We start from the raw sequence: 60,948 nt of genomic DNA, 5'->3' as shown, positions 1-60,948 counted from the left end.
ACCACCAATAAGCCAGAGTTGAACAGTGCCCTGGAAAGAAGAAAAAAAAAAAAGTATCTGGACGCCAGACAGAGTTATTTCCACCAATCTTGGGGGCAGAGCTCCTTATCTAAGCGAATTTTGTCAAGTGGTCCAACTCAGGTGGAAGACCTCCCTGGGCAACCAGGCTCGTTCCCGGGGCGCGTGCCCACTCCTGCGTCCAGTGGAGAGAAGCCGGGTGGTGACTCCTCGGCTTCTGAGGTGGAGGGCGGCGCCCGGGACCCTGGTGGGAGAGTGTAGACGCGGGGAGGAGGGGCAGGAGGCGGTGGTGGGCGGCGCTGGCCGGCGGCCCACAGACCGCGGGGCTCCAGCGCGTGGAGCAGGGAAAACGGGGAGAGCTCAGAGGCTGAGCGCCCTTGGGGGCGGGCACCTGGCTTCTGCACCCGACCATGGCGAGCCCGCGACCATCTGCACCGGTGTTCCTGCTGCTGCTGTTGCCGCTGCTGTTCGGAGCAGGTGAGTGCCGTTTGTGTGGATGTGGAGCCCATTCCTGTCAAGGCATTAGATGGAGCCCGGGTCACCTCTGCCCAGTGGACTTAAACCCTACACGATCGCCTAATCCGGGGAGCTCCCCTGTCCAATCCTGAGAAGCTGGAGGAGGAAGTACAGCGTGCCAGGAAGGGTTTGGGTCCCACCGCTATCGTAAAGTCTGAATTGATGGGAGACTGAAACCCAGCAGTGGCCAGGGCACCTGAGCATCTTCTCGCTCCTGGATTCCCCTGTTCACTCTTTTTGAGGAGAGTCCACACAGTTACAGAACAAGCGCAGCCAAACCGCTTCCACCAGAGCCTCTCCTGGAGGCGGGAGAATCCGGGGCTGGACAGTTTGTGTCATCCAGGCTCCGACTCTTCTTCACCCGTTGTAAAGACTGGGGAAGCAGATGTGAGATCACAGTGAAGAGAGAGAAGTGTCTGTTAGAACTGACTTGTTACAAATTAGTGTTGTAAACCACTGCCCAGGGCTTGCTAGCATCCGTTGTTTGATTGTAGTGTTGGAGAACATGGCTCACCACTGCACTGACCTTCCTACATCCTCCTCTAAGGATTTACTTCATTTTAAATTGGAACAGAAAACTCATTATTGGGCAAGATGAACTTTTCCAGGAAGCGGCCCAGCACAATGCCTTATCCTATTATAGACAAATAATAATAACACAGGCGTTTTGTAGCATCTATAGTTTGAGGTCTGGTTTTAGAACCTCTGCTCTCCCCTAGGAAGGATAGCCTGGATCCATGACCCCCATGAATAAATCCATGCCTCTGAGAATATGGAGCACACCCTGGGGTCCCTGTCCAGAGCCTATGTGCTCCAGGGAATCCTGAAACAGAGACCACACCTCAGTCAGTGACCTTGACCATGAGGTGGTCCTGCAAAAAATGCAGTCTTGGCTGCCAGACAGATGTAGAAGGAAGGAGATAATCAGTCCAAACTGATTCCATTAGTACATCAGAGGGCAAGACATCCTATCTGACTCCACTACACAGAAAATTCCACTAACCCTAATGGTGTGACGGCAAGTCAGGATCAGAGGTAAATGTTAAACATCTCACTCATTAAACCACTTAGTGGAACAAGTTCTACTAGGTTTCATGATGAAATTTATCAGGGCTCCCAGCTTTTTGTTATTCAGCTGCAATGCCCTTTAATCTACCACTGCTCAAACTTGGTAAACTATCAGATAAGGAATAGGGAAGCTTTTTTTATTATTTTTTTAGGCACATTAAAAGGAAGCTTATCAAAAAAAAAAAAAAGACAGTACACTCTTGAGAAAGGGAGCGTGGGTTGAAAGAAGGTCTGTTGGGAGGTTTATTTTTGAAAAGTGTTATGACTCAGTATTTAGTTGAGTTAAAGCAATGAGACTTGAGCCTGTTACATTTCTTTCAGAAAGACTTAAACTTTCTCATTGTTTAAATCAATTTCAGTTTTTGCTAAAGATGGAAATCCCCATGCTTTTTTTTGAAAAATTATTTAATTTTTTTTTAATTTTTTTGCCTCCAGAGTTATTGCTGGGGCTCAGTGCCTGCACTACAAATCCACTGCTCCTGGAAGCTACTTTTTTCCCCCACTTTGTTGCCTTTATTTATTGTTGTTGCTATTGCTGTTGTTGTTGGATAGGACAGAAATAAATGGAGAGAGAGAATGCAAAGACAGAGAGAGAGGGAGAAACAGACAAAAAGGGAGAGATATCATAGCACTATGGTGTTTTCCCCTGGTACTGGGGTACTCCCATGTGATAGGGGACTCAAACCTGAGGCCTCTGCATGGTAAAGCAGGCAGTCTACCTGGTGAGCTATCTTGTGGCCCCCATTTATGCTTTTAAAATTATTTATTTATTTATTTGTTATTGGGTAGAGACAGAGAGAAATTGAGAGATAAGGGGGGGATAGAGAGGAAGAGAGAGAGAGAGAGACACCTGCAGACCTGCTTCACTGCCTGTGAAGCAACCCCCCTGCAGGTGGGGAGCCGAGGACTCGAACTGGGATCCGAACTGGTCCTTGAGCTTTGTGCCACGTGCACTTACGGTGCTGCGCTATCATCTGACTCCCCCATTTATGCTTTGTTAAAGTATACATTCCTCTTGGAAAGTCTGATATGTTCCCAAAGTAGGCCTGACATCTTTCTTTTCTATGTTATTCATTGAGAATGTCTAGTTTAATCAAGTTTACTAATCTTAATTTGAGGGAACTAAGATCCAGAAAATGAAGTAAATTCTCCTAGGCAGAGCTGGGAATAAGTTGAGATGAGTGGAGGTGTTACTAAGAATTCAGCACCCGAGGAAATAGCTCAACTGGTAGAGTGCAGGACTACAAGCCTGAGGCTCCTGGTTCAATCCCTGACAACACAGGTGCCAACATATACTGGAGAGGTGTTGCAAATTCTCTTTCTTATGTGAAATAAAAAAAATTGGGGGCCAGGTGATGGCACACCTCGTTGAGTGCATGTATTATGCACAAGCACCTGGGTTCAAGCCCCCAGTCCTCACCTGCTGAAGGGAAACTTCACAAGTAGTGAAACAGTGCTGCTTGTGTCTTTCTCTCTCCCTCTCTATTTCCCCTTCAACTTCTATTTGTCCTACCAAATAAAATAAAAAATATATATATATTTTAATTTTATTTTATGTTTTTTTTTGCCTCCATGGTTATTTATTTATTTATTTTTAATTTTTTATTTAAGAAAGGATTAGTGAACAAAAGCATAAGGTAGGAGGGGTACAACTCCACACAATTCCCAACACCCAATCCCCATAACCCACCCCCTCCCATGGTAGCCTTCCCATTCTCTATCCCTCTGGGAGCATGGACCCAGGGTCGTTGAGGGTTGCAGAAGGTAGAAGGTCTGGCTTCTGTAATTGCTTCCCCACTGAACATGGGCGTTGACTGGTCGGTCCATACTCCCAATCTGCCTCTCTCTTTCCCTAGTAGGGTGTGACTCTGGGGAAGCTGAGCTCCAGGACACATTGGTGGGGTCTTCAATCCAAGGAAGCCTAGCCAGCATCCTGGTGGCATCTGGAACCTGGTGATTGAAAAGAGAGTTAACATATGAAGCCAAACAATTTGTTGAGCAATCATGGATCCCAAGCTTGGAATAGTGGAGAGGAAGTGTTAGGGAGGTACTCACTGCAAACTCTAGTGTAGTCCTGCTTTCAGGTATATATTTTGCAGTAGTTTATGGATACGTGTGTACATAAGCTCTCTCTCACAGAAACTGGTGTATATCTAGGTTATGGGACTTTGTTAGAAAGTGAACTACCTGAGATGAAATTAGAGTGTACTATTAAAGGAAAGGTCTCACCTGAGTAATGAAGCTGAAGGGTTGTCATTCCACACGTGAAGTCTCTGGATACATTCTGAGGTGAAGCATGTTGAGGTAGCAATCGTTGCTTTGGTTAGGTTGTGATCGGCAGATGCAATGTTATTTGGTTTGGATTGGGAGATGCATACATAAATTGGTACAGCCTCTGTGGAGAGCAGTCTGGAAAACTCTCAGAAGGCTAGACATGGACCTTCCATATGACCCAATAATTCCTCTCCTGGGGTTACACCCCAAGGACTCCATAACACCCAACCAAAAAGAGGTGTGTACTCCTATGTTCATAGCAGCACAATTCATAATAGCTAAAACCTGGAAGCAACCCAGGTGCCCAACACCAGATGAGTGGCTGAGAAAGCTGTGGTATATATACACAATGGAATACTATGCAGCTATCAAGAACAATGAACCCACCTTCTCTGACCCATCTTGGACAGAGCTAGAAGGAATTATGTTAAGTGAACTAAGTCAGAAAGATAAAGATGAGTAGGGGATGATCCCACTCATCAACAGAAGCTGACTAAGAAGATCTGAAAGGGAAACTAAAAGCAGGACCTGATCAAATTGTAAGTAGGGCACCAAAGTAAAAACCCAGTGGTGAGGGTTAGGCATGTAGCTTCCTGGGCCAGTGGGGGGTGGGAGTGGGCGGGAGGGATGGGTCACAGTCCTTTGGTGGTGGGAATGGTGTTTATGTACACTCCTAGCAAAATGTAGACATATAAATCAGTAGCTAATTAATATGAGAGGGGGAAATCAATTGTATGTCTCAAAGTTTCTCAAAAGACAAACTGAATCTTTTTAATATATAGGCTATGTATTTGATATGCAGACTCTCTCAAAAGCCTAGACCAAGTAGATTAGAAGCTTCCAATAGCACAGCTATATACAAGATACTGGGTACTGTACAGCAAACCATAACAAAGGGACTTTTCAAAGTTAACCCAATTAACAAATAATGTGATGATAATATTAACTATTGATTGTCTTTTTGAACCCTAAGACAGCAGGAACCTCACATCTTCACTATAGAGCCCCTACTTCCCCCAGTCCTGGAACCCTTGGATAGGGCCCACTTTCCCGTATGCATCTCCCATGGTTATTTTTTTCTGGGACTTGGTGCCTGCACTACAAATCCACTGCTCCTGGAGGCCATTCCCCCCCTTTTTTTGTAAAGATTTTATTTATATATGAGGCAGATAGGAGAGAGAAAGAACTAGACATCACTCTGGCACATGTGCTGCCGGGGATCGAACTCAGGACCTCATGCTTGAGAGTCCAAAGTGTTATCACTGCACCACCTCCCGGACCACTTTTTCCCATTTTTGTTGCGCTAATTGTTGTCATTTTTATTGTTGCCATTGGTGTTGCTGTTGGATAGGACAGAGAGAAATGGAGAGAGGACAGGAAGACAAAGCAGGAGAGAAAGATAAACACCTGCAGACCTGCTTCACCACTTGTGAGGCAACCCCCCTGCAGGTGAGGAGCCAGGGGCTCGAACTGGGATCCTTAAGCTGGCCTTTGCGCTTTGCACCCTGTGCACTTAACCTGCTGTGCTACTTCCCAGCCCCCCCAAATAAAATATTTTAAAATAAATATATATTTTATAAATATGTGCTTATTTGTTTATTTATTTATTTATGTATTACCAGAGCACTGCTCAGCTCTGGTTTATGGTGGTGTGGAAATTGAACCTGGGACTTCGGAGCCTCAGGCATGAGAGTCTTTTTGCATAACCATTATACTATCTTAGCCCCTATTTTATAAATATGTGTGTATTCATTTATTAACAAGAGAAATAAGGAGGAAGAGAAAGTACAGAGTGTTGCTCTGGCATAATGAGATGCCAGGGATTAAACTCAGGCCCTCATGCTTCCAAGTTCAGTATCTTACTCACTGTGCCACCTCCTGGGCCCCAAAATAAATATATCTTTAAAAAGATAATAAAGTTATCAAGAGAAATAATATTTTAATTTTACTTTTACAAAATCAAAGTTGGAATGTCCTGGGAGGTGACACAGTGGTAGAATGTTGGATTTGCAAGCATACCCTAGCTCAGTCTCTAGAATCACATGTGTCAGATGATGCTCTGGTTCTTTCGTCTCTTTTTCTCTTCCTCTAAGGAAGATAAGTCTTAAAAAAATCAAACAAAAGGGCTGGGTAGTGGCACATCTGGTAGAATGTACATACTATAATGCTGAAAGACCTGGTTCAAGCTTCCAGTCCCCACCTGCAGGGGGAAAGCTTCATGAGTGTTGAATCAGTGTTATAAGTGACTCTTTTTCTCTCTTTCTTTCTATCTCCCTTTCCCTATAAATTTCTCTATGTCTGTATCTAATAAATAAACAAAATATTTTTTAAAAAATCAAATAAAGGGGGGCTGGGCGGTAGCACAGCGGGTTAAGTGCAGGTGGTGCAAAGCACAAGGACTGGCATAAGAATCATGGTTCGAGCGCCTGGCTCCCCACCTGCAGGGGAGTCGATTCACAGGCGGTGAAGCAGGTCTGCAGGTGTCTATCTTTCTCTCCCCCTCTCTGTCTTCCCCTCCCCCCTCAATTTATCGCTGTCCTAACAACAATGATAGTAACAGCAATAATAGTAACAACAACACTGATAAACAATAAGGGCAACAAAAGGGAAAAAATGTCCTCCAGGAGTGGTGGATTCGTAGTGCAGGCACCGAGCCCCAGTGATAACCCTGGAGGGAAAAAAAAATCAAAGAAAGAGACACCAAAGTACCTCTCTGCCGGGATAGGCTGAGGGTGCTTCTTCCCGAGCTAGTGCTCTCTGGGTTGGAGAGAACTCAACTGGAGCTGATCTAGGTTGCTGTGTGGGAGAGGGATCAGGAACTCGTGCTGCACTAACTTCGCAGGGGATACACTCTGGAACTCTCGGAGTTGGAAAGCAATTTCCAAGTGTCTTTAATCAGAAGAGCAGCTGTTTTTATACTCTCCAAGTAGGGTGGAAACAGGATGTGACACAGAGAGGGTGGAGCGAAAAGTGACTGGTGGAAGATCAGGGTGTGACAAGGAGAGGATCAGGGTGTGACAAGGAGAGGGGGTGGAACAGGTGAGAATTCTACCACTAAAGCACCAATGCCCTGGAGGGAGTGTGGTGCTCTATGTAAATGTAAAAGTGATTTATGTAAATAGACCAAAGCTTTGAATGGGAACAAATCAATTCCTATATAGGCATATGGTTAAGCAGAAGCCAGGGGGAGCTGGCATACTACCCAACATCTCCCCCTTTCTTTTTAACTATTTGCCATAGTATCAGGAGTGCGGGGCACTTTGTGAGGCAGGGAGACTGATAATAGGCACACTTTTGGGGGTTCTACTGTCCCTCCTTGCTCAACCTCTCCGTAGAGAGAGAGACTAACAGGATTGACACACCCCTCAGGCTCAAGCCCTTCCAAGCTCAACCATATCCTCACAATTCCCTGACATCTCCCTCTTACTTGATGGCCATATATAACTGGGTCAATGTCCCTGGGTCCATGCTCCCAGAGGGATAGAGAATGGGAAAGCTATCGGTGAGGGGTGGGATATGGAGATTGGGTGGTGGGAATTGTGTGGAGTTGTACCCCTCCTACCCTATGGTTTTGTTAATTAATCCTTTCTTAAATAAATAAATAAATAAATAAATAAAAATAAATAAAATAATAAAAAGTGACCACTTTTTTCCCCAAAAAAATAAATAAATAAAAATAAATAACTGGGTCAATGTCTGTAAAAGGCTTCATCTCTGTCAGGGGAATAGCAGTGTAGGGGTGAACAGAAACCTGTTGGGAAGAAAGCAGAATGATAGCGTGTAAGTGTCTTCAAAAAGAACTAGCACAAGACAGGGAGGGATAAGTAAGAGTAGCAAGGGACAGAGTGAGCCTGATGGGTGGAGGAGTGGGGGCCTGATAAGCCGAGGGGCTAGAGGGGTGATCTGGCATTGCAAAATCCCGAGTCAGCTGGCGGAAAGTTCTATGAACTGCTACAGTCATTCTTCAAGAACTCCAGCAGTATAAAGGGAGTGTCCAGCAAGTTCTATAGAAGCATCAGTCCAATGTCAACGGCCAGGAAATAAATGCCACATGTCTATCTTGATGGAGGAGGACAGCCACTGGAACTTTTCTTCTCTGTAGAGAGTGACCTGGAACCGCCAAAACATGATGGGCGAAACAGAAGCAGGAAGAGCAGACACCGATGGTTGAGAGAAAGGCAGTAGGAAAGTCTTGTCCTTTGGAGTCTGTGAATCAGGTTCTCCAGATCGTGTCAGGTCACATCATGGGTTTCGGGGGATGGCTGTAATTGTGGGTGATGTCAGAGGTCAGGGGTCCAAGATGGATTTCTGGGGATTCTATATGAGCAGATGCTTCTTTATGCGAAGGCTTGTCATAGCTGTAGTCAATTACTTATGAAAAAACTTTGTAACAAATTAGAAGTTTACAGGCTCATTAGAAAGCCAATCTAAGTGGGGAGTTCTGTTACGAACAGTGGCAGTTAGTATTGGGGGTGCTGGTTGGGTCTAGCAGTCTCACAGGAGTGAGTGTGGTGTCCTGCAGAGGTGTCTGAGGATATCACTACATCTAAAGATTCCAGCAAGTCTCTTCCCAATAAATTGGTGCTTATATCAGCTATTAACGGCTGAAAGCGTCCAGTAGTCCCTTCTGGATCTTCCCACACAAGGGAATCTCGTGTGTGGAATGCCTGAGTCAATCCTCCAACACCATGTAAGCGTGGTCCTGGGAGGAGTTCCCAACTCTGGGGAACCTCTGCTTGTCTTAAGATTGTCTTATCTGCTCCAGTGTCAATCAAACACTTAAAAGGAATATTACCAATCTTTACTGTCATAGTTGGGTGACCCCTTTCTAAAACAGGGGTGGTCCATAAAAATCTCAGGCTCCGAATTTGAGCTGTTCTCTTGCTCCAGCTAGTTATTTCTATGCTGGAAGTTCCCACATACCTCCTTCTGCTCACCCTCTGTTATTGTTACTTGGCGTGGTGGGTGTAGTGATGGATTGGGTCCCAAACTGGGCTTCTGTTTGTGGAAGAAGGGCACAGCACCAAGCGGGCGACCTACTTCCTTCCCTCTTGGGGGTGGGGCTAAGGGAAGCCCCACACCTAGTTTAAATCCCTGTTTACATTTGGTAGAGGCGTGCCATTCCTATGGAACCTTGACCAACAATCTCTCCTCCAGTGAAATCCTTTCTGGCATCTGGGACAAGGCGTTCGTGGTCTCTGATTCCCTGTCTGGAGGCGGGGTCGCAGTCTATTTTCTGGACATTGGTTACGCCAATGCCCTTGGCGACCACACTGAAAGCAAGCTCCTTTTTGCTTATGTAAGGTAGCTGCATAGGCCAGTAACATAGCTCCTTGAAAAGAGCTTGATCTGAGATCCTGTGTAGCTATAATCCAAGTATCTGGGTGTTCTTTTTTTTTTTTAATTTTTTTTTATTATTTTATTTTATTTATTTATTCCCTTTTGTTGCCCTTGTTGTTTTTTATTGTTGTAGTTATTATTGTTGTTGTCGTTGTTGGATAGGACAGAGAGAAATGGAGAGAGGAGGGGAAGACAGAGAGGAGGAGAGAAAGATAGACACCTGTAGACCTGCTTCACCACATGTGAAGCAACTCCCCTGCAGGTGGGGAGCCGGGGTTCGAACCGGGATCCTTATGCCGGTCCTTGTGCTTTGCGCCACCTGCGCTTAACCCGCTGCGCTACAGCCCGACTCCCTGGGTGTTCGTTTTTAAGAGTGATACAGGCCTGTCGAAAATGCGGAAGCATTCCATCCCAGACTATGGATCACAGGAGGAGAAAAAGAGTGTCAGGTTTATAAATCTTCCTTTCCAAACTCGACTGGACCCTGGCAATGAATTTAGTGAGGGATTCATCAGATTCTTGTTGAAGCGAGAGAATGGGGGCTGAGGCCGCTCCCATGGGTGGTGTTAATCACTCCCATGCTTTTAATGCACACAGGCGTACCTGATCAAAATACCCAGGTGGAAACTTGGCTTCCGCCTGTTAAATCCCTGTTTCTAATTGGCCTGTTCCAAACAATGCATCAAAATTCCCCTCTGGCTGATTTGAATATTTTCCCGCCATTGTTGTAAACATTCGTCGCAAAAGAATGCCTCCCATTGCAGGAAGAGGGGGCTTGGGAGCGTAGCGCGAGTTACATCCCTCCAATCTTGGGGGTATTAAGGTTCTGAAGCAGGCCTTGTAAAATGGACCTGGTCCATGGGGCATGAATACCGTCATCCTTAATAGCCTGGCATAGTTCCTTCAGGTCTATGGCGGAATATGGATACCAGGCCTGAGGTTTTTGTCTGTTGGGGGCAACATTGACTGGAAATGTGTGGACTTGCTCTGATAAGTGTGTAGCGGTAGGAGGAGTCACCAAAGTGGAAGCTTCTGGACAAGTGGCCGAAGAAGTGGTTTTGGAGGCTACAGGAGAATTTGGACATGTGTCTGTCAAAACGGGGGTGGGCGAAGAAGCAGCTGTGGAGGCAGCAGGAGGTTCCGGACACGTGCCTGCCAAAATGGGGGTGGCCGAAGAAGTGGCTGTGGAGTCCAAAGGAGAATTCGGACATGTGTCTGCCAAAATAGGGGCCTCAGGGCAAGATGCAGAGGAATTAGAGTGGGTCAGGATCACGACAGGCCTTTGCTTCTTCTTGTTTTTAAGGTGCTGGTTAAGTTCTATGATCACTTCCTTTATCTCTTGGACCTCAGCCTCTAGGTCCTTAAGCCTTTTGAGAGGTTGCCCTATATATCCCTTAAAAGCTGCTATGATGATCAACAGGATATAGGTGCAGCCCCGAGAAAAATGTCCCAGATATATAAAAATTGTATACTGGAAAAAGAATGCAGAATTTGGAAAAGATTTTCCATGGTGGAGAGATCTCAGGAAAACAATAAGAAAGAAAAAAAGTCACAGTGCCTTAACACAATATTGCAGATACCCAAAAGGTGTGTACTTATCTAGGATGTCTTCTTGTAAATCTGCTGCTTACGTGTCCCTATTCCGGGCACCAGATGCTGGGATAGCCTGAGGGTGCTTCTTCCCGAGCTAGTGCTCTCTGGGTTGGAGAGAACTCAACTGGAGCTGATCTAGGCTGCTGCGTGGGAGAGGGATCAGGAACTCGTGCTGCACTAACTTCGCAGGGGATACACTCTGGAACTCTCAGAGCCGGAAAGCAATTTCCAAGTGTCTTTAATCAGAAGAGCAGCTGTTTTTATACTCTCCAAGTAGGGTGGAAACAAGATGTGACATAGAGAGGGTGGAGCGAAAAGTGACTGGTGGAAGATCAGGGTGTGCATTGGATCCACCTTCTCGTGGTGCATCCCGTGAGTACCCATTCATTGGGGAAACTGACGATCCTTTCTAACCGACTGAATCCACATGGATCCCAGTCACTTTCAAAGCCAGCAACAAGCAGCTCCTGACAGCTTTCAACCTGACTTGTTGACTGGCTACGGAAGAAGGGCAAACGCTAGAAGAAGAAGGGTGTGACAAGGAGAGGGGGTGGAACAGGTGAGAATTCTACCACTAAACCACCAATGCCCTAGAGGGAGTGTGGTGCTTTATGTAAATGTAAAAGTGATTTATGTAAATAGACCAAAGCTTTGAATGGGAACAAATCAATCCCTATATAGGCATATGGTTAAGCAGAAGCCAGGGGGAGCTGGCATACTACCCAACACCTCTCCACCATCTTTGCAGTGTTGTCCATGGTGCTCCCATGTGGTGCCAAGGACTAAACCCATGATCTCATGCATGATAAGGCATGCACTTTACTCACTAAGCTGTATCCTAGTCCATGAAAGTATATTTTGTTTATTTGGTTGTTTTGACCAGAGCAGCTCTGGCTATTCATGGTGTCAGGGACTGAATCTAGAACCTCTTGCATGCAAGTCTTATGTGCTACTGCTATGCTATCTCCCTAGCCCTCTAGATACTTTTTTTGGTCACCAGAGCACTATTCAGCTCTGGCTTATGGTGGTGCTAGAAATTGAACCTGGAACCTTGGAGTCCCAGGCATGAAAGTCTTTTCTTTTTGCATTATCATTACATTATCTTTCCTCTTCACTTTGTAATGATGCTACTAGCCCTGTCCACGACATAACTCCACCCAGGATGCCCTTTCTGTGCCTGACAGCATCATCAGACTCAGTTGCACACAGTTGTCTCTCCTCCCAGGAGGTACAGCAACCTCTCTTTAAACCCCATCTCTTCTCATGCCTGATCTATTCTGTCAAGATAATAGTAGCTACAGACTCTCCAGTCCTGTGAACTTTGTTCTACTTGTACTTATTCCTACACACCTTTCATGCCACACTAAGACTTTGTTGCTCCAGGTTTCATCAGGAATCTCCCCTCCATATATTATGAGTTGGTACTAGGACATAACAGCTATTCTGACTTTATGTGAGGCTCACCTGGTCTCTCTCCCTCCACAGGGGACCCTCTCCCCAAAGAGAGTCGGCTCATGAACAGCTGTATCCAGGCCAGGAGGAAGTGCCAGGCTGATTCCATCTGCAGCGCTGCCTACTACCACTTGAGTTCCTGCACCTCTAATATAAGTACCCCCATGTCCCTAGATGGGCCATCAGTCCCTGAGGACTGCCTGGAGGCGGCACAGAATCTCAGGAATAGCTCTCTGATGAGCTGTACTTGCCACCGGCGCATGAAGAATCAAGCTGCTTGTTTGGACATCTACTGGACAGTTCACCCTGCCCGTAGCCTTGGTGAGGCCCCCATCCCGGTGTGGATCAGACTAGGGGAGATATCTCCTGGGGGTTGATTTTTTGTTTCATTGTTTGCTATCAGTGTTATTTCTGGGACTGGGTGCCAGCACTATGAATCCAATGCTTCTGGTGTATATTTTTTCTTCACTCTTTCTTTACTGGAGGGATTAATGGTTACAGTTGACAGTAAAATACAGTAGTTGGTACATGTGTAAAATTTCTCAGTTTTCTACATAACACTCTAACCCCCACCTAGGTCCTCCTCCACTGTATTGTTTGGGGATCTGAACACTCCCGCCACCACTCAGAGTCCTTTATTTTGATGCAGTACACCAAATCCAGTTTATTTATTTATTTATTTATTTATTACCAGAGCACTCCTCAACTCTGGCTTATGGTGGTGCAGGGGATTGAACCTGGGATTTTGGAGCCCCAGGCATGAGAGTCTCTTTGCATAACTATTATGCTACCTTTTTTAAGAAAAATATTTTAAAATATTTATTTATTCCCTTTTGTTGCCCTTGTTGTTTTATTGTTGTAGTAGTTGTTGTTATTGATGCTGTCATTGTTGGATAGGACAGAGAGAAATGGAGAGAGGAGGGGAAGACAGAGAGGGAGAGAAAAAGATAGAAATCTGCAGATCTGCTCTCCGCCTGTGAAGTGACTCCCCTGCAGGTGGGGAGCTGGGGGCTCAAACCAGTCCTTGCGCCTTGTGCCTTGAGCTTAACCTGCTGCTCTACCGCCCGACTCCCACCATTATGCTATCTACCCCCACCCTCTAGTTCTTTTTTATTTCTATTTTTTGATAGAATATAGAGAAAGTGGGAGGGGGTGGGGAGAAAGAGAGAGAGAAGCACCTGCAGACCTGCTTCACCGCTCATGAAGTATTACCCCTACAGGTGGGAAATGGGGACTTGAACCTGGGTCTTTGCACGAGGTAAGGTATACTCTGAACTGGGTGCACTACCACCACCTGGCCCCCAGGGTTGGTTTTTAATCCTGTGAGATTGGTATATTCCATATAGATAGTAATGAAGCGCTGTATTTTACATCAGTAAGAGCTGGAGGGAGGAACTGGCATGATCCTGTTGAACCTTCACACAACACTGCCCTCTTCCCTCCCTACTGCTCCCCCGAGCCCCCTTCTTACTTGAAGTGAGCTACCTCCTGGTAAAATTCTAAAGCAGGCCAACCTGGGAGGTTGCTGGAACAGAGGGTATGGAATGGAGATGGAGGAAAACAACATAACCCATAAACTGTTTTCTTTCTTTCATTTTTTTTCTTTCTTTCTTTTTTTTTTTTTTTCAACCAGAGCACTGCTCAATTCTGGTTTATGGTAGTGCAAGGAATTGAGTGAGGGACTTCAGAGCCTTGGCATGAAAGTTTTTTTTTTTTTTTTTTTTTACTAGACCACTGCTCAGCTCTAGTGTATGGTGGTATAAGAGATTGAACCTGGGGGAGTCGGGCGGTAGCGCAGTGGGTTAAGCGCAGGTGGCGCAAAGCACAAGGACCGGCATAAGGGTCCCGGTTCGAACCCCGGCTCCCCACCTGCAGGGGAGTCCCTTCTCAGGTGGTGAAGCAGGTCTGCAGGTGTCTATCTTTCTCTCCTCCTCTCTGTCTTCCCCTCCTCTCTCCATTTCTCTCTGTCCTATCCAACAACGACTACAACAATAAAACAACAAGGGCAACAAAAGGGAATAAATAAATAAAATAAAAAATATTTAAAAAAAGAACAGTGATTTAGTGTCTCTCCTTTTCTCCTTTTTTTTTTTTTTTTTTTACCAGAGCACTGATTAACTCTGGTTTATGGTGGTTTGGGGGATTGAACCTGGAACTATAGAGCTTCAGGCATGTTCTTCTCCTCTCCCTCTCTAAAAACAGAATAAAAAATTTGGGCCAGGAAGGTAGCCCAGTGGTATTATGTGTAAAAATAATCAACCTGGGCTTATTCCCTGATATCAGATTTTAAAAGGAGAGGGGGCAGAAGTTAGCCTTCCTAATAAAGCACAAATCTTGCATTATGTAAAACCCTGGGTTCAAAACCCAACACCACATAGGAACACCATGGGCAATGCCAAGGCAGCTCCTTTGATAGTGGAATGGTACTGTGGTTTCTCCTATCTCTGTATATCTTTCCCTCTTTACTTTCTTTCTCTGTCAAAAGGAAAAAAATATAGAAGATTGGTCTTGTAAGGCTTCTCAGTGGTATTGTACATGAGCAAGGCTAGATTCATTGCCTGGTACAGCATAGAAAAATAAAAGAATAAGTAAGGAGGGGGCCAGGTGGTGGGGCATCCTCTTGAGAACACAGGTTACTATGCCCAAAGACCTATGTTCAAGCCCCTACTCGCTACCTACAGGGGGGACATTTCATAAGAAGTGAAGCAGGTCTGCAAGTGTCCTTTTCTCTTCCTCTTAGTCTCCCTCTCTCTTTTCAGTTCCTTTCTGTCATATAAAATAAAACAGAGAGAAAAAGAAAACAAGAGAAGGAAAATATGGCTGCCGAAAGTGGTGTAGTCTTAGTGTTGGCTTCGTGCCCCAGTGACAGCTGTGGTGAAAAAAAAAAAAGACTAAGTAAAGATATAAAATATCAGTTGAGGCATAAATCATAGGGAATAATAATGAAACTACCATAGCCCACTACCTGGTCAAAATATTAATTTCCTTCCAGTCTACAAGTTAAATATAATTACCCTCTTTCCATGGAAGAAGCCTTAAAAGTTATATTCACACATGGTGTCAGGCTCCAACCCAAGGTTGTGATCATTTCTATTATGTATCAACTTTGTGTGTAGCTCCTTTTGATCTAGAAATCTATGAACTAGGGGGTCGGGCGGTGGCGCAGTGGGTTAAGTGCATGTGGCACAAAGCGCAGGGACCGGCGTAAGGATCCTGGTTCAAGCCCCCGGCTCCCCACCTGCAGGGGAGTCGCTTCACAGGCGGTGAAGCAGGTCTGCAGGTGTCTATCTTTCTCTCCCCTTCTCTGTCTTCCCCTCCTCTCTCCATTTCTCTCTGTCCTATCCAACAACGAATTGCGTCAACAAGGGCAATAATAATAACCACAACGAAGCTACAACAAGGGCAATAAAAAAAGGGAGAAAAATGTCCTCCAGGAGCGGTGGATTCATGGTGCAGGCACCGAGCCCAGCAATAACCCTGGAGGAGGGAAAAAAAAGAAATCTATGAACTCAAAAGACAAATATGCTTCCCATACATACTGGAACAGGGATAGGAAAAAGCAAACACTCCCAAGAGGGTGTGGACACAGAACTTTGGTGGTGGGTGTTGTGTGGAATATACACTGTAGTCTTACAATTTTTTTTTAATTTTTACTTATTTATTTTCCCTTTTGTTGCCCTTTTTTGTTGTTGTTGTTGTAGTTATTATTGCTGTTGTTATTGATGTCGTCGTTGTTAGATAGGACAGAGAGAAATGGAGAGAGGAGGGGAAGACAGAGAGGAGGAGAGAAAGATAGACACCTGCAGACCTACTTCACTGCCTGTGAAGCAACTCCCCTGCAGGTGGGGAGCCAGGGGCTCGAACCGGGATCCTTACCTTGGTCCTTGTGCTTCACGCCATGTGCACTTAACCCGTTGTGCTACCTACCGACTCCCACTTACAACCTTGTATTAATTACAAAAACTAAACAGAACACTCCCAGAAAGGGAAAGAATGGGAGGCACACTGCTAGACATTGATTTACAGTCATATTGAAGTCCTTCTGGACAGGTAATTGTAGGGGTTATCTTCCCTGAGTTAAGGATTGTTTTGCTCCACAGTGTGGCTTCTTTTCTTTATTTTTTAGGAGCATATGTGTGAGTTCACAATCAAACCCAGGACCTCATATATGAGATGCATGCATTTTACCACTGAATTCAACTTCAGCTTCCAGGAATAACTGCTCTTATACATTGTTCTCCAGAGCTCTTAACCCAGACTTTTCTGGAGTCCTTTCTTTTCTTTTTTTTTTAAATTCTTTTTTTTATTATCTTTATTTATTAGACAACCAGAAATTGAGAGGAGAAGGAGAGATAGAGAGGGAGAGAGACAGAGAGACACCTGCACCCCTGCTTCACCACTTGCAAAGCTTTCTTGCTGCAGGTAAGGGCTGGGGATGCGAACCCAGGTCTTTGCACACTGTAACATGTGCACTTAACCAGGTGTGCCACCACCTGGCCCCGGAGTCCTTTATTTTCTTTCTTTCTTTCTTTTCTTTTTTTGGGAGTCCTTTATTTTCCATTCATTTCTTTGGTTACATTTGAAAAGGATTAGAGACTCAAGACTTCTTGGAGATGAAACAGCATTCTTAGCTGGCTTCCTACCTAAGAAATCTTTGGACATTTTCAGTTTAAAGAAACATTTTTTGCCCTCTGAGCACATTTGCCCAATTGGCAAGATTTGTCAGATATCTTTTTTTTTTTTTTACCAGAGCACTGCTCAGCTCTGGTTTATGGTGGTGCGGGGGATTGAACCTGGGACTGTGGAGCCTCAGGCAAGAGAGTCTGTTTGCATAACCATTATGCTGTCTACCTTTGTCCTATCAGGTATCATCTTAATCAATGAGAGATCCCTAGGAAGGACAGGATAGTCACATACTTGATTTGATCTTTGGCACAATTACCCAATACATTTTTCATATATATATTCATATATATATTCCTAGATATTTTATTGTTTTTGTTGCTAAAATATTTTTTAACTTATTCATTTACCATTTGAGTAGGAGAAACAGCTACATCATCTCATTCTGCAAATCTTAGAGTCTCTGAATTCTTCTTTGTCTGTTTCTTCCCCATTTGCAAACTGGCCAACTCTTCTTTGACCTTTATATTCCTTGGGGCTTATTGTTTAGCTATTGCCAAAAGTAGCCAACAGTAATCAAGAGATTGTTAGTAACCAGCTTCTCACTGTCTTCTCTGAGTGCATAAACTAATTCAGTACATCATTTTTCTTCCATGTTATTATAGATAATAATAATTATCACATTATTATTATTATTATTATCAGAGCACTGATCAACTCTGGTTTATGGTGATATAGGGATTGAAGCTGGGACTTCAGAGCCTCAGGCATGAAAGCATTTTTGCATAACCATTATGCTATTTCCCCTACTCCTATAGGCAACCATTTTACCAAATGTTTTCCCATTGCACAATAAGAATTGTTATCATTCTAGTGCCTAGTAATAGCTTATTCACTACCCATTGCCCAGTTACAATGCCAATTCCATATACTTTAGATTTTTTGTTACTGTAAGCACTCTACTTCTAGTTACTAATATTTTAAATAAGAATTTGCTACTTCCTAATAATAATTTGCTTCAGTAATAACCAATCAACCTTCAAAAACTCTGCCTTTCATAAAAAGTGTATTTTTGTTCTTGTTATACATCTGCTGCAGACCTCCAGGTGAGCTATCTCCTGACTCATTTATTTCAGTTTGTCATAGTATCCAACACACTGTGCTCATAAATGGTATTTTATTATTATTTTAAAAGTATTTACTTGCAGGGCTGGGTGGTGGCACACCTGGTTAAGCACTCACATTAGAGAGAACAAGGGCTCAGGTTCAAGCCCTGGTTCCCAACTGCAGGGGGAAAGTTTCACAAGTGGTGAAACAGAGCTGTAGGTGTCTCTCTGTCTCTCTCTATCTCTGTCTCCCCATCCCTCTTCATTTCTGGCTTTCTCTATCCAGTAAATAAAGATAATACAAAAAAATTTAAAGAATTAAAAAAGTATGCATTTGCTTATAACAGAGAAAATCAGAGTATCACTCTGGTCATGCAATGCTAAGACATCATGCTTATATATCTGGCTTTCTAGCCACTGCCCTATTTCCTAGACCAGAGCTCTATTATCTAATCATTAAACCCAGATATACACCCATAAGGCCCAGCTTTTCCTCACTTCTGAATGGCTTGCAGCTACTTAGGTAGAGTCTTTTTTCTTTTGCTTTTCTTTACAGGGCTTTGAGGTCTAACCCAGCAGTCTCAGTCTCATCTGGTCCCACTCCTAACTTGATCCTCAGAATTCTGCCGCTTCCTACCTTGTCTCTAGGTGACTATGAGCTGGATGTCTCCCCCTATGAAGACACAGTGACCAGAAAACCCTGGAAACTGAACCTCAGCAAACTGGACATACTCAGACCAGGTGTGGAAAGCAGACTGAGGATGGGGAAAGAGAACTTGGCCAAGATCTTAAGGGAAGGTTACTGGTGTGGGGGGGATTTGCAGGGGTTGGGGGAAAGGAGGAGAGTTCTAGCTTATCAGATAACTAAAAAAGCATTATGTCAAGACTCTAAACTGTGGTCGGATCTCACAAACCAGCAACAAATAGAGCTCATTATGGCTTCCTGGTTCCAAAAGGTGGGTCTCTACAGAGCAGGAGTGGCTGCATTCTCAGAAAAAAAAAAAAAGTGCTGAAATGGAGTTATTTACCCTCATTCAGAGCAGCCAGGAAAATAGCTTTTTATCCCTGAAGACTAGGAAATTGCTTGTTTTCAACTGTTCTAATGGGATGGGTGAGATGTTGGGCAGGGGAAATGATGAGAGAAAGAATGTGACTCCTTATGGGTGACTCAGGGTCGGGAGCCATCTGTCTGGTAAGGGCCATGATCCTTTTTTTTTTTTTTTTAAAGAAAAGTTACACTGTTCTGTTAATTGGAAAGAAGCAAGCACACACACTTTGAGAAAAAATGTGAGCTATGTTCAGGTAATAGTTTGTGTAGTCAGCTCTATATATCAGGATTAGAATTTTAAGAGAAAAGCATGAGTATTGATAACAAATTCTCAGTTACAAAAAGTATGTGAATAAACTGTTCTGGTTATTGCCACTGCATTGTTCTCACTGCTGAGATAGTGTTTTGTTTTGTTGCAAGCCATTTTTTTTTTTTTTGGCCTCCAGGGTTATTACTGAGGCTCAGTGCCTGCACCATGAATCCACTGCTCCTGGAGGCCATTTTTCTCCCCTTTTGCTGCCCTTGTTGTAGCCTTGTTGTGTTTATTATTGTTGTTGTTGATGTCATTCATTGTTGGATAGGACAGAGAGAAATGGAGAGAGGAGGGGAAGACAGAGAGAGGGGAGAGAAAGATAGACACCTGCAGACCTGTTTCACTGCCTGTGAAGCGACTCCCTGCATGTTGGGAGCCGGGGGGCTTCAACCGGGATCCTTCTGCCAGTCCTTGCGCTTTGCATCAAGTGCACTTAACCCGCTGCGCTACCACCAGACTCCCTATTAATCACAAATTTAAAAATGGCCGGCTTGCAACAGGGGGTCTGGCATTAGCACAACGGGTTAAGCGCACATGGCGCAAAGGGCAAGGACTGGCATAGGGATCCGGTTCGAGCCCAGCTCCCCACCTGCAGGGGAGTCACTTCACAAGTGGTGAAGCAGGTCTGCAGGTCTGCAGCTGTCTTTCTCTCCCCCTCTGTCTTCCCCTCCTCTTTCCATTTCTCTCTGTCCTATCCAACCCACAACGATGACATCAACAACAACAATAAAAAGGGCAACAAAAGGAAAAATAAATAGATATTTTTTAAATGTGTGATTAATAGTGGTATATAAGTTTATAAGATTATAGGGTATTGTTCCATACTACACTGTATCCACCACCAAGTTCTGTGATTCCCCCCCCCCTTCCATAGTTCTCATAAAATCTTAGACACAGTATACTTCTGTTTTGGTGTTTGTTTATTTTGTTTTGCAAGTTCACAAGTTTCAGTTCTCTAGATTCCACATATGAATGAAACTATCTAGTAGTAGTCATTCACTTTTTATTTCACTAACTAAAAATCACCCTCAATTCCATAGGATAGTCTTTTAATAGAAATATCACCATAATCTTCCAAGAAGCAGAGGTACGGGGGAAAAAATATGCCTGCATCCATCAGTGAAAATGGGCAGGTGACATAAAACTGAGTAGAACATAATCAAAATGAAACAAAAATACTAAATAGAAATTGGTTACATTTGTTTTGGATATCCTAGAAAGTGCTTTAGAATGTCATGGTGTCTCTAGCTTGTTTCCATTATGAGATCTGACTCTATAATTGAGGAAAGGGTTTTGATTGTTAGCACATTCTAATTTGATTTAATTCTCATTCTCTCTCTCTCTCTTTAAGATAGGCAGAGAGAGATTGAGAGCAAGAGCCAAAAGCACTGAGCCAACATTCCTTCAATGTGATAGGGGCCAGGCTCCAACCTGGGTGGCACACATAGCAAAGCAGTGCACTAAGTGAGCTAAATGAGTGTGAAAATGTATATAGTTTTGTTTTGTTTTTAATCTACACACGCAGAGGAGTAGGATGGAGAGGCTCAAGTATGAAATACCATTTGTGATTAGAAGAGAAGGCCTCGATTAGGAATTCTCTTGCTTAATTATTCCTCTACCCCAATCATTGTTAAATAAGAGAGTTGTGGGGGTTCGTAAGGAAGCTGGGCAGTAGGTTTGCAGGCAGGCTGGTGATTTTGGTGTCCCTCTCTCCCTAGACTCGGACCTTTGCCTCAAGTTTGCCATGCTGTGCACTCTTAATGACAAGTGTGAGCGGCTGCGCAAGGCCTTTGGGGAGGCGTGCTCAGAATCCCACTGCCAGCGCCAGGCTTGCTTGCGGCAATTACGTGCTTTCTTCGAGAAGGCGCCGCTACACCTGGCAGAGGGCCTGCTGCTGTGCCCCTGTGCATCCGCTGACCAGGATTGCGGCCTGCGCAGGCACAACACCATTGGTCCCGGCTGCGCACTGCCCTCTAGGACCACCAACTGCCTAGAGCTGCGGAGTCTCTGTCTCTCCGACCCGCTGTGCAGGTGCGTGTGTACAGGTAGGCAGGTAAGCAGGTTGCATAACACTCCTAGTGCAAGCTCCATCTGATCCTCCAGGAATTGTAGACTAAATTCAAAATGAAGCTACCTTTGATATTTTCTGGAACTCTTTTCTCAAAAAAAGTTTTATCTTTTTATTCTTTTTGCCTCCAGGATTATCACTGGGGCTCAGTGCTGGCACTATGAATCTGCTGCAACTGGCGGACATTTTTTCCATTTTATTGGATAGGACGGAGACAAATTGAGAGAGGAGGGGGAGGGAGATAGAAAGGAGGGAGAAGTATATACACCTCCAGGCCTGCTTCACCTATGGTGAAGCAGATCCCTTGCAGGTGGGTCGCAGGGACTGGAACCCAGACCCCTGCCAGGGGCCTTGCTTTTTGTACTATGTGTGCTTAACCAGGTGCGCCACCACCCAGCTGCCTCAGAAAATAATTTTCTTTTCTTTTTATAAAACTTTCAGAGTGGGGGAGATAGTTTAATGGTTATGCAGACAAACTTTCTTTTTTATTAATTTTTTATTTATTTAAGAAATGAGACATTAACAAAACCATAGGATAAGAGGGGTACAACTCCACACAATTCCCACTACCCAATCTCCATATCTCATCCCCTTGCAAACACACTTTCACGCCTGAAGCTCCCAGGTCCCAGGTTCAATTCCATTACCCTACCAGAGCTGAGCAGTGCTCCGGTAAGAAATTTAATTAATTTTTTTATTTTAATTTTAATTTTTTTAACCTCCAGGGTTATTGCTGGGGCACAGTGCCTGCACTATGAATCCCCTGCTCCTGGAGGCCATTTTTTCCCACTTTGTTGCCCTTGTTGTCATCATTATTGTTGTTATCATTGCTGTTGTTGTTGCTGTTGGATAGGGCAGAGAGAAATTGAGAGAGGAGGGGAGATTGAGAGGGGGGAGAGAAAGATAGACACCTGCAGACCTGCTTCACCGCCTGTGAAGCGACCCTCCTGCAGGTGGGGAGCCAGGGGCTTGAACTGGGATCCTCCTGCCGCTCCTTGTGCTTTGCACCATGTGCGCTTAACCTGCTGAGCTACCACCTGACCCCCAATTTAATTAATTTTTAAAAACTTCTGAAAATATTTTTAAAATGTCACTCACGACCTGTTACCTGACAGTAATCTACTATAATTTTAAATATACAGTTAAACAAAATTAGGCGTTCTGAGAACATATTTGTTGCTTGCTGTCACTTCTCCCCCATCTATGGTACATACCTCATAAGCATTTTTCCATAGAGGGATGAAAGAGGGATGAAGACGGGTTTTGAAGTGAATTTAAATGATGTGAGTTTAAACCCTGGGTCTGTGTGACCTTGAGCCCATCACTTAACCTAAAATTCCATCGTTTAACCTAAGCTTCCACTTAGTTCTCTGTATATAAAGGGGATGATAATGCAGATCTCATGAGATTCCAGTGAGAGTTAAATTACATAATTTATGTAGAGTGCTTAGCATACTGGCGCAGAGGAAGTGCTCAATAAATGGTGGGGACCATTTTGTCATTTACTGTCCTTTGACAATTTGATATTTAAATGCCTCTATTGTATTCTATTGTATGGGTGCCCATACTTTATTTTAATAATCCTACTTTTAAAAAATTTATTTATAAAATAGAAAATATAAACAAAACCATAGGATAAGAGTGGTATAATTCCACACAGTTCTTACCACCAGAGTTCTGTATCCCATCCCCTTCACTGGAAGCTTTACTATTCTTTATCTCTTCGGGGGCATGGACCCAGGATCATTATGAGGTGCAGAAGGTGGAAGGTCTGGCTTCTGTAATTGCTTCTCCACTGAACATGGGCGTTGGCAGGTCAATCCATACTTCCACAGTGACTTTTTCTGTCTTCCCATAGTGGGGTAGGCCTCTGGAGGGATGGGGTCCCAGAGTACATTGGTGAGGTTGTCTGCCCGGGGAAGTCAGGTTGGAGTCATGGTAGCATCTGCAACTTGGTGCCTGAAAAAGCACTGATATAAAGAAGAACAAATTATTTAGTATTCTGGAACCCAAAGGCAAGAATATAGCAGATGAGGTTTGGGGTCTCCATTTTGGAAAAAGTTAGTAGGTCTATTTTGGGTATATCCTAAGGGGCCCATGACTTTACTAATTTTTGCCTGAGTCTGATAGCTAACATGCAAATAGGCCAAAGGTATTATCTGGGGAGGTGGTGTCAAAGTTGGAAATAGGACTAGAAAGCTGGATCATGGAAGAAAGTAGCTCCCAAATCTGGGAGAAGTATGTAAATACCATTAATTGTAAACCCCATTGATTTGATCTATATTCAGTGGAGGAGCCTGTGTAACCTCTGTATCCCTGTAGGTCTGAGCTCGCATTCTGTGGTCATAGCTAGCAACGTTCTGGGATGCACCCATTGCTGGACCAGTCTTCCTCAAGTGGTAGGGGATTTTGGCCCAACTTCCCTTCCAAGAATGGGACAGTCCCTACCATAGTTGATCCACATTGAGGGCAAGTCCCTGTAGGGGCCCACAAAGAGGTCCATTATGTTGTTCCTGATGGAGATGACCAGTGACAATGGATAGAGGGATCTTTTACAAATATTTTTATTTATTTATTATTGGATACAGACAGAAATTGGAAATTATTGGGTAGAGAGAAATTGAGAGGGGAGGGGGAGATAGAGTGGGGAGACAGAGAGACACCTGCAGCCCTGTTTCACCACTTGTGGAGCTTTCCCTGTGCAGATAATATACCAGATGGGGATCAGGGGCTTGATCCCAGGTCTGTGTGCACTGTAATGTGTGTGCTTAACCAGGTGCACCACCACCTGGCCCTCTCATACTTGATTTAGTTATTACTTTATTGCTATAAATAGTGCTACAGTATATATCAGTCATGTTCATTAATCTTTATGGACAAGTCTAATTATTATTTGGATGTATTGCTATAAGTACAATTACCAAATCAAATTACAGGAAGATTTTGTCATTATTGTCACAGGGGCTGCTCTAGGCTGACTTTTTCAGTTAGGAAGAAGCAGAAGGAGTAAGGGAGAGAGACACTACAACACCAAAACTTCCCTTGGTTTGGTGGGGACTGAGTTTGGACCTGGGTCTTGCATATAAGAAAGCATGCATGCTCTGCCCACCCTGGGACATAAGGATTAGTAAGGTGTTTGATACATACACTCCAGAAAATGTGAATATATGATTTTGTTTTCCTCTACTTTCTCAGGATAGAACATTCACCAAATTGAAGTTTCCATTTATTCAAGTGATACTTGTTGACAATGAGAGATACACCACACTTCCTTTGCAACGAAGTTCCAACTCTGATACTTAATTCTCAATAACCTTTGGCAATTATTTAACCTTCCCAAGTGCCACTTTCCTCTTCTATAAAATATTACATACAACTCTCAAAAACCGTAAGACTGACACTACTTAGGTTCTATTTTAAAGAGAGAAAGAGAAAGGAGTAGGAGGAGGAGAGAAAGAACCAGAGTATTATTCTGGGGATCAAACTTGGGACCTCACGCCTGAGAGTACAACACTTTATCCATTACACCACATTTCTGGCTACTGTTTTAAATTCTTTTTCTTCTCCTTCTCTTTTTCTTTTCTTTTAATTTTTTTAAATCTTCATTTATTTATTGGATAAAGACAGCCAGAAATCTAGGGGGAAACCTGGGTCCTTGTGCACTGTAGTATGTGCACTCAACCAGGTACACCACCACCTGGCCCCTCCTCTTTTTTATACAGAAAAAGAAGGCAGAGTGTATTAAAAAGACTCAGTCTGCTTTAAAAAGTTTGACACATTCAATCAGTTTTTCCCCTCTCATTTTATTTAAATAGTGATTTATATGACTACAAATTAATAGGAGTGTACATAAACACCATTCCCACCACCAAAAGACTATATCCCATCCCATCCCCCCTCCACTCTCCCCCCCACAGCCCTGTGAAGGCGAACATCCACCCTCACCCCAGAGTTTTTACTTTGGTGCCCTACTTCAAATTTAGTCAAATCCTGCTTTTAGTTTCCCTTTCTGTTCTTCTTTCTCAACTTCTGTTTATGAGTGGGATCATCCCATACTCGTCTTTATTTTTCTGACTTAGCTCACTTAACATAATTCCTTCTAGCTCCATCCAAGATGGGTCAGAGAAGGTGGGTTCATTGTTCTTAATAGCTGTGTAGTATTCCATTGTATATATATACCACAGCTTTCTTGGCATTCATCTGTTGTTGGGCACCTGGGTTGCTTCCAGGTTTTAGCTATTATGAATTGTGCTGCTATGAACATAGGTGTACGCATTTCTTTTTCAGTGGTTGCTATGGAGTCCTTGGGGTATATCCCCAGGAGAGGAATTACTGAGTCATATGGAAGGTCCATGTCTAGCCTTGTGAGAGCTCTCCAGACTGCTCTCCACAGAGGCTGGACCACTTTACATTCCCACCAGTGGTGCAGAAGGGTTTCTCTGTCCCCACAGCCTCTCCAGCATTTGTTGCTGCTGTCCTTTTTGATGTATGCCATTCTCACTGGGGTGAAGTGGTATCTCAATGTTGTCTTTATTTGCATTTCTCTGACAATCAGAGACCTGGAGCAATTTTTCATGTGTTTGTTAGCCTTTTGGATCTCTTCTGTAGTGAATGTTCTGTTCATATCCTCTGCCCATTTTTAGATGGGGTCATTTGCTTTTTTTGTTGCTAAGTTTGCTAAGCTCTTTGTATATTTTGGTTATTAGTCTTTTGTCTGATGTATGGCATGTGAAGATCTTCTCCCATTCTGTGAGGGGTCTCTTTGCACAATAGTTTCTTTGGCTGTGCAGAAGCTTTTCAATTTGATGTAGTCCCATTGGTTTGTTTCTGCTTTAGTCTTCCCTGTAATTGGGTTTGTATCATCAAAGATGTCCTTGAGGTTTAGGTGGGAAAGTGTTCCACCAATATTTTCTTCTCAGTATTTGATAGTTTCTGGTCTAACATCCATGTCCTTGATCCATTTGGAGAAGAGCAGGGTTTACTGAGAGGTGGAAGCCCTGAGCTTGGCCTTGAAGGTGTAGGAGGTTTTGGCATAAAGATGAGTATGTTATTTGAAAGAACAGCAAAAATGAAGGCTGCAGTCCAATAGTTAATTCTTGAAATTTCCTTCCTTTTAGGTCACGCCTAGCAGATTTTCAGACCCATTGCCATCCCATGGACATCCTAGGCACCTGTGCAACAGAGCCATCCAGGTGTCTCCAGGCATACATGGGACTGATTGGTGAGTCTGGAGAGTTGGGGGAAGGTGGAGGAAGGCACGTTTAGAGAGGTTGGCCCATGTATGGTTGTCCTGGATGTGAGAATGCTCAGGAGACTAAACCCAGATGGAGTGACCCTGAGGTAGATGGGAGACGGTAAAAGATGAAGGTGGGTTTTCCTAGATCCTGATAATTTCCCCTTTGCCCCATAGGAACTGCTATGACCCCCAACTTTGTCAGCACTGTCAACATCAGTGTTGCATTAAGCTGCACCTGCCGAGGTAGTGGCAACCTGCAAGAGGAGTGTGAGCAGCTAGAAGAATCCTTCTCCCATAATCCCTGCCTCAGTGAGTGCACTTCGCCTATTCCCAGACCCCCTGGCTAGGTCACCTGCACCCAGGGAGAGGAGAAACAGTCAGCTCTGTAGTCCACAATAGTCCAGCTACCATCTGTGGAGAGCCGCCCTCTCCCTAGCAAAAAGCTCACATCCTCCCCAGCCTGGATCTTTCTTCCTTTCCCTACTTCCTGAATGAACCCCAGGCCACCTGTTCAACCTCTGGACCCAAAGACACAGCTCAAAGAATAAGAAAGTAGAATAAGACAATATTCCCTTCCCACCTACCCTCCTATGTCCCAGAACCACTGTGACTTAACACTTCCCTTTCATGGGAGCCCAAGATTTCACCTACATTTGCCCACTTCTTTCTTTTCTTTCTCTCTTTCTTTCTTCTTCTTTTTCTTTTCTTCCTTTCTTCCTTCCCTCCTTCCTTTCTTTTCTTTCTTTCTTTTTTTTTTTTTTTTTACCAGAGCACTACTCAGCTCTGGTTTATGATGTAAGGGAGTAAACCTGGGAGCCTCAGGCATGAATCTGTTTACATAACGGTTATGCTATTTTTCTCTCCTCTCTATCCCCTCTGCCCATTTCCAATTTGCCTTCTCTCTTCTCAGTGGAGGCCATTGCAGATAAGATGCGTTATCACAGCCACCTCTTTTCCCAAGATTTAGCAGACTCTACCTTTTCTATGATGGAACAGCAGGTAAGACCTCTTCTGTGGCAGCCCTCATACCTTTAGTAGACCAGCTAGGAGAAACCCAAACAAGGCAGACAAGGGAATAGTGGGGTCTGAGGTCCTTGTCATGAATATTTTAGATCTTAGCAGACATCTCAGGAGGGAGACCTTAACTGAGGCTGACGTGGTGTTGGGCTAAGCTGACTCCACCCCATTTCTTCCACAGAATACAACCCCTGATGTGGGATCACAGTCCTGTGTGCCCTCTCTTTTCTCCTGCATACTCAGCTTGATTCTACTCCTGAGCCTCTGGTAACTGAATTTCCCCAGGACCTTCTTCCACTCAGGCACAATCAGCCTGACCTACAGTTTGCCGCGGGTGAGGAGAGGCCAGCATCAAGAAGGAGGTATAATGCTCAGCCTGGAAATGCTGTTCCCAGCCCACACATCCACTGACTTTATACGGGGCCACAATAGAAGTTGACTGACTATGTTCTCATTCCCTCTGCTCCATTCTCCACTTCTGGTCCAGGCTGCTGATTTCTGCTTAGGACTTGGTGACCACATTTTATTCATGTCTTCTTGGGTGATAACCAGCTCTCTCAAGCTTGCTCCTAATCCCTTTCTCGTACCCACCAGGATAACCAGGTTCTAATAAGCCATTCTCTATTTCATTCTCCTGGTAGGCAGGTCTGGGTATTCTGAGGCAGCCTCCAAAGACATTCCCCATTGTGAGGAAGACTAGAACAAGACTGTAGTCCCTTTGTCTCCTCTGAATGAGGGTGGAGGAGGTGGGAGAATCTCCTTCCTGCCCTGCTCTGGGATCCTGAACAGTATTTGAGTGTATATCATAGGAGCTAGAGTACTTTAGCCTTCCCTTTTCTTGCTACTGTCCCCCAGCCACATGGATCATGATTAAACATACTGACTTAAAACTTTTGCTTTTTTTCAATTTTCTCACATTGTGAACTTGTGCAGAACTAGAATAGTTACAGACAGAAGAACACAGGCCAAGTAATCAAGAAACAGCAATCTTTCCATCAACTGCTGTATGACCTCAGGCAAGTCTCTCCTTCTCTCTGTGTACTTGGTATGGAGATGGAATTAAAAATAGTTATGCGAGGGGGCTGGGTGGTAGCACAGCAGGTTAAGCACACCGGAGTAAGGATCCTGGTTCCAGCCCCCAGCTCCCCAACTGCAGGGAGGTCGTTTCACAAGAAGTGAAGCAGGTCTGCAGGTGTCTATCTTTCTCTTCCCCCTCTATCTTCCCCTCCTCTCTCAATTTCTCTCTGTCCTATCCAGCAACAACAACAGCTACAACAACAAAAACAATAACCACAGCAAGGACAACAAAAATGGGAAAAATAGCCTCCAGGAGCAGTGGATTCGCAGTGCTGGCACCGATAACCCCCCAGTGATAACCTTGGAGGGAAAAAAAAAGGTTATGCGAGGTTATGAACCTTGTATCTGTCTTACCTACAACCATTTCTGGGATACTGCGTGGGATCTACCACAGCAGGGTTGGAGGGCGGGTGTTTAGTCAACCATAGTATTTATTGAACGTCATTTGGTGTTATTGATCCAGGCCATAATGGAGGCCAGAGGAAAGGGGAATATAGTCCCTGATCTCATTTGAAATCTTGTGGGATAAGGAAATAGTTAATTTGCAAAGTATGTAAGTTGAAATATATTCATAGATTTGTAGACACTTGCCTTTTCACTCACTTACTTTTTCCATAAACATTTAAGTTCTTCAAGGTACTGATGCAGGAGATTTGGGGATAATGCATCTTAGATCCTATTTTTCAAGCTTTTCACATATAAAAGCAAGGAAAGAGATAAGTCAACAAGAATGATGCAGTATTGTAAGTGCTATACAACAATTATAGTAATAACCCCCAAGAATCAGCTAAATAGTTAACTTGGATAGTGTGCTGCTTTGCCTTGGCCCAAGTTCGAGCCTGGCCCCAGCTGCTTTGAGGGAAGCTTTGGTATTGTGGTCTCTTTTACTCTCTATCTTAAAAATTATAATAATAAATTTTATTTACAGAGAATCTGCCATGTGTTAAGCACTATTGTACCCCTACTAAGTGCATGTACATATTTTGATTCGTTAAATGTAACAACACGACATAATCAGTCACTGGCTGTATGATCTTGAGTTTGACTTCTCTAAACCTCATTAATCACATTGGCAACAGAAAATCATAGAATCTACCCCATAAGGAATGAGATAATCCATGTAAAAAACATTATGCCTGACATGATGACAAAACAGTGAAGAACTTGAGAAAATTAGCACCTAGAGTATAAGGTTTACATGGAGAATGTGGATGACACTGACAGTTATAAAGAAATAGAGCAGGGGTAGATAGCATAGTGGTTATGCAAAGAAACACTCATGCCTGAGGCTCTGAAGTCCCAGGTTCAATCCCCGCACAACCGTAAGCCAGAGCTGAGCAATGTAAAAAAAAAAAAAAAAAAAAAGTAGAAAATCATTAAAATTCCACTCCTGAACTTCCAAACTGCTCCATTAACACCTGTGCACATGAAAATGTATGGGTATATATGATTGTATGTAAGTAGGGGCAGACATGCATAGTAAAGGTATATCATAAATGCTTTTTCAACCTCCGTGACTTGAGACGGGAACTGCATCATCCTTTGGATCAGCTGTATAATATGGAGTTGGATGAGTACAAATATATATATAATATAGTAATATATACAGTAATATATATAATAATTTGGTTGTCTTGTCATTTCCTTTGAGCCAAGTTTTTTATTTCCTTAGGGATAAAACATTCTATCCCATAAAACTAAAATTTTTTATTTTTTATTTCAGAAAGGAGACATTAACAAAATCATAGGATGGGGGGGTACAACTCCACACAATTCCTGCCACCCAATCTCTATGTCCCGTCCCCTTCCCACTAGCTTTCCCATTCTCTATCCCTCTGGGAGCATGGACCCAGGGTCGTTGTGGGTTGCAGAAGGTGAAAGGTCTGGCTTCTGTAATTGCTTCCCTGCTGAACATGGGCATTGACTGGTGGATCCATACTCCCAGTCTGCCTCTCTCTTTCCCTAGTAGGGGGGTTCTCTGGGGAAGTGGAGCTCCAGGATGCATTGGTGGGGTCTTCAGTCCAGGGAAGCCTGGCCAGCATCCTGATGGCATCTGGAACCTGGGGGCTCGTAACCAGAAGTTGTTGTCGGGACTCAGGCCAGTAGCTCCATCTCCGTCACCATCTTGGCTCCGCCCCCTGAGCCAAGGCAGTGGGATTGAGACATGCCAGGGAAGCTACCATAGTGTCATATGGTGTCAGAGGCTTTCCCCCATGATCTCATATTCTTTTTTTTAATATTTATTTTATTTATTTATTCCCTTTTGTTGCCCTTGTTGTTTTATTGTTGTAGTTATTATTGTTGTTGTCGTTGTTGGATAGGACAGAGAGAAATGGAGAGAGAAGGGGAAGACAGAGAGGAGGAGAGAAAGATAAGACACCTGCAGACCTGCTTCACCGCCTGTGAAGCGACTCCCCTGCAGGTGGGGAGCCGGGGTTCGAACCGGGATCCTTATGCCGGTCCTTGTGCTTTGCGCCACCTGCGCTTAACCCACTGCGCTACAGCCCGACTCCCGATCTTAGATTCTATAGCCCATTTTGTCCAGGAAAAGCCCAGCCAACCTGCCCCCTGCAAACTCCAGTGAGGCACTTGGAGAACCTTTCTTTTCCTCCCCTGCCAGGAAGATCAGGCAAGCATCTCCATTTGCTTTACTTCCATTAGCTTGGAGCTGGGGGTGTGAACAATACAGTCATTCCCTGCTAAGTGCTTGAATTAAACTAATAGGTCATCTGTGCTTTTCTCTGAAGAAGGTCCAGATTCCTGGTAAACAACCAGACCAGCCCAGGCCCAGAGCCAAGACCTGAGGTGGGGGCACAGTGGCTGGACAGAAGCTTTTAATGGTACCCTGGCTCGTTTGGGTGGTTAATGCCATTAGACTAGCTTCTGGGTATGATGTGGAAGAGCTGCTGGCAGCAGTGATAAGTGAAGAGTCCAGAATTAGAGGCCTCTACATTAGTGAGGTGGAGCTGACTGTCCTTTAAACAATTATCTTCCAGTTCACCCATTCAATCATTCATTCACTCAACAAATATTTAACAAGCACTTACTCTGTTCCAGGCTGTGTTTTGCAAGACCTGTCCTTGCCCATTCATGAGTTACTATTTCATTGAAGGGGTAGCCTAGGTCTTTTGCAGTTGTACCTTTAAGTTTAGACTGTTGGGATATATTTTGAGTGATTATAGTACTCAGTTGTTTGACTGTGAACTTTTCCCCTCTGAGTCTCCATTTCCTCATCTACAGTGGAGATGCCAACAGGAAACTTGATTTAAATAGTTTTTATTTTTATTTTTAAAAATTTATTTATTTTCCCCTTTTTTGCCCTTGTTTTTTTGTTGTAGTTATTATTGTTGTTGTTATTGATGTTGTTGTTATTAGATAGGACAGAGAGAAATGGAGAGAGGAAGGGAAGACAGAGAGGGGGAAGTTAGACACCTGCAGACCTGCTTTACCACCTGTGAAGTGACTCCCCTGCTGGTGGGGAGCCAGGGGCTCAAACCGGGACCATTACGCTGGTCCTTGTGCTTGGCGCCATGTGTGCTTAACCTGCTGCGCTACCACCCGACTCCCTTTATTTTGATTTTTGATAAATATAACATCAGTGATTTAATTTCAGCCAAAGAGCTAACTGACAATATCAACTAAGGTGTATATCAGTTCTAATGATTTGGCTGGTATTTATTTTCTTCCCATTCCTGCTAAAGATTATAAATATGAGAAATTTATACTTGCTTTTATTTCCATGTGTATTTCAATTAGATAACAGTAAAAAAAAAATTTTTTTTTGCCTCCAGGGTTATTGCTGGGACTCAGTGCCTGCACTACGAATCCACTGCTCCTGGAGGCTTTTTCTCCTTTTGTTGCCATTGTTGTTATTATTGTTGTTATTGCTGACATTGTTGATAAGAGAGAAATCAAGAGAGGAGGGGAAGACAGAGAGGGGGAGAGATAGACAGACACCTGCAGACCTGCTTCACCACTTGTGAAGCGACTCCCCTGCAGGTTTTGAGTCGGGGACTCAAACCCGGATCCTTATGCTGGTCCTTGAGCTTCATGCCTGTGTGCTTAATCTGCTACACTATTGCCTGGCCCCCAGTAAAAATGTTTTTTTTTAGATTTATTTTTTATTTAAGAAAGGATAAATTAACAAAACCATAGGGTAGGAGGGATACAACTCCACACAATTCCCACCACCCAATCTCCATATCCCATCCCCTCCCCTGATAGCTTTCCCATTCTCTATCCCTCTGGGAGCATGGACCCAGGGTCGTTGTGGGTTGCAGAAGGTGGAAGGTCTGGCTTCTGTACTTACTTCCCCGCTGAACAAGGACGTTGACTGGTCCGTCCATACTCCCAGTCTAAAATCAGGGTTGCTTGAGGCCTAGAAATGTGTGTAATACATTTAACAGTATACCTGATATAGAATTAATACTCAATAAATAGTAGTTACTATTACTGCTACTCTTGGTAGGGAATCTAACCATATATTCTGACCTCTTGCCATGGAACAGTGGTGAGTGATGATACTGGTTCTTCCTTTAGTTGCAGGCTACATTTGGATGGGGCTGCAATGATTTCCGTTTCTTTTTTGTTTACTAGCAGGATTATTGCTGGGACTTGGTGCCTACATGACTCTGCCACTCCCAGACTTTTTTTTTCTCTTTTAGATAGAAGGTAAAAGACATGGAAAAATAAACAGGGAGGGTCCAGGTAATAGTAGCACACTGGTTGAGTGCACATGTTACAATCTATCTATCTATTTATTAGTAGTTCTTTTTAAAATATTTATTTCCTTTTGTTGCCTTTGTCCTTTTGTTGTTGTTGTAGTTATTGTTGTTATTGATATTGTCGTTGTTGGATAGTACACAAAGAAATGGAGAGAGGAGGGGAAGACAGAGAGGGGGAGAGAAAGATAGACATCTGCAGACCTGCTTCGCTGCTTGTGAAGCAACTCCCCTGCAGGTGGGGAGCCACTGGTTTGAACCAGGATCCTTCTGCCAGTCCTTGCAAAGGACTCCATATATATGCATATTTGCCTCCAGGATTATCGCTAGGGCTCCGTGCTAGTACTATGAGTCACTGCTCCTGGTGGCTATGTTTCCACTTTATTGGATAGGACAGAGAGAAATTAAGAGGGGAGGAGAAGATAGAGAGGGAGAGAGAAAGATACCTGCAGACTTGTTGAAGTGACTCCCTTTCAGGTGGTTAGCCAGGGGCTCGAACTGGGATCCTTGCACTTCATAGTATATGTGCTTAACCTGGTGTGCCACTGCCCAACAACCCAAATAAAGATAATTAAAAAAATACATTAAAGAAAAAAGGGGGGATGGGCTATAGCACACTGGATTAAGTGCACATAGGAAGCACAAGGACCCATGCAGAGATCCTGGTTTGCCCCCCCCCCCCGCAAACCCCCAACTCCCCACCTGCAGGGGGTCACTTCACAAGCAGTGAAGCAGGTCTGCAGATGTCTATTTTTCTCTCCCCCTCTCTGTCCTCCCCTCGTCTCTCAATTTCTTTCTGTTTTATCCAACAACAATAGAAGCAGCAACAACAACAAAATGTCCAGTATTTCATATGCCAGGGTAATATTCTGTTCTCTACCTCTCATAAATAAATAAAGTTTTAATAGAATAGGCACTTTAAAAGGTACATATTTTTTAAAATTTTTATTTATAAAAAGGAAACACTGACAGAACCATAGGACAAGAGGGGTACAATTCCACACAACTCACACCACCAGAACTCTGTATCAAATTCCCTCCTTTGATAGCTTTCCTATTCTTGAACCCTCTGGGAGTATGGACCCAGGGTCATTATGGGATGCAGTAGGTGGAAGGTCTGGCTTCTATAATTCCTCTTTTTTGCTGCTTTTGTCTCTTTTTCTCTCTCCCCCTCACAGGGTGTGGCCTGAAAGGGCAGTGGCGGCAGCCATGACCATGGAGGAGAGGGCCTCCAGCAGTGGGGTAGACGAGGGAGAAGGCCCCTAGCGGAGGAGGGCCGGGTCTCTCTGGGGACCCTGGGCATCTCACAGGTGGGGGACTGAGGCGGCAGCTCTGGATGCGAGCCTAGCTTCCCCCTCTTCTGTCTTTTTTCTTATGCTTTTATGCACCTTTTGTAGAAATTGAGTGGAAGTCTCTCCCTGAAGAGCTGAAGAAATGGTAATTCCTTGTAAAATGGAAGGTGTAACTTCTGAACAGGCTTATATATAATCAGTTAAAGAACCTGTCTTTCTTAAAGGACGAACTAAGGTCTAACAAGTAGAATTTGCACTCTCAAAAGCCAATTGTTTGATAATTTCTGCAGCCTTTTCCTGGGTGACAAATTTAGAGACTTGGTCAATAAAGCAAGCCAAAAAATCTTCATAAGGTTCCTCAGGTTTTTGTTTAATATTACTAAGACCTGTTGTTTTGGTTTCAGTAGAAGGCAGTCCCTGCTAAGCTTTTACAGCTATGCTGGAGCCCTGATGTAGTGCTTATTTACTTAGTTAGTGTAAGTTGCTCACCTATTTCTTCTCACAAACCCTTTCCTAGGAGCATGGCTACATCTACCTGATTATATCTCCTCTTCTCACTAGCCTGTTTTTCTGCTCATTCTTCATACCCTACTTTCCATAAAAGAAAATGACCTCCAGAAAGACAGGACTGTGCTGTCTGAAACCAATCATAGGGAGTAACCCATTTACCTGTAAGTAATTCTACCAACTGCATAATGTAAGGAGTTGTCAGTCCAAAATCTTTAACGGTAGTCTTAAGTTCTTTAAGGACCTTATATGGGAAAGGTTCCCATTGAGGTAAGTCCTCCCATATAACTGGACAACACAAGGAAAGAGAGAAATCTCTTTGTTCCTCAGCCTGCCCCCCTGGCCCTTTCAAACCCTACATGTTTTGATACTGGAGGTGGGCGGCATCCATATGGAGGTGGTGTACTAGGGGAAGCCTTACGGATGGGGCAGACCAAATCATCATCATAAAGATGATACTTGGTAGCTTTCTTCTCTAAGTCTGCTTGATCAGTAGGTTTTAATTCATCATCAAAGCCATCTGCTTTAGTAAGAAAGACCTTTTCTGTGCTACCATAGCCTTTAATTCTCTTTAGTCTTTCTAAGTAAGGGGATTTATTCATCATCATCATCAGAGTCACTTGCTTCAGTAAGAAAGACCTTTTCTGTGCTACCATAGCCTTTATTCTCTGTAGTCTTTCTAAATAAGGGAGTTGCCTCAGTAGCAACTATATCAGAAGTAGCAAGTTGCTGTGAAAATGAAAGTTAACTTAGGGGTTGGGCAGTAGAAAATGAAAGTAACTCGGGGGTCCAGTGGCAGTGCAGTGGGTTAAACGCACGTGGCACAAAGTGCAAGGACCGGCGGAAGGATCCTGGTTCGAGCCCCCGGCTCCCCCCCTGCAGGGGAATCGCTTCACAGGTGGTGAAGCAGGTCTGCAAGTGTCTTATCTTTCTCTCCTCCTCTCTGTCTTCCCCTCCTCTCTGTCCTATCCAACAACAAATGCCATCAACAACAACAATAATAACCACAACAAGGCTATAACAACAAGAGCAACAAAAGGGGAAAAAATGGCCTCCAGGAGCAGTGGATTCATGGTGCAGGCACCGAGCCCCAGCAATAACCTTGGAGGCAAAAAAAAAAAAAAAATGAAAGTAATTCATGGTAGGATATAAAACATTTCTTAACAAGTTCCATAATGAAAAGGTTTCAACTGGAACATTTTCTGGTCCATTTCGGACATAAAACTCTCTTAATTCTTCACCTTGTCTCCTCCATATTTCAATATCTAAAGTTCCTTTTTGGGGACACAAGGGGCACACTTGTTGAATAAAATGAAAAAAGATAGATGAAACATCTATAATAAAATGAAAAAATAAAATGAAAAAAATGAATAAAAAATGAATAAAATGAAAAAAAATGAATAAAATAAAATGAATAAAAAATGAATAAAATGAAAAAAGATAGCTGAAACATCTACTCCTCTTTTCTTAAGTAGAAGTTTTACAATATCAACAAAGAGTAATCTTTCTTTAGACTCAATATGGCCCATAGCTTCTTATGTTTAAGAAGCTATGTTCTGAACAATCCACCTTCTTAACCTGGTCTGTCCTCCATCAGGGGGTCTGCAGCACCCACAGTGGAATCCTATCTCTCAAAAAGAAAAAGAGCTTACCTTCAGGTTCCTGTTCAGGTGCCACTTGCTGGGAGCCGGCCCCAGTGAAAGTAATTAAGAGTCCCTGAAGGAAAGGGGGAGTCAGCGATGAAGAAAAAGTGAGAGACACATCAGCTGCTTCAGGTGTAGGAGAGAGGCTTCTCTCCTGTCAGCAGAGGTTTATTATTTAAACACTTTTTGCCCGGATATAGTTGACATTATGTAAGATTATTTTTATTAACATCAAGGATACAGATGACATATATAATTGTTTTCATTAATATCAAGAATAACCTTAAACAACATTATTATTATTATAGGTATGTTTTCCTTAGAAAATTCCGTAGGTCTGGAGCATCTGGATCTCCCCTTGAAAGTTTTCTGGGTCTGGGGTAGTGCCGGGCTAGCGTGGGGTTGCCTCTTCCTGGGCGTGTACTTTCTGGGTTGGAGAGAACGTGACCAGAGCCAGCCTGGGCTGCTACTCACTGTGTGACACGAGGGAGATGACTCATGAACAGAGCTTGTGGCAGCAAGGCAATTCGATTCTTTATTAATCAGAGAGCCCAGGCTTTTAAAGGTCGGACCCAGAAGTGGCAAGTCAAAAACAGAAATGGCTAGGAAAGGGGTGGAGAAAGGCAAAAGGGAGCTGAGAGACAAAAGGGAGCTGGGAAAGGTAGGAACTTCCTTAGCAACTGTTGCGAGAGTTTTACTGGTAGGATTAATAATACCCTGTAGGCAGGGAAGGTCTTGATGGTTGAAAGAAGATAGATCAATGGAATGGGTGGGGATCTTTCAGGCAAAACAATGATTATATAGATAATAAGGGAGCAGGCCATAGTACCAGGAATGCAGGGTGCTTTGTGAGACAGGGAGTCTGATAAGATGGGGCAAACCTTTGGGGTTACTCCTGTCCCTCCTTACTCAACCTCGTGGTAGAGAGAGAGAGACTGACAGGATATACACACTCCTCAGGTCAAGCCCTGACAGGCTCTACTACATCCTCACAGTTTCCTGACAGGGTAGTCTAAATCTACCCTTCAAAGTTTCCTTGGTCTGGAGTAGTCTAAATTCCCCCTTGAAAGTTCCCTTGAAATGACCAACTGTGATGACCAGCCATCTCCCTGTTCTGACGTTCTATATGAATAAACATTTTTCTCTGGAGCTAAATCTAATAGCTTTTCTTCTTAACCCATTCTTGGATGGGTCTAACTAGATCATAGTAGGCTGTCCACCTAAAGAAATCTTTTGCTGTAAAGTAAGCACACACCATGGGGGATCTCTTCTGGTTAACCTTTGCATATATGAAAGTTCACTAACTTTTAGCTAATGAAAGTTTACTTACTTCTACCCATATATCCTAACATTAGCTATTTAACTACACAATCTAATACTCATCACGAATGTCTGTAAATGGAAGCAGGGGGTTTGTAGGTGAGGGTAAACAATAGGGCCTCTTGTATTTAGATGAAAACCACAGTCTGCCACTCATGCTACAAGCCACCCATAGTTCTGGTTTTTGGTCCAAATTCACCTAATAGAGAAGCTGTAATGGTGACAAAATGGCTCCTTTTCTGAAAGCCTCCCAATGGGTACAGCAGCTTCAGCTCTTAGGCCATTTTTAGTCTTGTCACACTCACTGCCATAATTGTTGTCACAATGTACTTTCCCCAGGGATCTCCTTTTATTGTCCCCAGGTATTATTTGTGCATATCCAATTATAGTCAATGGGTTTTTAAATGATCGATGTAAGGAAAATAGCTTTAGTTTAGTCCAGGACTTTCCATTTTGAAGTTAGTCCTAGCCTGCTGGGGCTGTGCCATACAGCAGGCCTGACTTGCCTCTGCCATTGTCCTCAGGTAATATTTGTGCATTTTCAATAGCCAATAAGTCTTCAAATTATCAATGTAAGGAGAAATAGCTTCAGTTTAGTCTTAGAACTTTCCGCTTTGCAGTTAGCCCTAGCCTTCTGGGGCTGTGCCATACAGCAGGCCTGACTTTGCTCCTGCCAAGGAATGTTCCAAGTTGCCCCAATTTCAGGACCCATCTTCCTCCGGTAGAAGATAAGAGTATTTTATCCAGCCTCCCTTTGGAGGATGGAACACTGTCTACTATTGTTGCTCCACATTGAGGGCAAGGTCTTATGGGGGCCCACAAAGAGGTCTATTGTGTTTTTCCTGATGACCAGTGACAATGGAGAGAGGGATCTAATCGAGGTCCAGGCCCATCATGTCTGTGTGGGAATCTCAGGACTCCCCAACTAGGGTCCCAGGTGATGGGATGACCTGATAGTGACTAAAGAGTCATCATTAAAGTATGCCAGTCTCTTGATCTTATTCAGCTTTTGTAGTCCTTACTTTGATAAGGTTAGCTTTGGAGTGATTGAGGGACGTTTAATATGAGGTAGATGAGGAGGGTGTCTAGTTCTAAGAAGAAACTATTTCATTGGTGCAAAGCACAAGGACAGGTGTAAGGATCCAGGTTGGAGCCCCCGGCTCCCCACCTGCAGGGGAGTTGCTTCACAAGCAGTGAAGCAGGTCTGCAGGTGTCTATCTTTCTCTCCCCATCTCTGTCTTCCTCTCCTCTCTCCATTTCTCTCTGTCCTAGCCAACAACGATGACATCAATAATAACAACAACAATAACTACAACAATAAGACAACAAGGACAACAAAAGGGAATAAATAAATAAATATTTTTTTTTAAAAAGAAACTATTTCATTAGGTACTTTATGGTGTCGTTATGGGTCTTTCTACTTGTTTGCTTCATTTATTGACTCACTGCAGACTATTGTTCACTTTTACTTTCAGATATATATTTTGCCCTAATTTATGGGTACATATGTATATATGCCGTATCTTATGAGCCCTGGTCTATATCTAGGTTTTGAGGTTTGTTAAGGGGTGTACCACCTGAACTGGGATTATGGAGTCCTATGAGCTAGGAAAGGTCTCCACCCGAGTAATAAAGCTGAAGGGTTGACATTCCACACCTGACATCTCTGAACACTGTCTGAAGTGAAACATGCTAAGGTGGTACTGGTTGCATTAGGAATTTTCTTTTTAATGTAGTAATGGAGAAATGAATTGAGGGGCTCCATCAGTTCAAAACTTTATTTTACATCCTTACAGGTGAACGAAAGAGAGCGAGCAAGCAGAAACATTCCACAATCCATGGAACAACCCCCCCACCCCAGGGCTGTTCATAGTGCTTCAATGCCTAGACATCTACTTCTTTCTTTCTGCAGACCTACTTCCACTGCATGAGCTAATATGTCTGGTGATTGCAACTAAATGGTTCCAACTTTACAGAAAAATCTGACTGCCCATGCACAGATTGAAGACAGACTTGGGAGTCAAGACTCCATCCCAGTGCTGAAGGAATGGCAGGGTCAGGAGGATCCCCTTTTGGTTCTCTGATGCTCTGATGAAAAGAATTTCAAAGGACACGTGTTCAGGTGTATGATTTCTAAAGTCTTTATTAGACGTGCAAAATAAGGTTAAGAAAAAGACATGGGGGATAGATTTCCTGAAGGTCTTTGGGCCCTAAAACCCAGACTAAAATCCCAAGGTCAATGACCAAGACCTAAGACCCCCCTTAGTCCAAGACTTGCCCCTTTATCTCTCTTTCTTTTTGCCTCCAGGGTTATCACTGGGGCTCAGTGCCTGCACCATGAATCCACTACTCCTGGAGGCTATTTTTTCCCTTATTGTTGTCATTATTATTATTGTTTCCATTTGATGTTGTTGTTGGATAAAGACAGAGAGAAACTGAGAGAGGAGGGGAGATAGAGAGGGGGAAAGATAGACACCTGTAGAACTGATTCACCACTTGTGAGGTGACCCCCCCTGCAGGTGGGGAGCCAGGGGCTTGAACTGGGGGCCCGAACCAGGATCCTTACATGGGTCCTTGAGCTTCATGCCATGTTCATTTAATCTGCTGCGCTACCACCCAATCCCTTTTATATTTCTTCTTACATCACACCCGGGGCCCACTATTCATTGGCCCAGTGGAGTAACCTCCTCCCCCTTCATATAGTGCAAAAAGGAAAAATTAAAACCCTTCATCAAGTGAATCTCTGTTCCACCTGTGCAAACTCAGTGAAAACAAAATATACTAGTTTGCATCCCAGTTCCAATAGTATAAACCTAGTGAAAACAAAATGTACTTTCCAGGACCCTCTGTGTCCTGAATTTTCCCTCAACACTAGGACTTTATCTAGGTTAAGGAATCATAGATCCACACTAATAAAATGCCTAAGGGGATCCCAGGTCTGTTTGTAGAGAGCAGCTCTCAGAGAAATGTGACTTAGCAGGACTTCCAAAGGCATAGCCTAGGAACTGGAGTGATTCCACAGTACTTTTTCTTTTGTGAGTTACCCTCAGACTTAGGAATGTCTCCTCTGAGCATTCTTTCTTGAAAGAAGGTCAGTGTAAGAACACAAGAGGTGTTATGGCACCTTTGAGTCTGAGAACCACCCTAAGAACTAGATAAGGGTTGGTTATAGCTAAAGAAAGATACTTTGCTAATGTGAGGCCTACTAGGTTTCTGAAAATTTAAAGAGTAAGGAAAAGTGAAGAAGATGGTCAGAATAGGCCAACCCAGTATAAGCTGCTTTAGTATAAGGATTATTTTGACCTGAAGATAATTGAGAATCAACAGATGTAGGAAGAGTTCCCTGCACTCTCCCTATCTGCCTGAAGACAAAGCATATTTGGAGATGGGAAGCTGACACCAAGATGAGTTTGCATAAATAGCACTTATTAACCCTTATCCTCCATTATTATTAACCCTTATCCTCCATTAGTTTCCCTCATAGTCACTTCCCTTCAGTGGTCCTTTGGCTCTCAAACCCTCTTTCCTTTGTTAAAAGGATATATAAGACCCCAAATCTAGTTCTGACTCTTACTTTATTTCTTTTTTAAAAACTTTATTTATTAATGATAAAGACAGAAGGAGAGAAAGAACCAGATATCATTTTGGTATATGTGCTGCTGGGGACTGAACTCAGAACTTCATGCCTGAGAGTCCAGTGCTTTATCCAGTACATCACCTTCCAGAATATGTGTTTTATTTTTTTCTGTATGCATTAAATTACTTAAGTGAGCCAAGTGTGCTTAGTGAATTCAAAAGTACTGAGAGAGGGGGCTGGGTGGTGGCGCAGTGGGTTAAGCACACATGGTGAAAAGCACAAGGATCTGAGCAAAGATACCGGTTCCCCTGGCTCCCCACTTGCAGTGGGTCACTTCACAAGCAGTGAAGCAGGTCTGCAGGTATCTATCTTTCTCTCCCCTCTTTGTCTTCCTCTCCTCTCTCGATTTCTCTCTGTCTTATCCAACAACAATGACAACAATAACAACAACAATGATAAACAACAAGGGCAACAAAAGGAAAAAATAGCCTCCAGGAGCAGTGGATTCATAGTGCAGGCACAGAGTCCCAGCGATAACCCTGGAGGCAAATAAATAAATTATGTAAAAAAAAAAAAAGCGTACTGAGTGACCTCATAACACACCATATACAATGGTTAAACCAAGAAGAAACATTGGAGAAGTTAACTAGGAAAAAAAGGCTCAGATAAAAGCCCCCTAAAGGTAGAAGCACATAAGAACAAGGACAACATCCAAACACTAATTGAGACATTAGTCACAGGAGTGAGGAAAGCTTTTTTTTTTTTAATTAGTGAAAGGTGTAGGAGGGGAGAACGAACCAGACTCACTCTGGTACATGTATTACCAGGGATGGAACTCAGGACCTCATGCTTGAGAGTCCAACACTTTATCTACTGAACCATCTCCAGGACCAAAAGGAAAGCTTTTGAAAGTAATATAAAAAATGGGGAAACAGCAAATGAGACTCTGAAAGAAAACACTAGTTATCTTGAGGTAATTAGAGAGCTGAAATAACTGAGCTAAGAGCACAACTTCCTGAACAAGCTAATGCAATATCACAACAGGGGGCTGGGTGGTAGCATTGCAGGTTAAGTGCTCATGATGTGAAGTGTAAGAACTGGGGTAAGGATCCCAGTTTGAGCCCCTGGCCCCCTACCTGCTTCACTGAAGCAGGTCTGCAGGGAAAGTGTCTATCTTTCTCTCCCCCTCTGTCTTACTCTTCGCTCTTCTCTCTATCCTATCCAACAATGACAGCAATAGCTACAATAATAATAATAATAACAACAACAATAACGGGTAACAAAAGAGGAAAGAATGGCCTCCAGGAGCAGTGTGTTTGTAGTGCAGGCACTGACAATAACAGGTAACAAAAGAGGAAAAAATGGCCTCCAGGAGCAGTGTGTTTGTAGTGCAGGCACTGAGCCCCAGTGATAAAATCTGGAGGCAGAGAAAAAAAAAAACACAATTTCGCAACAGTGTAACAAACTAGCTAAATTACAGAAAACAACAGAGGTGAGAGAAAATAGAATAAGTGAGGCAAAAAACAAAATTAGCAAAATCAAGGACAAATTAGAGATAACTAAGAAAGAAGAGATATCAAAAAGAGATTAAGAGATATTGAAAACAACAACAGAGACATGTGGGATGACTTCAAAAGAAGTAATATATACATTATTGGTTTACCAGAGGAAGAAAGAGAGGGAGGGGAAGAAAGTATTCTACAGGACATAATAGCTGAGAACTTCTCTACTCTAGACAACATAAAAGACATAAAGGTTCAAGAAGCCCAGAGGATCCCAAACAGAATTAACCCAGACTTAAAGATACCAAGACACATCATATTTAGAATGAACAGGAATAAGGATAAAGAAAGGATCCTGAAGGCTGCAAGAGTAAAACAAAAGAGTCACCTACAGAGGAAAACCCCTAAGATTAGCAGCAGACTTCTCCTCACAAACATGAAAGGCCAGAAGAGAATGACAAGATATCTACTGAGTGATCAATGAGAAAGGCTTTCAACCAAGACTACTCTATCCTGCTAGACTGTCATTCAGATTAGATGGAGGCATAAAACTCTTCTCAGACAAATAACAGTTGAAGTAATCCACTATCACCAAGCCTACCCTAAAAGAAGTTCTGAAAGGTCTCCTATAAACAGTCAGACTGCCATAAATATGCCATATATCAGAATACTCTAAAAATATACAAGAATTGCATTAAAATATCTTCAAGATATAATATCAACAAGTGTCAATGGCCTGAATTCACCTATTAAAAGGCACAGAGTAGGAAGATGGATCATAAAATACAACCCAACCATATATTGTCTGTAGGAATCCCACCTAACTCAACAAGACAAACACAGACTCAAAGTGAAAGGATGGAAAATTATCAAAAAGCCAATGGCCCACAAAAAAGGGGCAGGAACAGCTATGCTCATATCTGACACGATAGACCTTAAAATAAATAAAATTTAAAAAGATAGGGATGGACAATACTTAATGCTCAGAGGCTCAGGCAATCAAGAGGACTTAACAATTATTAACATCTAGGTACCAATGAGAAGCCATCTAAATTCATCAAACATCTACTGAAAGAGCTACAGCAATATATTAACAGCAACACAGTAATAATAGGGCATTTCAACACCCCACTCTCAATTTGACAGATAATCTAAGTAGAAAAATCAGTAAACAAGGCAGATAAATGAAGAGGTTAATAAACTAGAACTATTGGAAATTTTCAGAGTGAAAAAACAAATTACCTCAGTATTAATATTTACTTCCTTGGTAATTTTTTTTGAGGTGATAAAAAATATGGAACGCTTCATGAATTTGCTTGTCATCCTTGCTCAGGGGCCATGCTAATCTTCTCTGTTTCATTTCTAATTTTAGTATATGTGCTGCCGAAGCAAGCACCTGCTTGGTAAATATTTAAATTATGGTTCCTCTCCTTTTTATTGGCTTAATTCACAGACCTACAGGAACTGAATTTAACAGAGAAAAAAGAAAAAATTTTGCTCCTAACAATAATACTGTCACCTCCTTAGTTGGTAGTTCATATCTTTGCCTCTGTACTCCATCATAGGCTCATAGGATCTTACTCTCTTGGGACCTATGGTTTTCAGCAAGTCCAGTCTCTTTTCAACATCTCTGTTACTCTTAAGAGAAAACCTGTTCGCATCTGGAACCTGGGAGACCTAGTTCAATAAAATTTTATTCTTAGCTATTGAGCTTGTCAAGGCCTTCTCTAACATAGTAGTGGAGGGGTGGAGAAAAGACAGAGACATAATGTTAACATTCATTAAGAGCTTACTATGTAGGACTGGGGAGACAGCATAATTCTTATGCAAAAGACTCTCATGCCTGAGGCTCCAAGGTCCTAGGTTAAATCCCCAGCACCATCATAAACCAGAGCTGAGCACTGCTCCCTTTCTCTCTCTCTCTCTCTCTCTCTCTCTCTCTCCCCTCTCTGCCTTTCTTTGTATCTGTTATTAAAATAAAATAAATAAAAACATTTTTATCTTCTTTTTATTTGTTGGATAGAGACAGTCAGAAATTGAGAGGGAAAAAAAAGAAATTGAGAGGGAAAAAAAAGAAATTGAGAGGGAAGGGGGTGATAGAGAGGGAGAGAGACAGAGAGACACCTGCAGCACAGCTTCACCACTTGTGAAGCTTTTCCTCTGCAGGTGGGGACCTGGGGCTCGAACCTGGGTCCTTGCGCACTGTAATGTGGCCTCAACCAGGTGCGCCACCACCTGGCCCCTAAATAAAACATTTTTAAAAGAGCTTACTATGTGTAATCATGTGAATGGCTTAATAAACATGATCTCATTTGTTTTTCAGAATGATCCTCCTTTATTTCCCTTGTTTTACAAATTTGCTTGGTGAGGTCAAACCAACTTGCATATGGTTTCAGGGCTAATGAGACTGATTAGGAATCAAACTTTAATCTCTCTTACTTCTAGCTACAGTCTTTACTCAGTGTTTGAGTGACTTCTTGTGCTAAATTATAACATAGGTCAAGATGAAGGTGTGTTCAGGAGGATGCTTTTGAAGCTACAAAGATGGTTTTCTGAAAGAAAAGGTTAATTGGGCTGAGTAGGCAGAAATGGGGGAGGAGCATCCCAGAGATCAGAGTGAGGAAATATGGAGGCTGAGAAGAGCAAGATGCAGTGACTGGAAAAAACAGGGATTTTGGGGCAGGCAACAAATACTCTGTGGTGACTGAAGTGTGCTTCCAGGTTTTCTTGTCACTCATCTCTCCATCCCGAGGGAGAGTCTCTTGTTAGGGCATACCAACTGCAGGCCTCGTGTAGCAGGCAGGAGTTCTGAGGATCTGGTGTGCCAAATTCAGGAGTGGCATGCATGGCATTTTTTGCCCTGGGGAGTTCCCTGGCACTTTAACTCCTCAGTGACATCCCAGGGCAGAGGTCAGTGTGTAGGGGCAAGAGGATGAAGGGAGCCTGTGTCTGAGCTGGACAAGCTGTGACAAGCAGGAAGGGAGAACCCATCCCCCAAAGTATGAGAGATACCAGCCAATAGCTTCTCCCTTGTATTGACACTTCTGGGATGCTGGAAGGAAACCCTCTACCCCTCTGGGTCTTCCCAAACTGGGCAAATCATCCAAGTAACATTAGTTTGGACCAGGGAGCTACACTGGACTCTCATGCCTGAGACCCCAGCAGTTACCTGCTTCACCCTAAAGGCAGGGAGCTGGGGCCTCGAACCAAGATACTTACTTGGACCTTGAACTTTGCATTATGTGTGCTTAACCCAATGTGTCACCGCCTGGCTCACTCATGAAAATAAATAAAATTGTTTTAATTTCTAAAAGTTCTTATTTTTAAAAAATTAGGTCAACAGAAGAAAACGATTTACATTGTAATAATAATATAGAAGGAGTAAAATATAGGTCCCTACATTGTTGACAAGTGGGGAGTATTTTTTCCTTTTTCTTTTCTTTTTTTTTTGGGGGGGTCACTACTAGTGCTTTACTGCTTTGAGTTGACATTTTCAAAATAGAAAGAGATAAAAGAAGGAAGAAAGAAACAGAGAGAAAGAAGAGAGACACCACAGCTTTGAAGCTCCCTCTATAACGCAACGTGGGACAGGCTTGAACCTAGATTGCACACAATAGCAGTACACTATTGGTGTGAGTTATTTTGTCAGCTTAAGAAGCTTTTTTATTTTTTATTTTCTTTTCAACGAAACCATGCCAGGGATTGATCCTGGGACCTTGAAGTCTTAAGGATAAAATTCTTTTGCATAACTACTGTGCTATCTCCCTGTTTCTGAAGTGAGGAGTATTTTATATTCAACATTGTGTCTTCAGGGAGGGGATCTGAAATGACTGGGGAAAGAACCCACAATGTTTTCCTTTTGGAAGAAAAGGACTATGGCTTACTCATTTAAATGAAGGTGAGATAATGACTCAGTCCAGAATATCTAGGGATTATCCTGGGTCTGTATTTTTAGTTCAGAAATACCAAAAAGGTGCTTTTTGAAAGTACTAGTTTGGGGAGTCAGAGTTGGGCGGGCGCAGTGGGTTAAGCACACGTGGCACGAAGCACAAGGACCTGCATAAGGATCCTGGTTCCAGTCCTTGGCTCCCCACCTGCAGGGGGGTCGCTTCACAGGCGATGAAGCAGGTCTACAGGTGTATATCTTTCTCTCCCCCCTCTGTTTTCCCCTTTCTCCATTTCTTTCGGTCATAACGACATCAATAACAACAACAACTACAATAACAATAAAAAGCAACATGGGAGACAAAAGGGAAAATAAATATTAAAAAATTAAAAAAGAAAGTACTAGTTTGTTGGGTTTTTTTTTTTTTCCCTCCAGGGTTATTGCTGGGCTCAGTGCCTGCACCATGAATCCACCGCTCCTGGAGGCCATTTTTTTCCCCCTTTTGTTGCCCTTGTTTTTTGTAGCCTCGTTGTGGTTATTATTATTGCCTTTGTTGATGTTGTTCTTTGTTGGATAAGACAGAGAGAAATGGAGAGAGGAGGGGAAGACAGAGAGGGGGAGAGAAAGATAGACACCTGCAGACCTGCTTCACCGCCTGTGAAGCGACTCCCCTGCAGCTGGGGAGCCGGGGGCTCGAAACCGGGATCCTTATGCTGGTCCCTGGGCTTTGCGCCACATGCGCTTAACCCATTGCGCCACCGCCCGACCTCCGAAAGTACTAGTTTTGTGAGACTATATATAACAGTCAACCCCAATAAGAGTTGTGTTCAGATGAAGTGTTAGAGCATAGTGAAAAGCCTGGTCTTTGCAGACTTTGCTTTGGCATTGAGGTTCCCACAAAAGCTTCTTTCTCTTGAACACATACTGAGTCCTGAGTAGTACAGACATAAAGACAAACTTTATGGGAGAGATGAAACCTCATGAGGAACTGCTTCTTAGTACATCAGGAAGCCAAACACTGTCACATAAGCTTTGGCTTAAAGGAAAAAGCTCTCTTTATTTCAGTCCAGAGTACAATGGAGGAAGGAGTATTGTTCGAATCTTCGCTTCTTTCAAACCCTGTTTCTTTGTTTCAGGGAATAATTAGATAGATAGAAAGAAGGAGGGGGGGAATGGGCGGTAGCGCAGCGGGTTAATGCAGGTGGCCCAAAGCGCAAGGACAGGCATAAGGATCCCGGTTTCGAGCCCCCCCTCCACCCTCCCCAACCCACCCTCCACTCCCTACCTGCAGAGGAGTCACTTCACAGGCGGTGAAGCAGGTCTGCAGATGTCTTTCTCTCCCCCTCTGTCTTCCCCTCTCCTCTCAATTTCTGTCTGCCCTATCCAACAACAGTGACAACAATAATAGTAACAACACCGATAAGCAACAAAAGGGGAAAAAATGGCCTCCAGGAGTGGTGGATTTGTGGTGCAGGCACCGAGCCCCAGCGATAAGCCTGGAGGCAAAAAAAAAAAAAAAAAGAAGGGAATGGGGGTAGATAGCATAATGGTTATGTAAAGAGACACTCATGCCTGAGGCTCAGAAGACCCAGGTTCAGTCCCCCGCACCACCATAAACCAGAGCTGATCAGTGCTCTGGTAAATTAAATAAAAGAAAAGGAGAGGGGAGGGGAGGGGAGGGGAGGGGAGGGGAGGGGAGGGGAGAAAAGGAAGAGAAATAAATCTTTGGGGCCGGATGGTGGTGCAGCTGGCTGAGCACACATGTTACAATGTGCAAGGAACCAGGTTTAAGTACCTGGTCGCCACCTGCAGGGGGAAAGCTTCACTAGTGGTGAAGCAGTGCTGCAGGTGTCTCTGTCTCTCTATTTCCCCCTTCCCTCTCTATTTATGCCTGTCTCTATCCAATACATAAGTAAAGATAATTTAAAAAATTTAAAAGAAAGAAGGGCTAGAAATTTCTATCTTGTGCATTTCTTGAAAAATAAGAGGTAGTTTCTTTCTTTTTTTTCTAGAAAGGACCTTGAGCCATCACAACTTCTGGCCTTCTGGATCTTGTTAGATTTTCCTTCCTTCTAGTAGGTCTTAAGTTCTGTTGTATTCCATAAAGGCAAAGGCAAGAAGGAACAAGGGCTACTGTGAGGTGAAAAATCATCTGACCTGTAGAATCATGACAGGTTTTCCTTCACCTCTACAAACCAATTTCTATAAATAGTGTTTTAAAAGACAAAAAGAGTCATTATATTTGCCCAATCTAATTATCAAGGTTAGGCCACATTGTACTTCTAGGGCTAGTTGAGGAGTAGCCTTGCCCTATCAAGGTTACAGCTTCAGAGACAAACTAACAATAGTGAGAGACATTGCTATTTGAAAATTTCCCAAATGGGTTGGGTGGTGGCACAGTTGGTTGAGTGCACATCTTATAGTGTGCAAGGGCCCAGATTCAAGCTCCCAGTCCTCACCTGCGGGGAGAAAGCTTTACAAGTGGTGAAGCAGTGTTACAGGTCTCTCTCTCTCTCTCTCTCATCCTCCCTCTGGATTTCTGGCTGTCTCTTTTCAATAAATAAATAAATAAATACAACTTAAAAATTTTTAAAAAAGAAAGAAAACTTGGAAAATAGTACACTAAACTTTACTGAAACCTTTAAAAACTGAGCTGCTTCATGGTCTCTTCTCCGTATGGTATCAATTTGACAACCACAGTATTTGAAATATTGATTTGTTTTATTATCTTTATTTATTGGATGGAGACAGACAGAAATAGAGAAGGTAGGAGGAGATAGAGAGGGAGAGAGACAGAGAGACATCTGCAGCCCTGCTTCACCATTTGCAAATCTTTCCCCCTGAAGGTAGGGATTGGGGGCTCGAACCCAGGTCCTTGCACATTGTAACATGTGTGTTCAACCAGGTATGCCACCACCTGCCCCCACATTGCACGGTTTTGGGGAAACAATATTCAGCAAGACTTAAAATCCTTTTTCTGTATCTGTGTCTGTATTTTTAAAATTTTTTTACTTATAAAAAAGAAACATTGACTAAACCATAGGATAAGAGGAATACAACTCCACACAATTCCCACCACCAGAACTCTGTATCTCATCCCCTCCCCTGATAGCTTCCCTATTCTTTACCCCTCTGGGAGTATGAACCCAAGGTCATTATGGGATGCAGAAGCTTGAAGGTCTGGCTTCTGTAATTGCTTCCCCACTGAACATGGACGTTGATAGGTCGATCCATACTCCCAGCCTGTCTCTTTCTTTTCCTACTGGGGAAGGGCTCTGGGGAAGTAGAGCTCCAGGTGTGTCTCTGTATTGTAGACGGAAAGCAACTACTCTCATAGACTCTGTGCTCTGCCTATGCTTCTCATAATTAAGAAACAAAATCAGGTCATGTACACACACATCACACATAGCACATATATCTGCATCACAAATAAACACACAATATGGGTGGACTAACTCTTTTTCCCTTCTTTTTCCTCTTTTGTTTCTCGCCTTTTTCCTTTTAAAATGTATTTTTAGCATTTAAAAAAATCTTTATTTATTGGATAGAAATAAAAGAGAGAAATTGAGAGGGTAGGGGAGACAGAGAGGGAGAGAGACACCTGAAACCTTACATCACCACAAAGTTTTTCCCCTGTAGGTGGGGACTGGGGGCTCAAACCTGGGTCCTTGAGCATTGTAACATGTGTTCTCAGCATGGGTCCTTGCACTTTATACTATGTGTACTTAACAGAGTGCAACACTGCCCGACCCCCTGAATTTTAACTTTTCAATTGACCATATTCTCCTAGGAGAAGCCCTTATCTCAATGGTAATCTTCATTCTGCCTTCAGAGCCTTTCTTTGACAATAGCCTTTTTCCAAAGACATATTGGGGTGGGTTGGGGTGGGGTGGTGTGGGGTCAGAATTTTAACCCTACACCAGTGGTGGACCTGACATTTAGAAGACGGTTAATTTCTCGACTTAGCCCTGGGCAGATTCTGCTGGTGCCCTGTTAGCAACTTCCATCACAAGGCTTCTTTGTGTCTTCTGAAAGAGACGTCTGATTCATCTTGGCTCTTTACTCTTGTCCCCTCCTTAATCCCCCAAAGCGAAAGAGAGGGAGATCTGTGGTAAAGGCACCCAGAAATGAACTACATGCTAGGCCAAATAAAATATACTTAATTTTTGAGAAATTACATGTTGGGACAGTCTTATGGAATGCAGCTCTCTAGTTGTTCAATGAAAGCATTTGTAATAAGAAAAGCACAAAGGAAAGTGGGTCCAGCTTGATCTGGGATTGAATCTCAGCAAAATTGCTTATCTTCTGGGTAACTTCAAGCAAATAGTTTAATTTTACCAAATTACTTTCTTTTTTTTTAATTTTATTTTATTTATTTTCCCTCTTGTTGCCCTTTTTTATTGTTGTTGTAGTTATTGATGTCATTGTTGTTAAATAGGATAGAGAGAAATGGAGAGAGGAGGGGAAGACAGAGGGGGAGAGAAAGAGAGACACCAGAAGACCTGCTTCACTGTCTGTGAAGTGACTCCCATGAAGGTGGGGAGCTGGGGGCTCAAACCAGGATCCTTATAGGCTTTTGTTTCTTCTCTCTTAGCCATGTTACACATGGGCATTTGTTCCCCATTAGAAAACCATATATTGGGGGTCCAGCAGTAGCACAGCGGGTTAAGCATAGGTGGAGCAAAGCACAAGGACTGGCATAAGGATCCTGGTTCGAGCCCCCAACTCCCCACCTGCAAGGGAGTTGCTTCAGCAGCAGTGCGGCAGGTCTGCAGGTGTCTATCTTTCTCTCCCCTTCTCTGTCTTCCCCTCCTCTCTCCATTTCCCTTTGTCCTATCCAACACCGACAACAACAATAATAAAACAACAAGGGCAACAAAAGGGAGAAGAAAAATTAAAAAAAAAAAAAAAGAAAACCATATGTTAAACAAGATTACTCTCTTGGTCAGAAGCATTTCACCTCATGCCTTACATCTTTGGATCTTGTTTGTTTTATTCTTCCTGGACAGTTTTTATCATCCCCCCCAAAATTAGCCTACATTTAATTGCCGTATTTCTGCTGTTTTGCAAGATCAGTCCACCATGAATGTCCCCCTGCTTCTATCAATTCAATGATTAGCTCTAGCCTAGCTTACTGTGACAATTCTGGCACATGTGATGGGGGAATCAAACTCGGGACCCCATGCTTCAGACTACAACACTTTATCCACTGAGCCACCTCCTGAGTCAAACCAATATGTAATTAACTTTTTGCTTTGTCTCTTTCTTTTTTCTTTTTTCAATTGCCATCAGGGTTATCTCTGGGGCTCTGTACCTGTTTGAGTCCACTGCTCCCAGAGCACTTTTTTCCTTTTTTTTAAATTTGATAAGACAGAGAGAATTTATTTCCTATTACTGTAAACTATTAATCTCAATTTAAAAAAAAAGGATATGGGAACAGATAAAACTGCAGTGGCTGTAAGTTTATCAAGGTCCTACATAGTGACATCCAAATACCGTTCTCCACTAAGAGAAACTGAGTTTCTTCAAGGATTGGCTGATTTTTTTAAAAAAATATTTATTTATTTATTTATTTATTCCCTTTTGTTGTTGTTCTTGTTTTATTGTTGTATTTATTATTGTTGTTGTTATTGATGTCGTCATTGTTGGATAGGACAGAGAGAAATGGAGAAAAGGGGAAGACAGAGAGGAGGAGAGAAAGATAGACACCTGCAGACCTGCTTCACTGCCTGTGAAGCGACTCCCCTACAAGTGGGGAACCTGGGGGGGAGCTGATTCTTTTTAAATGTTTTTAGTAGTGATTTAATATTAGTTTACAAAATTATAAGGTAACAGGTATAATTCTTTTAAAATAATTTTATTTGTTTATTTACTTATTATTGAATAGAAACAGAAATTGAAAGGGGAGTCAGAGAGATAGACAGGCAGAAAGACAGAGTGACACCTGCATTCCTGCTTCACCACTCCTGAAGCTTTCCCCCTGCAGGTGGGGACCAGGGGCTTGAACTTGGGTCCTTGTGAAATGTAATGTGTGTGCTTAACCAGGTGCTCCACCACCTGGTCCCACAGTGGTATAATTCCACACCTTTCCTAACTCAAGAGTTCTGTGCCCACATTCTCTTCACTGGAAACTGCATTAGTTCTTCCAAGATTACAGATATAGGTTTGCTATTATTTCTATAACTGTCTGTCTGTCTATCTATATTTTTCCCATTTTTTCTATGATCCTATGTTCTCTTTCTTTCTAAGTCACACCTACTACTTCTGAGTGTAATTAATCCCCTGCCCCCTTCCCCCCATTTTCCTCTTCTTTCTCAGGGTTCTGATGGAATTGTAGTTCAGAGCCCTCTGGTCATCTTCCCCTTGCCTAACACTTATCCCTCTGGGAGTATGGACCAAAATTCTTTATGGGGTGCAGAATGTGGGAATTCTGGCTTCTGTAACAGCTTATCCTCTGGATATGGGCATTGGCAGATTGATCCATACTCCCAGCCTGTTTCTATCTTTCCCTAGTGGGGTAGGTCTCTGGAGAGGTGAGGTTCTGGGACACATTGGTGAGGTGTCTTTCCAGGGAGATCAGGATGAAATCATAGAAGCATCTGCAACTTGGTGGCTGATACTCAGTAAGATATAAATAGTAGGACAAAATGTTTAATTAACAGAAACCATTGAGTAGGAAGAGAGCAGATAGGAATAGGGATTTTAGGGTGGATAGAAGCTAGAAAGTCTACTTTAGGTATGTTACCAGGGGCCCATGACTGTGGTAATTTTTTCTGGAGCTTGATAGCTAACCTACAAGTGGACTATTATTTGGGAAGGTGGTGTCACCAAGGAGGCAAAAAAAAAAAGTTTCATATCAATCACTTGTCAGATGTGTGATTTTCAAATATCTTCTCCCATTTACGTGGTTTCCTGGTTATCCTTTCATAGTTTGCTTTTGATGTGCAGAAGCTTTTTAGTTTGAGGTAGTCCCATTTACTTACTCTTATTTTCATTTCCTGTGTCTATGAGGTTGAGCCTCCAAGTATATATCTTTAAATTTTAGTTTCTGGTCTAATATCCATATCTTTGATCCATTTCGATTTGATTTTGGTTCATGGTGCTGAGTGGTGACCTAGTGTCACTTTTCTAAATGTGGCTGTCTAATTTTTGCAGCATCACTTGTTTAAGAGACCTTTGGTACCCCATTGACTGATTTTGGCCTCTTTGTCATAGATTAGGTGACTTTACATGTGTGGACTCATTTCTGGCTTTCAGTTCTGTTGCATTGATCCAAGTGTCCATTTTCTATCCCAGTACCACACTATTTTTTAAAAAATATTTATTTATTCCCTTTTGTTGCCCTTGTTGTTTTATTGTTGTAGTTATTATTGTTGTTGTTGTTGTTGGATAGGACAGAGAGAAATGGAGAGAGGAGGGGAAGACAGAGAGGAGGAGAGAAAGATAGACACCTGCAGACCTGCTTCACCGCCTGTGAAGCGACTCCCCTGCAGGTGGGGAGCCGGGGTTCGAACCGGGATCCTTATGCCGGTCCTTGTGCTTTGCACCACCTGCGCTTAACCCGCTGCACTACAGCCCGACTCCCCAGTACCACACTATTTTAATCACTATTGCATTGTAAGATAAACTGAAGTTGGGGAGCATGCTAACTCCATTTTTTTCCTTTTTACTCTTTTAATAGATTTTATATTTATTTTTATGAAGAAAATAGGTGGAGAGAAAGAACCAGACATCACTCTGGTACATGTGCTGCCAAGAATTGAACTCGGGACCTCAGGCTTGAGAGTCCAGCGCTTTTGCACCGCTTACTGGACCAGGCCAAGTCATTTCCTTTCTGAGGAGTGAGCTCTCATTCTTTGAGAGTAGTTTTATTATCTTTATTTATTTATTGGTTAGAGACATCCAGAAATCTAGAGGGAAGGGGGTAGTAGAGAAGGGAGAGACAGACACCTGTAGCACTGCTTCACCACCTGCAAAGCTTTCCCCCTGCAGGTGGGGACTGGGGGCTCGAACCCTGGTCCTTGAGCATTACGACATGTGTGTTCAACCAGATGCATCACCACCTGGCCCCCTTACAAACTCTTTACTTTAAACTTCTTCAATTTTCAATTCTTTGCTGTCAGAGGAACTCAAGTGGCTATGGTTCTATGCTTGTGCATACCCCAATAACAATACTTTGGTTCTGAACAGATATGATGGGCCTAGACCTCGAATAAATCCCTCTCTCCATTGTTACCGTCATCTCTATCTGAAAGAACATAATAGACCCCTTTGTGGGCCCCCATAGGACCTTGCCCTCAACATGGATCAACAATGGCAGAGAATGTTCCATCCTCCAAAGGGAGGCTGGACAATATACTCTATGTTCTACCTGAGGAAGATGGGTCCTGAAATTGGGAAAGCTTGGAATGTTCCTACTCATGACCACAGAATGTGAGCTCAGATCTACAGGGATGCAGAGGTCACATAGGCTCCTAAGCTGAATATGGGCCCCAGATCACATAAAATTGATGGGGTTTACAGTCAACAGTGTTTATACACCTTTCCCATATTTGGGAGCTACTCTCTTCCCTAACCCATTTTTCTGGTCCTTCTGCCAGCTATGACATCATCTCCCCAGACAGTAACCTGGATCCACCTGCATATCAGATGTTAAGCTCAGAAAAAAAAAAAATATATATATATATATATAGTAGTCATGGGCCCTTTGGAATATAACTAAAATAGGCCTACTTAACTGTCTACAAAACGGAGACCCCCCCCCCCCAACTCATCATCTGAACTATTCCAGCCTTTAGGTTCATGATTAGTCAACAAATTTGTTTGGCTTTATATGTTAACTTTTTTCAGCCACCAGGTTCCAGATGTTACCATGATGCCAACAGGACCTCCCTGGGTAGACAACCCCACCAATGTGTCCTGTGTGTGTCCAATGTGTCCCACAATGTGTCCAATGTGTCCCACTTCCCCAGAGCCCTGCCCCACTTGGGAAAGAGAGAGAGACAGGCTGGGAGTATGGATCAACCTGCCAAATCTGATGTTCAGCAGAGAAGCAATTACAGAAGCCAGTGGACCTCATAATGACCTTGGGATCATACTCCCAGAGGGCTAAAAAATAGGAAAGCTATTAGGGGAGGGGATGGGATATGGAGTTCAGGTGGTGTGGAGTTGTACCCCTCTTATCCTTTTTTTGCCTCCAGGTTTTTCGCTGGGGCTCGGTGCCTGCACTACAAATCCACTGCTCCTGAAGGCTATTTTTTCTTTCTTTTAAAAAATTTTTAAAATATTTATTTATGTATTTTTCCCTTTTGTTACCCTTGTTTTTTATTGTTGTAGTAATTGTTATGGATGTCGTCATTGTTAGGATGGAGAGAAATGGAGAGAGGAGGGGAAGACAGAGGGGGGAGAGAAAGACAGACACCTGCAGACCTGTTTTACTGCCTGTGAAGCGACTCCCCTGCAGGTGGGGGTATCCCTCTTATCCTATGGTTTTTGTCAGTGTTTCCTTTTTATAAATTAAAAAAAATACTTTGGTTCTGTCTCTGTCTCTCTCGTTAATAGATGTTTTTTTAATTACATGTTGGAATGTAGGTAACCTCAGGGTTACCTAACCTAAGGATTAAGGATTCAAATTTGAGAGGAAAGAGAAGCCCACTTCCCATACTAGCTTGCTGCAAATCCTCGGATATTCCTCTTTAGTTTCTTTTACCTTCAAGCCTCAATTTCCTCTAGGTGCCTCCTGGGCCCTGGTAATGAATCACTAAACTAAAGTATGTTAAGTGTTTTTGCCCAGTATTAGCACACAGTAAACAACATAAACGACGGCAAGCCTTTATTGAGTGATTAGGATTGCAGGGACTTGCAGTTCCTGAAACATTGCCCCTGCCCCCCATACCCTCTGCCCTTACACCGCACCGCCTGTATCAGGGCGCTGTGTTTAGTGCGGCTGGTCAGGGCACTCCCCACGCTCCGCGCCCTGCAGGTACAGGCTCCCTGGCGCTGGCGGAACCGCAGAAGGGAAGCCGCGGGCGGGTGTGCGGAGGAGGCGCGCCGGCTAATGCAGTTGTCAGTTAATTAGGGGAGAAGGTTATGTCATTAACGGCGGGATCGATGCAAAGGAAATTAAGAGGTTCTGGCAGCGCCGCGCTGTGCTCTCTGCGCGAGCTGCGGGCCAAATTCTACGAAAATTCGATACACATTAGTGGGCGCTCAGCGGCTGCCCGGGGCGTGGGAGAGCCAAGTGCGCCCCAGCTGTGCCCGGGTTGGTGGCCTGGGAGGGACTCAGTGCCCTGCTGGGTTGCGCTGATGCCCGCATGCATTGCAGTGCTTGCGGAAGGGCAAACACAGGGACTGGGGCGTGGGAGGTATTTGCAGGCAAGCTTTGTTTGCTTTTGTTCAACTGGAATATTAACTTTATTATTTTTTTATATTGGTGAAGTTTCATGACTTGACCCTGGAGAGGCTGGGTCACGGTTCCAACACTCCAAAGAGTGGTGCTGTCCCCTGGTGCACTCTGCCAGACCTTCTCACCAAGGTCACTCTGGCTCATCCCTCAGTTTCCCGACTCTAATTACAGGAAGCGACTCTGATTTTCCCCTACACACACCCACCCACACTACCTTACACACACACACACAATATAACCCACCATCCCAGTAGTTACATTGCTCCCTTATGACCTTTATTATAGTGTCGTCGCTGGTCTGTACAAGGTTCTGATTAATGTCTTCCTCCCACCAGATTATAAACTCTAGCAGTACTGGGACTGTAGTACTGGGGTGGTAGGCTACCTTGTTTACCTGTTCCTACTGAACTCAACACTGCAAGTACTCAGGAAGTATTTGCAGGAGGTTGAATCTCCTGGCAACTCACTGAGTTGGTAGACTGAGGAAATTGAGGCTGTAGGAAATTAAATGCCTTGTCAGGATCACACTGGTCTAAAAGCCTCCAGGTTCCTTTTATGAATAAATCTAAGCCAGTCAAATCTTGACTTCCCAATCTAAGAAAAATTGAGTCTGCTTTCATACTATGTGCCAGAGGTTGTCTTCACCTTTTACTTAGATTTAGTTTTTAGATTTTCAAGAACAATCTTGTGAACTAGAGGTGAGAGACAGAAGGAATTTCATCAAGGAGGCATTTTAAAAGGAGCAAGAGCTGGGTCCCTCATTTGAGTATTTGACCTTAGATACACTGTTTCCCATTTGATGTCACAGGTAGGTTACTCTTTGTCCCTCTACCCCTACCCCATCCCACTTCCCAGCAGGCTGTGTGGGTTTCCCAGGCATTTTTGTCAGCTAGGTTTGGTCTGGGTATGGCCAGTAGCAGCCACTAGCACAAGATTGGAGACTAAGGATGTAGGAACAGATACTTCTAGTCTCCTTTTCCTTCCTTTGACCTCTAGACCAAAGGAAGTGGTAGTTGCTCCTTTTTTTCTTTTTCTTTCATTTTTGCCTCCAGGGTTATCTCTGGGGCTCAGTGCCTGTACTACAAATCCACTGCTCCTGGAGACACCCCCCCTTTTGTTGTTGTTGTTACTGTTATTGGATAGGACCGAGAAATCAAGAGAGATGGGGAAGACAGAGGGAAAGACACCTGCAGACCTGCTTCACCGCTTGTGAAGTGACCCCCTGCAGGTGGAGGGTCAGGGCTCGAACTCGGATCCTTAAGCCTGTCCTTGCACTTTGCACCATGAGAGCTTAACCTGGTGAGCCATGGCCTGGCCCACTGGTAGTTGTTTCTTACAGTTGCTAATGTCTATATAAGCGAGTAACCCCACTTTCCCTTGCTTAGCTTCCAGTTCTTTTTTCTTTTCAGAGGTAAGGTCTTCTGTGTGTGTGATTTCACTGCTCCCAGGCTAACTTTGAGAAAAAGAGTAAAGAGAGATATCACAGCTCTGAGGCTTCATTCTGTGTGTGGCACCCCCATTTTGTGTGAGGAATCAAATCTGGGCTGTGCACATGGCAAGGCGGGTATACTATCTAGTGAGATATCTCTCCAGCCCTAACTAACTTCCTTCTCTTACCAAGTGGTCATAGCATTAAATTTTCTCTTAAGTTCCCTCTGCTTGGAACCAGGGACGGGGCTCAGTTAGCAGAGTATAGCACTTGCATGCAAGGGGCCCCAGAGTAGTGTGATGCTCTGGAATTCCTCTCACTCTGTCTCATAAAGTAAAACAAACAAATGAGGGGTAGGTTATGCAGAGAGACTCATGCCTGAGGCTCCTAAGTCCTAGGTTCAATTCCCTGCACCACCAGAGCTGATCAGTGCTTTGGTAAAATAATAATAATAAGGGGGCTGGGTGGTAGTAGTGCAGTGGGTTAAACGCACATGGTGCAAAGTGCAAGGGCAGTCGTAAAGATCCTGGTTCAAGCCCCCAGGTCCCCACCTGCAGGGGAGTCGCTTCACAAGTGGTGAAGCAGGTCTGCAGGTGTCTGTCTTTCTCTCCTCTGTCTTCCCTTCCTCTCTCAATTTCTCTCTTTCCTACCCCACAACAAAAACAACTGTAACAACTACAAAAAGGTCAGCAAAATGGGAAAAAATGGCCTCCAAGAGCAGTAGATTTGTAGTGCAGGCACTGAGTCCCAGAAATAATCCTGGAGGCAAGAAAATAATTAAAATAATAATAATATTAATGAATATGTTTCATCTGTTTGAAATACTTACAATGAATTAATTTTCCTGATGGTTAAAGGTTGTTGGTGCTTTAAAACATCCAGCAATGCTGACACTGTAAGCCATGACTTAAGTTCACCTATGTTCGACTATAAAACATTTTCTCTTGTGGGCCAGGTGATGGCGCATCTGGTTGAGCGCACATGTTACAATGTGCAAGGAGCCCTTAGTTCCCACCTGCAAGGGAAAAGCTTTGCAAGTGGTGAAGCAGACCTGTAGTTGTCTATCTCTCTCCCTCTCTATCACCTCCCTCCCTCTCAATTTCTAGCTGTCTCTACCCAATAAGTAAATAAATATAATAAAATAAATTTAAAAACATTTTATTTTATTTCTGATTTATTTGTTTTATGAGAGAAAAAGAAAGACTAGAGCATGGCATTGTCATTTAGGGTGCAGAAGATCACACGTGCAAAGAATACACTCTACCTGCTGAGGCTTCTGAGCGACCTTCCTGGCTAGCACACACACAAAAAAAAGCCTTTTTTGGGAGTCGGGCGGTAGCAGCGTGGGTTAAGAACACGTGGCACAAAGCGCAAGGACAGGCAGAAGGATCCTGGTTCGAGCACCCAGCTCCCCACCTGCAAGGTAGTCGCTTCACAAGCGGTGAAGCAGGTCTGCAGGTGTCTTATCTTTCTCTCCCCCTCTCTGTCTTCCCCTCCTCTCTCCATTTCTCTCTGTCCTATCCAACAACAACAACATCAATAATAACTACAACAATAAAACAAGAAGGGCAACAAAAAGGAATAAATAAATAAATTTTTTAAAAATGCCTTTTTTTTCTATGCAGAAAATAGCACTAGGGAAAAGTTATAAGGAGGGATGACCATTTAACCACCCTACCCAAGAGAGCTCTCTTTCTTTTCTGTGAGACAAATGAGTTTTAAAGATAATAGCTTACCCATAAAACCAATCATAATATGGTGCTTGGGAAAGAGCTGCTTCCAAGGTTTGGACTTCCAAGGTCATGTCTGCTTCCAAGGTTTAGACTCCAGCATCATATTGTCGGGAAATTGTGAAGATGTGGTTGAGCTTGGCAGGGCTTGACTTGAGGTGACATCCATCCTGTCAGTCTCTCTCTC

General features: G+C 43.3%; 1 protein-coding gene and 1 non-coding gene across 2 annotated transcripts; one reads left to right on the top strand and one right to left on the bottom strand.

Moving 5' to 3' along the window:
• Positions 1-214: 214 nt before the first annotated feature.
• On the top strand, positions 215-29,013 carry GFRA3 (GDNF family receptor alpha 3). Its single transcript, XM_016185751.2, has 8 exons — positions 215-495; positions 12,295-12,582; positions 18,639-18,731; positions 21,070-21,382; positions 26,537-26,640; positions 26,830-26,964; positions 27,566-27,654; positions 27,854-29,013. The coding sequence occupies exons 1-8, from the start codon at positions 429-431 to the stop codon at positions 27,941-27,943; spliced, it is 1,179 nt and encodes a 392-aa protein (XP_016041237.2). The 5' UTR covers positions 215-428; the 3' UTR covers positions 27,944-29,013.
• A 15,586-nt stretch (positions 29,014-44,599) lies between these two features.
• Positions 44,600-44,707, bottom strand: LOC132537165 (U6 spliceosomal RNA). Its single transcript, XR_009548628.1, has one exon. It is a non-coding gene; the product is annotated as a U6 spliceosomal RNA (small nuclear RNA).
• Between the last annotated feature and the right edge of the window lie 16,241 nt (positions 44,708-60,948).

This window comes from Erinaceus europaeus, chromosome 2, assembly GCF_950295315.1.
Source record: "Erinaceus europaeus chromosome 2, mEriEur2.1, whole genome shotgun sequence".
NCBI classification, from domain to species: Eukaryota; Metazoa; Chordata; class Mammalia; order Eulipotyphla; family Erinaceidae; genus Erinaceus; species Erinaceus europaeus.
Note: the sequence above shows the minus strand (reverse complement) of the source record. Positions and strands in the feature narration are given on the sequence as shown.

Coding starts and splice junctions, on each gene's coding strand:
- GFRA3 (XM_016185751.2), top strand. CDS start 429: ATGGCGAGCCCGCGACCATCTGCACCGGTGTTCCTGCTGCTGCTGTTG. Junction 12,583..18,638: donor TCACCCTGCCCGTAGCCTTG/GTGAGGCCCCCA, acceptor CCTTGTCTCTAG/GTGACTATGAGCTGGATGTC. Junction 21,383..26,536: donor CTCTCCGACCCGCTGTGCAG/GTGCGTGTGTAC, acceptor CCTTCCTTTTAG/GTCACGCCTAGCAGATTTTC.